The sequence below is a fragment of the Phodopus roborovskii genome, unplaced genomic scaffold (genome assembly GCF_943737965.1).
Source record: "Phodopus roborovskii unplaced genomic scaffold, PHOROB, whole genome shotgun sequence".
NCBI lineage: Eukaryota > Metazoa > Chordata > Mammalia > Rodentia > Cricetidae > Phodopus > Phodopus roborovskii.
The window spans coordinates 31968188-32040276 of NW_026126482.1; the positions used below are offsets into that span (position 1 = coordinate 31968188).

The following is a 72089-nucleotide window of genomic DNA, read 5'->3' on the forward strand; positions in this document are numbered from 1 at the left end:
CTATTTCTTATCAACCTTATTTATAAATGCTGTACAAAAGGATGTTTCACTAAGCAGCAAACACAATCTTTTAAACCATCTTTAACATCCTTTAGGGTTTATTTGTATTGCAGTTTATTTCGATTCCATATTCAATTCATTATAGCAATTCAGTAGAAATATGTATGGCCAGTGAAATTATAGAAATAGAACACAAAAGACAGTATTTTGTAAGGCTTTATGTGATCAGTCCTTGAAGGTATTTACCTAACATGCATTTTTTAAAGGTATTTGCTGAACAATTACATAGTTGCTGAACGACTCCATTTTATTACTGTTTTCTTGAAAAAATTTTCACTTGTGTTCACTTGTGTACATGCTGATGGATCCATGAAGGAAGCCAATTTCCTTCATATATTATATGTACCCTGGCCATATCCATACCCACACCCTCTCCCATCTCACAGCTTCCCATACTTCATATCCTCTAGCATTCCTCCCCCATTTTCTTTTTAGTTTATGAAAATTTTATCTTGAAATGTTTTTATTAATTTATTTTTTACATTTCAATCTCACTTTCCCCTCCCTTCCTTCCTCTGCCTCACCCCACTTCCCTCTCCCATCTCCCCTCTGCTCCTTGAAGAAGGTAAGGCCTCACCCAGAAAGTCTATTAATCTGTCCCATCATCTTCTTGAGGCAGGACCAAGGAACCTCTCCACCCCTCACACCTCTGTGGCTAGGCTGAGCAAGGTATCTCTCCATATAGAACGGGCTCCACTAAATCAGTTTGTGCATCAGAATTAGATCTTGGACCCACTGCCAGTGGCCTCATATATTGTCCTAGTCACACCATTGTCACCTATATTAAGGGAGTCTAGTTCAGTCTTATGCAGGTTCCCCATTTATCAGACCTGAGTCAGTGATCTCTTGCTAGCTAGTGTCAGCTATTTCTGTGGGTTTCCCCATCATGGTCTTGACTCCTTTGTTCATATTATCACTCCTCCCTCACTTTGATTGTACTCCAGGAGCCTAGGTAACTCCAAAGGTTAGTTGTGGATTTCTGCAACTGCTTGCATCTATTTCTGAAAGAGGGTTCAAGCTATTTTGGGGTTATGGACTTTAGGCTGGTATCTATGCTTTATGTCTGGTATCTACTTATGAGTGAGTACATACTGTATTTGTCTTTCTGGTTTTGGTTACCTCACTCAGGATGTTTTTTTCTAGTTCTGTCCATTTGCCTGTGAATTTTATGATGTATTTTTTTTTCTTACCACTGAGTAGCTATATAAATTTGTGCTCCCACCAGCAATAGAGGAATGTTCCCCTTTTTCTGCATCCTCTCCAGCATAAGCTGTCATTGGTGTTTTTGAAATTAGCCATTCTGACAGGTGTAAGATGGTATCTCAGAGTTGTTTTGATTTGCATTTCCCTGATACTAAAGTTGCTGAGCAATTCCTTAAGTGCCTTTCAGCCATCTGAGATTCCTCTATTGAGAAGTCTCTATTTAAATTTTTATCCCACTTTTTAATTGGATTATTTGGTAGTTTGATGTTTTGTTTCTTGAGTTCTTTGTATGTTTTGGAGATCAGCCCTCTGTCAGATGTGGGGTTGGTGAAGATATTTTCCCATTCTGTAGAGAGCCGTTTATTCTTGTTAACCGTGTCCTTTGCCTTAAACAAGCTTCTCAATTTCAGGAGGTCCTATTTATTAATTGTCGATCTCATTGTCTGTGCTATTGGTGTTATATTTATGAAGTGGTCTTCTGTGCCAATGCATTCAAGTGTATTTCCCACTTTCTCTTCTATGAGGTTCAATGTGGATGGATTTATAGTGAGGTCTTTGATCCATTTCAACTTGAGTTTTGCACATGGTGATAGATATGCATTCTTCTACCTGTTGACAGCCAGTTATACCAGCATCATTTGTTGAATGTTTTCTTATTTTTCCATTTTATATTTTTAGCTTCTTTGTCAAAAATTAGGTTTTTATAGGTGTGTAGGTTGGTATCAGAGTCTTCAATTCAATTCCATTGGTCTACATGTCTGTTTTTAATGACAATACCAAGCTGTTTTTATTATTATAGCTCTATAGCAGAGCTTGAAGTCAGGGATGGTGATGCCCCCAGATGATCCTTTATTGTACAGGATTGTTTTGGCTATTCTGGGTATTTTGTTTTCCCATCTGAAGTTGAGTATTGTTTTTTCAAGGTCTGTGAAGACTTGTGCTGGGATTCTGATGGAGATTGCATTGAATCTGTTGATTACTTTTGGTAAGATTGTCATTTTTGCAATCTTAGATAGGTTGTTCCTACCTATCTAAGAACATGGGAGATCTTTCTATTTTCAAATATCTTCTTTAAAGTCTTTAAAGACTTAAGGTTCTTGTCATACAGGTCTTTCACTTGTTTGGTTAGAGTTACCCCAAGGTATTTAATGTTATTTGTACCTATTGTAAAGGGTGATGTTTCTCTGATTTCCTTTCAGCCCATTTGTAGTCTGCATGTAGGAGGGCTACTGATTTTTTTGAGTTGATCTTGTATCCTGCTACATTACTGAAGTTGCTTATCAGTTAGAGTTCTCTGATAGAATTATTAGGGTCAGTTATGTAAACTATCATATCACCAGCAAATAGTGAGAGTTTGGCTTCTTTTCCAATCTGTATCCCTTTGATCTCCTTTTGTTGTTTTATTGCTATAGCTTGAACTTTGAGTTTTATGTTGAATAGATATGGAGAGATTCCTGATTTCAGTGGGATTGCATTGAGTTTCTCTCCATTTAGTTTGATGTTGGCTGTTGGGTTACTGTATATTGCCTTTATTATATTTAGGTATGTTCCTGTTATCCATGATTTCTTCAAGATCTTTATCATGAAGGGGTGTTGGATTTTGTTGAATGCTTTTTCAGCATCTAGCAAGATGGTCATGTTTTTATGTTGTTTTTTTTTTTTTGTTGTTGTTTTTTGTTTTTTGTTTTTTTTTTGTCTATGGTGGATTTCATTGATGGATTTTTGTATATTGAACCATCCATGAATCTCTAGGATGAAGGGTCATGGTAGATGATTTTTTTTTTTTGATGTATTTTTTGGATTTGGTTTGCCAGTATTTTATTGAGTATTTTTGCATCTGTGTTTATGAGGGGAACTGGTCTGTAATTCACTTTCTTAGTTGTGTCTTTGTGTGGTTTGGGTATCAGGGTAACGGTAGCCTCATAAAAAGTTTGACAGTGTTCCTTCTGTGGAATAATTTGAGGAGTATTGGTATTACCTCTCTTCTGAACATCTGGTAAGATTCTGCATTGAATCCATCTGGGCCTGGACTGTTTTTGGTTGTGAGACTGTTGATAACTGTTTCTATTTCCTTAGGGGTTATAGGTATATTTAAGTTGTTTATCTGTTCTTGATTTAATTTTGGTATGTGGTACTTAGCTAGAAACTTGTCCATCTCCTTAAAAATTTCCAATTTTGTGGAGTACAGGTTTTTGAAGAATGACCTGAAGACTCTCTGGATTTCCTCAGTGTCTGTTGTCATGTCCCCCTTTTTGTTTATGATTTTGTTAATTCAGATATCCTCTGTCTTTTGGTTAGTTTGGATAAAAACTTGTCTATATTGTTGAATTTCTCAAAGAACTATCTCTTTGTCTCATTGATTCTTTGCATTATTTTCTTTGTTTCTATTTTATTGAGTTCAACCCTCAATTTGAATATTTCTTGCTGTCTATTCCTTCTGGGTGAGTTTGCTTCTTTTTGTTCTAACACTTTCAGTTGTTCTGTTAACTCACTAGTTTTGGATTTTTCCATTTTCTTTATTATAGGCATTTAGTGTTATGTACTTTCCTCTCAGCACTGCTTTCAATGTGTCCATAAGTTGGGTATGTTGTACAGTCATTTTCATTAAATTTTAGGAAATCTTTTATTTCTTTCATTATTTCTTTATTTCTTGACCCAGTGGTGGTTCAGTTATCATTGTTCAATTTCCATGTGTTTGTGGGCTTTCTGAAATTAATGTTGATGAACAAGGAAGATTCATTGGGGTCACTTATAGGTGTCTGGGTGAGTGGTTACTTGTAGGATTACAAATGATTCAAAGACAGCTGCATCATAAAAGCCCACATCTGAATGTGACAGCTGATGAGAACTGGAAACCTAGAGTGCATTTTTCAGGCAGCTCAGCAGGTTGGGAAATGTTTATTTTGGGTTGGAGAATCTTTCAATCGGCTCTGAGCTTCTACCCAGCAGCTCTATAGTATGGGAGTGTCTCTCAGCAGTCCTTATTGCTTATAAAGACTTAAGGACACAGAGGGTCCAATGAATATCTAATCAGTTTCAGGGACTCTTGAAGCTTTTCAGTTGCTGAGGTTCTCAGCTTAAGCAGCTTCCCTACAATATGGACTGTTTTAGGTCAGATATAATTACTTCACAGCAAAATTTTTATACCTTAATTCCTTTCATCATGTTTTCAGCTTTCATTTTACCTTTCTTTAGTATATTGCATGTTGTTTTAGCTAGACCTTAAATCATTTACAGAAGTGAGCTTGAGCATTTTGAGAGCAGAGAGAGCCTTGTCCTTTCATTGTTGCATGACTTTGTAGTCTGGAACTCTTGTGTTCTCAAGGTGCCCACCATATGGAGTAAGTAAGCCCTTACTAAAGGCCTGATTACTCTTCTCTGCTGACAAAATGTTGCTCCACTGTATTCCACAGGGAGTACAGGAAATGACGCCTGCTGCTTCTGTGCATTTCTGGTACCATGCACTTTAAGTATATAAATTTTAATATACAAGTTAAGTCTTCTTGGAAGTATTAGATTCTGAAAGCTTAATGTTTTTGATGACTCATATTGTCATTCAGTTTCTTTGGTGATTTAGTAAAAGAGCTGAACTCCCTTCTGAAATGCACACACTCATTTAATAAAAAAAATGAAATGTTTACATAATTATTTTGATCATGGTTGACAGTAAAGCAGGAGTTCTGAGAAATGCTGCTACTAAATATTGTCAGTAAACTCATTTCTCCTTTGTCTGAATTTACCTCTTACTTAAATGGCACAGCAGAGATCCCACATCTCTTGTGAGTTGTTTTAGCATTCATGCTTCCTGAATAAATAAGATGAATAAAGGAAGCTTATTCTTATTAGGTCATCATTCTTTCACTCATCCATTTATTTCTTTATCCAATAACTGCTCTGGAGCCTGGATTATTCTACACACTGGAGAGACAGTGGTGAACAATACAAAATTCATGTCTTTGTACAGCTTATGCCCTCTAGTCAGGGGAAGGAGATAATAAACAACTAAGGAAGACAGAGGTACATAGTGTGGGTGTGATGAAGGAAAAGAAAGCTGGGCATGTGCAGCGTGGACTTTGACCAGTGGGATCAGGATGGGTCTCTGATCTACCTCTTTCTCCTTCTATGAGTGTAGGTATGTATATGTGTTTGCATGTGTGCATGAGCCTGTGTGTGATTTTATGTTCATTTGTGAGTGAAACTCTGCATGTAGAGGTCAAAGGTCTATGTTGGGTGCATTCTGTGATAACTTTCCACAAAATTTTTTAAAACAGGGTTTCCACTGACTTTGGAACTCATTGATTTGGATAGGCTCACTACCACTGGACTCTAATCAGCCACCTGTCTCCATATCCCCATTTCTGGGTTATGGGATGCATAGGCCACTATGCCCAGGTTTTTAAATGGATGCTGGGGATATGAGTATAGGTGTTCACCTAGTGAGTTATTTCCTTAGTCCTCAGTCTCCAATCTTTAATCTAAGGCAATGGTTCTCAGTCTTCCTACTGCTGTGTCCCTTTCGTAAAAGAGTTATGGTGACCCATAACTGTAAAATTATATTTCATTGCTATTTCATAACTATAACTTTGCTCCTGTTGTGAATTGTAATATGAATATCTGATATGCAGTTGGGTGGTGGTTGTAGTGGCATCTTGCCTGTGAACCTATAACCATGCCCAGAGGGTGTGGCCTTGCCTTCAGGTAGTGGTAGCTCAGGTTTTAATCCAGAACTCAGGAGGCAGAGTCAGTCAGATCTCTGAGTTTGAGACCAGCTTGGTCTACAGAGTAAGTTCCAGGGCATGCTCCAAAGCTATAGAGGAACTCCATCTTAAAAAAATCTGATATGCCCTCTTAAAGTAGTTTGTGATCCACATGTTGAGAACTACTCCTCTAAAGCCTCAGTTATGAATGGGAAAGCCAGCCTTGTGTAGATGTAATGAAAGACACTTCCAAGCAGAAGGAACAAAATACAAAAAGATTTTTGACAGGACTTTTTTGTATTTTAAGGGTCCAAAAAAGAGTTTGCAGAGTCACAACCAGGAATGTCAAGAGAAGAGGACAGCTGGGAGAATGAGATACAAAGAGCAGGTTGACCATTTACAGTCTTCAGCTATGTTTTCTAAGTCCTTGTATAAGTCATTGAACTGTCTGGCCTCAGTTTCACATTCTCTACAGTCCTAAAGTGATATGAATGAGAGCTACCTTACAGCCTTGCTTGAGAAGAAGGCTTGGCAGTTAAGACTATATATGTTACCGATCATCATCATTATTATGAATTATTATACATGGGATATTTTTATCCTTGCTAATAATTTACTGCTCTGATAGACCTTTGTATGGCTTTCTTCACAGGATTATTTACTTCAGAGTGAGTCAATGAGGATTCAGCTTCCCAAAACTGATGGAGTAAATGCTGATTAGTGTAGATGGAGATTTATTGTCCAGCAGGAGCTCTCAAATAATCACTCAGAGGCTTAATTTAAATTATGAATCCTGCTCAATAGCTCAGCCTTGTTACTAACTAGCTCTTCCAACTTGAGTTAACCCAGTGTTTCTTATTTGCATTCTGCCAGGTGGCAGTACCTTTATTAGCATGACCCATTCATATCCTGATCCCTCTGCATCTGGCTGGTGACTCCTGGCTCTGTCTTCTTTTTCCTAGAGTCCTCTATACATTCTGCCTGGTTATCAGCCTGTCAGCTTTTTATTAACCAATGAGAATAATATATATTCATAGTGTACCGAAGGATTATTCCACAGCAGATTATAACTTTGGTCTCTTGGGCTTTCAGACCAAGAGCTTTCTCAGTATAAGATAATATTTGGTTCTTAGTTAACAACTTAAAGGCTTAGTTATTTTTTTCTTAGTATTTGACTCACAATAATCTATTCACAATAGTTCTAGAAAATAAAGAATTTTTCCAGGCTCTGATATGGTGATTATATTGGTAAATGAAATTATAAACGAATGATTTACTGATAAACTAAAAGATATTTGGAATAATACATTTTTATAATGAAGATTATAGCAGCATCTACCCATAATAAAATGATATGTAACTATTATTTGGTTTCCTAACCAATGGATCAGCCACAGATTTTAATCTGCCTTTAGTAGTTCCACCATTTATACTTAAACAATACAGATATAGAAAAATCATTTTGTTGATGTTATGGTTTAAATCTAAAATTTTCTCATAGGACACTGTTGGAAGCTTGATACATATATGGCTGTCTAATTTTGGAAATTTCTAGAAACTTCTAAATAGAGGAGGGTCCTGCTTGGAGAAAGTAGGTTACCTGGGTGCATATCCATGAGTGTTCCATGTTGTTACCCGGCCTCACTTGTCTTCTCTATCCTGTCTTTTGTGAGGTGAGCAGCCACATGCTCTGGCTGACATGAGGTTTTGTCTCAGCATGAGCCTAGAATCAGAGGGACCAATGGTAATGAATTGAGCCCTTTGGAAAATGACCCAAAGTAAAACATTCTATACTCCAGTTATATCTGTAGGGTGCTATCACAGTTACACAGTTATATTGTTCATTCATTCATTTATTCATTCATCAATTCACTCATTTTGTCAACAACTTTCCAACTGTATTAATCTACATTCCAGATACAAAGTAGTAAATAATGGGATATGCATGTGATGTGTCTATCCTCATGTACCTCATAGTTTAATTAAGAGAAGTAGATAACATATATACTGACTACTAAATATATACCTAAAACATGTCTCCTTGGGCAGTCTCCAGAGTATTTTAAAATTGGGAAGCCAATGTCTTGATTGTTAGGAACTTAGCTCAATGACAGAATACTTGCCTAGCATGTACAATGACCTGGGTTCCATTCTCAGCACACACATACACACACACACACACACACACACACACACACACACACACACACACCCCACAAAAATTAGAAGAGATACTCATATTTTAAATGATTTAACTCATTTTAACAACTTATGTTTCAAGCCTCAGTTCTCTAGCCTTATAACCTGCTAATAAATAAATTAATGGGTTATGGAAATTCAAATGTAATTATGCCATGTGCATAATTGAATGGTGGGGCTTAAATTAAATTAATATGGCAAAATAATTTACTAAATCTGCACTATGTAGAGCTAAAATCATTTTACCCAAAAGGTCTAAGTTTGGTTTCTTGAATGTCTTTCTATACTCAGAACATGCCAAGCAAAAGAAAACTGCCTCAGGTATTTCATTATTTTTTTTCTTCTTTTTTTCTTTTTTTTTTTTTATTCTGTTTTCCTCTGAATAGGAAGTCTGTTATCTGGGGAAGATTTTGCTCCGAATGTTAATTTATAAGTCATTTTGCACTCATTCATTATAGAGACAGCTCTTAGCATGGTTGTTAGGTTCAAATGTCAGCTTGTAGAAAATTATTTCATCATTTTGGAAGAAGTAATATAGTTAGTGGTGCTCCTCTGAGTTCTGGCCCTGTCAGACTCCAAGTGGCAAACAGGGTGTGTTTCTGTCTCATTGAAGAACAAAACCCTGGACCCAGTCCTTGCCTTGAAATGACAGGGTCCTCTATGTCCCTCAGAACACTCTTCTGTTTAGGATTCAAAGGATTGCTTTCCTTAGTAAATAGCATGTGTCCTTTAGTCTTCATTTCCTGTCTAATGGAATAACATCCAAGCTGATATTTACTAAACAATAAAGGTGTTTGAAGGATGCTCTAACAGACCCAAGCATTGCAATGATGGCTTCTGCAGGTCTTTCCCTCTCCCTTGCTAAACCATTAGATTACATTCCTAAAGCTAGACACCAAGTTCTATTCCCTATTTGGCCTCATACCTGAGGATGATCACCAAGGTCTAGTAATGAAAATGCATTATTTGACTACACTTTGTATCAAGTCCAATCAGAACTTACCAACTCATTCTAGAACAGATACCCCCATTTTCTCCTTAAAAAGACACTGCAGAAACATCTGCTGTCATCTTTGCCTGAGCCAGAGGCAGCCCTTCCCACAACTTGTCAGCCTCCACCCCAGGGTAATAAAATCTCCTTTGTGCTGAGAATTTGGTGTCGGGGTGTATTTTGTGTGGACTCTGCAGCCTTTTAGTGTTTAATTTTAGGCTGTCAAACATATATGCTGACAAGTCAGAGTGATTTCTTTTTAATTTTTGTTGAATAACTGTTTTGAGAAGCCAAGAAGCCGCTTCCTTAGACTTTACTTCTTTTGTAACTTAACAAAATCCTCTGTTTGGTCACAGCCATGGTCCACTATCCCCAAATAGTCATAGAAGTCCTTGGTCCCACTTTTGGGTGATATGTGCATAAGATTTGAAAAGCTGTGAGATTTTACTCAAAGCTAGCTTATACTTTGGTAGAGAGGGGTTAAGAGAGAATATGAAGTAAATGGCTTTGCTGGCATCTTTTTTTTTCATTGTCCTTGGGTATTTGTTGTCACTTTAGAGAAATCTGCTACATGAAATTATAACTGAATTGAAAAGCAAATGGGAGCAGTAAGTCAGTTCTACGTGAGGACTGTGCATTAGTCTGCTCTTAGCCAAAAATAGAAGAAGTTTATAGTGTGGTCAACTCCATTGCTCATACATTTTCATCTCCTCTTCCCAGCTGAATAAATGGAAAGGGAGAAGAGGAAAAAATCACTACTAAAAAGTGCATTTCCCTTTCCCTATTTGTGGAAGGACATCTGTAAACACAGGAAGCAAGCCTGGAGGAAAGACATACCCTTGAAATGGTGTCTCACTCATATCTTAGATTCCAAATGAAAACAGTTTGAAGATATATTTAGGACACACAAGCAGAAATATTGACACATTGCATGCAGTGTTTGCCTGAACCTGTGGATGATTTATGAGTTTCCCCAAAGGACTTTTGTTGGTAACTGGATAGCCTAGGACTGGACGGATTATCAATCATGAACAGAAATCCATGGATCTTAAAGGGCAGCAGAAGCATTTACTGGGTAAAACATGGGGATATAAAATGCACATTAAATTAGTAATGCTTTTAAGGAATAGCTGAACGGGCCTATTTCTCTTTCTGTTGCAGTTTCTGGATGGTGTTATTTGCTGGGCTCCACAGAGCCATGGGAATTTTGTAATGGGGGCGCTGTTAATATCTTCAGCTGAATTCTTGTCCTTATTTATGTGTACATTGCAAGTGCTACTTCTTAAGCATATTCAAATGTGCACATAGTATGTCTAAAGTTAAGAGGCTCAGGGATCTAACGTGGAGAACAAGATTTCCAGCTTTGCACATTCACAGTTGAATTCTAAAATAGTGATCCTTGGATTTATATATTTATATTTAAAGTGGAATAGATATCTAGTTGACTTTTAAGGTTTCTTCCTCATTGGCATATCTGGCTAATTGCAATTGTTAATTATTTCAATAACAAACTTTCAAATGCCAAGAGCATTAGCTGAAAAGCTATGCTATAGAAATAAAATATCTTAAATTAAAATTGTAGTTATTTTTATATAGTCATGTGTGTATCATGAAAAGTAAAAGACCCAGAGACTAATATTGGGGTTCAAGCTTCAAGCTGAAGATCAGAGAAGCAAAGCAGCCAGCCACTAGTTCTTACCTCTTCCTCAGCTCAGACCAATGAGGCAATACTCAGACTGCTCCTGAGTTCACTGCTCCATAGATTCACTCAGACTACAATGCTTTCCTCAACATGGCTAGAGATTAATCTCCACATGAGAACCTTTGCCTTTTATACCTCTAGTGCTGAGATTAAAGGCAGGAGATCCCAAGTGCTGAGATCATCTTTGTATGAGCTGTCTCTCTTTAGGACTGGATCAATTTTGTATAGTCAGTATGTCCTTGAATTTAACAGATCCATCTACTTCTTAATCCTGAGTCCTGGGATTAAAGGTGTGTGCCTGGCTTCTATGGCTAACTAGTACAGCTGTTTTGCTATTTTGATCTCCAGTGGCCTAAATAAATCATAAACAATATTATCACCACACATGTGACAACTGTTTATGTTTCTATATTAATGATTTTAGAAAAAGTGATGTTCACACTCATTTACAGGCACATTAGTGCTGGATTTTTTTCCCAAAATAAAAAATATTCTTTTTGAGACAGAATCTCATATTGTAGTTCAGGCTGTTTTTGAATTCACTATGTATCCCAGGCTGCCTAGAACTCAATATCCTCCTTCCCTTGTCTTCTGATTGCTGGGTTACAGCTGTGAGCCATCTTTCCTGAATGGTGCTGGATCTTTGACTATCTTTAGTTCCTAGTTCTGTAAATATCTGCACCAACATCTGAAAGCAAGGTGGTACCTTCAAGTGATGAAAATAGAGTTTTAAAGCAGGTGGCTAGTTAGATGTTGTCTGCTGAGGGTTGACAAGCAAAGTCTCCCTGGGAGCAAGAAGACAGACATCTCCATGTCTGCAGAGGCAAAGGAAGCTAGTGGATATTAGAATGGATGTGGAGAATTTTGAACATATGGTACTATGAGGAGACAGTCTTAACACAGAACTCCAACTTCAGTGAAGACAGCTGGTCACTTTCCAAAAGAAGAGCTATAAGTGAAATTCATGAATCTTTCCACTGATTCTGCAGTTGCTTGTTAGAGCCTACCATCAGTCAAACTCCAGCAGAGACCAGAAATGCAAGGAGCCAGGAGGATATGGTCTGATAAGGTTATCCTCCAGAGTCTCAGAACATGATTGACAGAGATAAAGAGTTAAGGGTCAAGAGGTTCTCTGGGAGGTCAGGGAGCAGCAAATAGAGAATATCAGCATTCTTGAGATGATCAGCTTATTCACAACAGAAGGGTTACTTCTGGCTCTTAGTTCTCCAGAAGACCATCTCTAACTGATAGGCAGTCTTGGTGTTCGGGTCTCTAGTGATCCAGTACAGCTCTACAGCAAGAGTGCATTCCAGGACAAAAGTTCTCACTTCATGGTTAAGAAGTTAAAAACAAACAAGTGAACAACAACAAAAAACTCAACAACAAACAAACAAAAAAACAATGAAGACAAAAGGACTTGGATTCTATTATCCCTTTCTAGGGCAAGTCAGCAATAATGTAGACTTCTTAACATTTCAAACTTGTCCCCCTAATTCCTATCAGCATCACCCTGAGGTTCAAGGCTTTAACATGCAGATATATGAACCACAGCCATCAAATACATCTCCTGTTTTATTTTTTTCCCCCTGTTGATTTTTTTCTTTTTCTTTTTCTTTTATTTATTTAAATTTGAAACAAGGTTGTTTTACATGTCAATCCCAGTTCCCTCACCTTCCCATACTCCCCTATAACACCCACCAAATCCCAGCCCATCCCCTTTTTGCTCTCCAGAGAGGGTGAGGCCTTCCCTGGGGAGTCTTCAAAGTCTGTCATATCATTTGGGGCAGGATCTAGACTCTCCCTCATGTGTCTAGACTGAGAAAGTATCCCTCTATGTGACGTGAGTTCCCAAAGTCTGTTCATATACTAGGGATAAATAATAATCTATTACTAGAGGCCCCATAGACTGTCCAGTCCTTCTAACTAACACCCACATTCAGGGGGTAGGGGTCAGTCCTACGCTATCAGACTGGGGTCCATGGGCTTTCCCTTGTTCAAGTCAGCTATTTCTGTGAGTTTCTCCAGCCTGGTCTTGACCCCTTTGCTCATCACTCCTCCCTCTCTGCAACTGGATTCTGGGAGTTCAGCTAGTGTTTAGCTGTGGGCATCTGCTTCTGCTTCCATCAGCTACTGGATGAAGGCTCTAGGATGGCATATAAGGTAGTTGTCAATCTCATTATTGTGGAAAGGCATTCAAGGTAGCCTCTCCACTATTGCTTTGATTCTTAGTTGACATCCCCTGATTTATACTTCATTCCTTTTTATTCTTTCTATGAAACAGATCACATGTGCTGCATGGGTTTTTAGAATGACTTTTTGGCACGGTTCCTTTTAATGGGAAATATGAATTTCTACTTTGACTTGGGTGCTTACCATATTATCTTGCCAGGATCCCCAGTCAGTGCATCACAGACTCTGAACCATTTGGGAAGACAAGACAGCGTGAGCAACTAGGAGAGGAGGAGAAATTACTTAGGATCTGTTTTTATGCATCATGGCATTAGCTTTGTAAGAACATAATATTGCAACGTAGCCTTTGCTTTGCAGCAGGTCTTCCCCACTTCACAGATACTGACAGCATCCCACTGAGACAGTCTCGGACTCCCTTACTAGCAGACTCCCCAGGGACATGCTGTCTCAAATGGGAAGTGAGTATACCTTAAATGGTGCCACAACAACTTCCTCACCCCATTCCCTGACTCCTGTCTTGGATTCAGATAGCATTGCTGCAGGCTTTTGCTGTATGTAAACTATAGAGCTGGAAGAACATCTCTTCTACTTCAGCCTCAGGGGCTCTTGATTCTCTTCAGAGACCCCACCATGCTACTGCAAGTGCCTGAACATTCCTTGAAGACCCATCATGCTGTTGTCTCTCTAGCTGTCTTTCCAGGGCATTAATACTTCTAAAATAATTCTTTAGCATCTAGTAATCAGTATCAGTAGTCTTTTGAACCACAAGCTCCATTCCCAGCCTAGGTTTATTATATTTAAAATGAGGCCGTGGCTATGAGGGAAAAAGTTGGATTTGCTGTGCAGTGTTCCTAAATGTCTGTTTTTGTTTTTGTTTGAGAGTAAAAAAAGGGTTGGGTATTAAAGTCAGTGGTAGAACATACGCCCATCAATAGCTAGGTCATAACTGAGGTATAGGTTGTGGTGGTTAGTGGTGGACTATGTGCTCATCAAGAGCAAGGTCCTTGTTGGGGTGAATGGTTCAGTGGTAGAACACTTGCCTACATACATGTGTAAGGACCAGAGTTCAGTCTCTAGCACTGCAAAAGAAAATGTCGAGAATGTTCTGCGTTTTTGACTTATAGAGGAACAAAGTTCTAGAGCTATACCAGCTAAATACATAAGGGCAGAAATATTTCAAATATGAGTGAACATTTCACGAAGTTAAGGGAGATGGAAACAATTGAAAATATTTGTTTTTAGCATCTTAAAATTAAGGTTTTAACCAAGTCCAGTATTTAACAGCATCTTATCCACAACCTCTTATTCATTTTCTTCCTTCCCTCTTTCCCCTTCCTTTCCCCTTTATTCTCCCCATCTTTTCAGTTAATTTTCATTAGAGTATTAAATGGACTGTCTCATATGTTCAGAAATGTTTACAAAAGCTGTGCTAAGTGCTACAAAACACATTGGGAAAACCTACAGGCAGTTGGGAAGCTGGGCTCTCCTCATCTCTGCTTTACTCTCTTACAATGTAAGGTGTTTTCAAGGGGTGAGAAAGAGTTCAGGGCTATTGCCACTCTACTGCTTGGAGTGGTTATGATACACAAATTTCCTTTGGATCAGTTGGCAGAAAGCATAGTTGGATCCAATTTTATTTAACAGAGATCTTTCAGCATGAGAGGCCCAGCAGCAGACTCTGTAAAGTATGCTACAGATAGCTTGACTGTTCTCTGGATGAGAGGATCAAGTCATGGAATGTTATCTGATAAGGACATTGTCCCTAATGATCAGAGAATTGGGGAATCACAAAAGTGCTCCATGAGCATCCTGCTTCTCAGAGTGAATTTAGGTTTATCTCTGGAAGCACTAAAGCTTCCAGAGACTCTTATGACAGCAGGGGTGTCTAAAATTTTCCATTTCTCTTCATCCTCTGTACCAGTCCAATAAAATCAAAAGAATGGTGATCTGAAAGGCTGGAGAAGAAACAGTGCAGGGACTGATCATTTCTGCTTTCTTCACTCTGTCCTTTGAATTACCATAGGATGGGACTATGAGGTAGAATGAAAGTTTGGTTGGAGAAGGTTGATGGGAGATGCCATTATGTATATAGGTTTCTCATACTGGTTAATGAATAAAGCACTGTTGGCCAGTAGGAAAGGAGATAGGAGGGACTAGGAGACAAGGAGGAAAGAGGAGGTAGTAAGGAAGGGTCATGATGGAGAGTCTGGAGAAAGCAGAATGCTGGCCAGCTCCCCGGTAAGAGAAATACATAGATCAGCAGAAATGGGTTAATAATTAAGGCAGAGCTAGCCGATAAGAAACTAGTACCTGGCCAACAGCATCATATCAAATACAGAGTCTCAGTGTATTATTTGGGGCTGGTGCAGCGGCAGGGCAAGACCAGCAGCAGGAGGAAAAACCGTACTCCTTACAGAAGGTGTTAGACACACAGTGATCAGGACATTTGCCAGGGAGCATGGCTAAAGATAGCTATCAGAGGAGAGAGAGGGAGAAAAGGGGGAGGGAGAGAGTGAGTGAGAGAGAGAGAGAGAGAGAGAGAGAGAGAGAGAGAGAGAGAGAGAATTCATGTTTGTATTCTGGCACATTCAGACCATGTCACAATCTTTTAATTGCATTGCGGTTACACAGTATCATATTTCCTATTATTTCCCTGCAAAATTTGGCTCATAGAAATATTTGTGTTCTTGGTAACATGGGTAGATTGATTAATTGTCATCTTACACTTTGATTCTGATAACTAGACATGTGTTAACTTACTGAGATGCTAAAGCAAGTTGTGAATTGTCTTATTTGCAAGCCAAGATTTTGTTACTTATGATAAATTTTGATAGGAACTCATCCTAATGGTAGTGATATATTTTCTACCAAATGAACAAATGGAATGGACAAATTGACTTTTCAGACTTTGACTTTTTAGAGCCAGTTTTTTTTTTTCTTTTACACAATATTAGAACTAGGCCTCTGGCTTCAATTGGACCAGGGAGAACCTGGCCTCTGTCTTCTATAGGGCCAGTACCACCTTGTGTCTAAGACTTCAGTCGAGTGGCCTCAAAGGTCAATGCAGGGATCAAGCATCAGCACCAATGTACCCAGGGTCCCCCTGGAAACTGGAGATTGGTGTCCTGTGGTTTATATGTCAGTGAGGGTGAGATTCTTTTTTTTTTTTTTTTTTTTTTTTTTTTTTTGCATATAGAGTATTTTTTATTTAATTTTATATAACAAAGTCCAATTAAATGAAAACAAACATTTATACACAATATTTGGGAATTTGGGCGTCGTTCTTTCCAAACTACTTCCTGCTGGTAAGGGGCGCTGTCTTGGGGGATTCGAAGAAGATTCAGATATCCTAGCTGTAGTCTGTAGGGCTGTTTTGTCCAGCTGTTTGGAATGTAGGATCAGCTTGTACTCTGTTTCAGGCGGTCTGGTGTGATCAAACCACATTAGTCTGGAAGGAATCCACATCTTTTCATTTTCTGTGGAAACAAAAATAGAAATACTTTTCCCCAGTAACTTGTTCTTCAACTTAAATTTTGGAGTCAAAGCGTTTTTTTTTTTTTTTTTTTTTTTTTTTAATTATTATTATTTTACATGTCGATCCCAGTTCCCTCTCCCTCCCTCCCTCCCTCCCCCCAAGCCCTCCCTCCCTCCTTCCCTCCCTTTTGCCCTCTCTACCCTCTCCCATGCACTCTAAACACCCTCCCCTCCCAACCCCCCACCACAATACAATATGTAGGGGAATGCCATCCAGTTGGGGTCATGTAGATCTGACAGGTCCTGTGAAGTAGGGACTAGGGCTTCTCTCCTATCTCTAGAATAAGGCAGTTATCCCTCCATGGGGGATATGTTTGCAAAGTCCTTTTGTGCACCAGGGATACATCCTGGCTCCACTGTCTGAGGTCTCTTAGACTGCTCAGACCTTCTGGCTGAGACCCATATTCAGGGGAGTCCGAGTCAGACCTCTGTTGGCTTCCCAGCTATCAGTCTAGTGGCCCTTAGCTCCTCCTTGTTCAGGTAAGCTGTCTCTATGTACTTCTACCGCATGGTCTTGTCCTCTCCATCTGCTTCTGGGTTCTAGTTTGACTCAGTGTTTATGTATGGGTGTTTGCTCCTGTTTTCAACAGGCATTAGTTGAGGACTCCATGGAGAAGTTAGTTGTTGATCTCACTCTCCGGGAAGGGCATTTATGATAGCCTTTCCACGGAAGCTGAGATTGTTAGTTGGGAGCAGTCTTGTAGTTCCCTCGACCTTTCTTTGTGTTCAACTTTATCTTCAAACCAATATTGGCTCCCTCTTTTATGTTCTCTCTCTCTGTCTCTGTCTCTCTCTCTCTTTCCTATTTTCCATTCCTAACCAGGCTCAATCCTCCTAGTCACACATGCCTTCCTCTCCCCCCCCCCATTTTCTCCTACTTCCCCCTCCAGTTGCCGCCCCCCCCCCCACTATACCTGAGGTCTGGGGGACTTGTCCCTTCCCAGTTCTGTGAGGGACTTTATATGAATCTCTTAGAATACAACTTGTATCCTAGTTCCTCTGGTGATGTGAATTATAGGCTGGTGATCATTTGATCTAGGTCTAAAATCCATATATGAGTGAGTACATACTGTGTTCCTCTTTTTGTGACTGGGTTACCTCATTCAGGATGGTTTCTTCAAGTGCCATCCACTTGCCTGCGAATTTCAAGATACCATTATTTTTTTCTGCAGAGTAGTATTCCATTGTGTAGATGTGCCACATCTTCATTAACCATTCTTCAATTGAAGGGCATCTAGGTTGCTTCCAGGTTCTTGCTATTACAAATAGTGCTGCTATGAACATAGTTGAACAGATGTCTTTGTTGCATTGATGTGAATCCTTTGGGTATATGCCTAAGAGGGGGATTGCCGGGTCCTGTGGTAAACTAATTCCCATTTTCCTGAGGAACCGCCATACTGATCTCCAAAGTGGCTGTATGAGTTTGCACTCCCACCAGCAGTGGAGGAGTGTTCCACTTTCTCCACATCCTCTCCAACATAAGTCATCACTGGTGTTTCTAATTTTAGCCATTCTGGCAGGGGTAAGATGGTATCTCAAAGTTGTTTTGATTTGCATTTCCCTGATAGCTAAGGATGTGGAGCATTTTCTTAAGTGTCTTTCAGCCTTTTTGATTTCCTCCATTGAGAATTCTTTCTTCAGTTCTGTACCCCATTTTTTAATAGGGTTATTTGGTGTTTTGTTGACTAGTTTCTTGAGTTCTTTGTATATTTTGGAGATCAGCCCTTTGTCGGATATAGGATTAGTGAAAATCTTTTCCCAGTCAGTGGGCTGCCGTTTGGTCTTGTCGACTGTGTCCTTTGCCTTACAGAAGCTTCTAAGTTTGAAGAGGTCCCATTTATTAATTGTTTCTTTCAGTGTCTGTGCCCCTGGAGTTATGTTCAAGAAGCGGTCTCCTATACCAATTTGTTCAAGGGTACCTCCTACTTTCTCTTCTAAGAGGTTCAATGTGGCTGGATTGATGTTGAGGTCTTTGATCCATTTGGACTTGAGTTTTGTGCATGGCGACAGACATGGGTCTATCTGCAGTCTTCTACACACCCTCATCCAATTGTGCCAGCACCATTTGTTGAAGATGCTGTCTTTGCCCCATTGTATCATTTTAGCTGTTTTGTCGAAAATCAGGTGTTCATAGGTGCATGGATTAATATCAGGATTTTCAATTCGATTCCATTGGTCTACCTGTCTATTTTTATGCCAATACCAGGCTGTTTTCAGAACTATAGCTCTGTAGTAGAGCTTAAAGTCAGGAATGGTGATGCCTCCTGATGTTCTTTTATTGTATAGGGTTGTTTTGGCTATCCTGGGTCTTTTGTTTTTCCATATAAAGTTAATTATTATCCTTTCAAGGTCGGTGAAGAATTGTGGTGGGATTTTAATGGGGATTGCATTGAATCTGTAGATTGCTTTTGGTAAGATTGCCATTTTTACTATGTTTATCCTACCTATCCAAGAGCATGGGAGGTCTTTCCATTTTCTGGTATCTTCTTTAATTTCTTTCTTTAGAGTCACAAAGTTCTTATTATATAGATCTTTTACTTGTTTGGTAAGCGTTACACCAAGATACTTTATGTTGCTTGTGGCTATTGTAAAGGGTGATGTTTCTCTGATTTCTTTCTCTGCCTCTTTGTCGTCTGAAAAAAATAGGGCTACTGATTTTTTTGAGTTTATCTTGTATCCTGCTAGTTTGCTGAAGGTGTTTATCAGCTGTAGGAGTTCCCTGGTAGAGTTTATTGGGTCGCTTATGTAAACTATCATATCATCTGCAAATAGAGACAGTTTGACTTCTTCCTTTCCAATTTGGATGCCCTTGATCTCCTTTTGTTGTCTTATAGCATTAGCTAGAACTTCTAGTACGATATTGAAGAGATATGGAGAGAGAGGACAGCCTTGTCTTGTTCCTGATTTTAGAGGAATTGGCTTAAGTTTCTCTCCATTCAGTTTGATGTTGGCAGTTGGATTGCTGTATATTGCTCTTATTATGTTTAGGTATGTTCCTGTTATCCCTGACCTCTCTAATACCTTTATCATGAAAGGGTGTTGAATTTTATCGAAGGCTTTTTCTGCATCTAGGGAGATAATCATATGGTTTTTCTTTTTCAGTTTGTTTATATGGTGGATCACGTTGATAGATTTTCGTATGTTAAACCATCCCTGCAATCCAGGTATGAAGCCTACTTGATCATGGTGGATGATTTCTCTGATGTATTTTTGAATTCGGTTTGCCATTATTTTATTGAGTATTTTTGCATCGATGTTCATCAGGGATATTGGTCTGTAGTTTTCTTTCTTAGTTGTGTCTTTGTGAGGTTTGGGTACCAAAGTTATTGTGGCCTCATAAAAAGAGATTGGCAATAAACCTTCTGTTTCTATCTTGTGGAACAGTTTGAGGAGTAGTGGTATTAGTTCTTCCTTGAATGTCTGGTAGAATTCTGCACTGAATCCATCTGGCCCTGGACTTTTTTTCGTTGGAAGGCTTTCGATGACTGCTTCTATTTCATTTCGGGTTATAGGTCTATTTAAGTTGTTTGTCTGTTCTTGATTTAATTTTGGTAAGTGATAGTTATCCAGAAACTTGTCCATTTCCTTTGAATTTTCAATTTTTGTGGAATACAGATTTTCGAAGTATGACCTGAAAATTGTCTGGATTTCCTCTGTGTCTGTTGTTATGTTCCCCATTTCATTTCTGATTTTGTTAATTTGCATGTTCTGTCTCTGCTTTTTCGTTAATTTGGATAAAGGTTTATCAATCTTGTTGATTTTCTCAAAAAACCAACTCTTTGTTGCATTGATTTTTTGTATTGTTTTCCTGGTTTCTATTTTGTTGATTTCAGCCCTCAAGTTGATTATTTCCTGGCGTCTGCTCCTGCGCGGGTGAATTCGCTTCTCTCTGTTCTAAGGTTTTCAGTTGCGCTGTTAATTCATTTATGTGACTATCCTCTGTTTTCTTCATATGGGCACTTAGTGCAATGAACTTCCCTCGTAGCACTGCTTTCAAGGTGTCCCATAAGTTCGGGTATGTTGTATCCTCATTCTCGTTGAATATTAGAAAGTCTTTAATTTCTTTCTTTATTTCTTCTTTGACCCAGGAGTGGTGCAATTGCACATTGTTCAGTTTCCATGAGTTTGCAGGTTTTCTGCTATTTGTATTGTTTTTGAATTCCAATTTTAAAGCATGGTGGTCCGATAAGATACAGGGGACTATTTCTATTCTCTTGTATCTGTTGAGGTTTGTTATGTCTCCTAGTATGTGGTCGATTTTAGAGAAGGTTCCATGTGGAGCAGAGAAGAAGGTATATTCTTTTGTCTTTGGATGGAATGTTCTATAGATGTCTGTTAGCCCCAGTTGAGACATAACTTCTGTTAATTCTTTTGTTTCTTTGTTGAGTTTCTGATTTGTGGTCCTGTCTAGTGTTGAGAGTGGTGTATTGAAGTCTCCCACTATAAGTGTGTGAGGTTTTATATGAGCTTTGAGTTTTAGTAGTGTTTCTTTTACGAATGTGGGTGGCTTTGTATTAGGGGCATAGATGTTCAGAATTGAGACTTTGTGTTGATGGATTTCTCCTGAGATGAATATGAAATGACCATCTTCATCTCTTTTGACTAGTTTTGGTTTGAAGTCTAGCTTGTTAGATATTAGGATAGCTACGCCTGCTTGCTTCTTATTTCCATTTGATTGGAAAATCTTTTCCCAACCCTTTACCCTGAGGTAATGTCTATCTTTGGAGCTAAGATGTGTTTCTTGTATGCAGCAGAAGGATGGATTCTGTCTTCGTATCCATTCTGTTAATCTGTGTCTTTTTATAGGTGAGTTAAGACCATTAATGTTGAGGGTGAGTAAGGACCATTGATTGTTGATGGTTGTTTGATTTAGGTTTGTTGTTGGCAGTGGTATTGTGAATATATTTGTTCTGCTTCACCCTAGGTTTCTGGTGTAGTTGGATTATCTGTTGCCTACATTTTTGTGGGCGTAGTTACCTTCCTTGGGTTGGAATTTTCCTTCCAATACTTTCTGTAGGGCTGGATTTGTAGATACATATTGGGAAAATCTGGTTTTGTCATTGAATATCTTGTTCTCTCCATCTATATTGACTGAGAGTTTTGCTGGATATAGTAGCCTAGGCTGGCATCCGTGTTCTCTTAATACTTTTAGAACATCTATCCAGGACCTTCTGGCCTTGAGGGTTTCCATGGAGAAGTCAGGTGTAATTTTGATAGGTCTGCCTTTATATGTTACCTGTCCTTTTTCCTTCGCTGCTCTTAATATTCTTTCTTTATTCTGTATGCTAGGTGTTTTGATTATTATATGTCGAGGGGTCTTTTTTCTTTGGTCCAGCCTATTTGGGGTTCGGTATGCTTCTTGTACTTTCATGGGCATGTCCTTCTTCAGATTTGGAAAGTTTTCCTCGATGATTTTGTTGAATATGTTTTCAGCACCTTTGGGGGGGGGCTCCCCCCCCTCCCCTTTGGCTTTTATTCTTTGGTTTGGCCTTTTCTGGGGGGCCCTTTTTTTCGGGGGTTTGTGTGTTGGGGTTTTTTGGGTTTTTGGTTTTTTTTGTGGGTGGAAATTTTTTTTTTTTTTTTTTTTCTGCGGTTGGGGTTTTCTCCCCCCCCTCTTTTTTTTTTTTGTTTGTGTTGGTGGGGGGGGTGTGTTTTTTTTTTTTTCCTTTTTTTTTTTTTTTTTTTTTTTTTTTTTTTTTTTTTTTTTTTTTTTTTTTTTTTTTTTTTGTTTCTTTTTTTTTTTTTTTTTTTTTTTTTTTTTTTTTTTTTTTTTTTTTTTTTTTTTTTTTTCTTTTTTTCTTTTTTTTTTTTTTTTTTTTTTTTTTTTTTTTTTTTTTTTTTTTTTTTTTTTTTTGTTTTTTTTTTTTTTTTTTTTTTTGGTGATTTTTAAGTCATACCCTTCTGCTTCCTCTGCTTTGTTGTTGTGTTCCATTCTAGTTGGTGTAGATTCCCTAGATTCTGGTGGTGTCATGTTTGTCTTTCTGTTGTTAGGTGTTCTCTTGTATTGCCTTCTTCCCATAGTTTCTTCCTGTAGGTGTTGGTGGTGTCTCTTCCCTCTCTCTATGGTCCTTCCCAGATGGGCTTATGTGGATCAAAGATTCAATGTCTGTATCTCTGTGTGGTCCAAGCTCTCTAGGAGGCTTCTCTCTGGCCAATAGCCGGGAGAAGAGGACGAGGGCTGGACTGGAACTTGAGAAGGTTTTGCAGGGTAGTGGGATCTCACTGGAAACTGGCGCTCTCCAGCTGAGACCTCGTTCTTTGGCAGGGCCCGGATTGGGGGTCAAGGATCTTGCCTGCAGGAACTCCAAATGGACCCGCAGAGATAGGCGGATCTCTGGGAGGGGCCTGGGACTCCAGCAGAGGACTGGAGGCGGGGTCAGGGACCAAGCCGGTGGAAATTACAGGTGGTCCCACGTGGATAGTCAGGTCTCCTTTGTTCGGAGTTGCTCCGAGAGGTCTCCAGTAGGGTGGACTGTTGGCTCCACCCTCTGTCCCAGTGCTCAACCAGAGCGGCAGGACTGTAGGTGGGGTAGGGCACAGGGTGGGGGGGTAGGCTGGAGGTTGGGATGGGTGGGGGTGTATCAGAGCTCCAAGGGTGCTCTCAAAGGGGACCGGAGACAGGAGCAGCAGGATCAGGGGCCAATCCAGGGAGTTCAGGCGGGGGAGGGGGGTAAAGAGGTTGAAGGGGACAGGCAGCCCCAATTGGGCCCAGACTCACCTCTGGCCAATAGCCGGCAGAAGAGGACGAGGGCTGGGCTGGAACTTGAGAAGGTTTTGCAGGGTAGTGGGATCTCACTGGAAACTGGCGCTCTCCAGCTGAGACCTCGTTCTTTTGCCGAGGGTGAGATTCTTATTTCTCAGGGTTTAGTAGTCACTGAATTATCTGGTGTCTATAGCTCTGTTGTTCCAAAGGCTACTATGGGCGAGTGGCTCAAGACATAGCCTTCAGAGAGTAGATAGATGTCAGTGTGTCTAAAATTTGGTATTCAGTCTCCAGAAGGTCCAAGGGGTGACTAATGTTTTGGTTCTACCTGGTCACCTTGGTGCTCAGTATACAGCCGCACCCTTGGTCCTATTGGCACACAGCTAAGATGAGATCACTTCAACAGGTCACTTGATAATCAGCATCAATATTGCATAGCCCTATAGCTGAACTGCATGCACATATTCCTCTAGAAGAGTCACAAATCTCAGAATGTTCTGACAGACTTAAAAGATGAAACCAAAAGCCTACTTCAACACATGTGTAAAACATGACATTGCAACACAAAGCTATGACACAAGCAGCACACAAATCCTGTTACTAACTGACCAACTCTCTTGGAAGGGAATCAGAAGTTACAGAGAGAGCTGAAATGACTAAAAAGATTTGGAGTCTCACTGTTCAAAAGAGTTAATGATTATATAAAAGAATCAAACAAATTGTGTAAATTAAAGAAATGTACTTCAGATCTTGACAAGAAAGTCTCTAAAGTGAATGTAACAATTAGTAAATTATAGCTAAAAGTCGAAATTATAGAGGAAAACTTTAATATGCAGATTACAATGTTGAAAAACAATCAAACAAAAATACTTGAAGAAAGAGATGAACAATCAAATAAAATCCACAACAGATGTCAACATTAACAGAAAAGACCATGAAGAGAAATGAATTTCAGGAATGAAGGACAAAGCAAAGCAATATATATATATATATATATATATATATATATATATATATATATATATATATTTGTGTGTGTGTGTGTGTATACATTGCGCACACACACACACACACACACATTTAAGGTAAATGTAAAAGACTAAGGACACGAACAATATGTCTAAGAAGTCTAGAATATATTCAAAAGGCCAAGCCTCATAATTCATGGAACTGGAGAAGGCTGATTTAAAATCAAATGGAATAAAAAGGCTATTTAATGAAATTATAGAAGAAAACTTTCTCATTTCCAAGAAGTAGCATCTGAACACAAGAGATATATTGAATACTAAACAGACATAAGCAGAGATGAGACTCTCCATGGCATATTATATTCAAGATGTCAAAAATTTAAAGAAATAATTGGAGTAAAACACCAACTTACAAAGGCAGATATAGTAGAATTATTTCATATATTTCACCAGCAAACATAAATGCCAGAAAATCATGAGATAAAATAATTCAAGCTTTGATAATAAACAACTGAGATCCAAGACTGCTATATCCTGCATAGGTATCTTTGAAACTGATGGAGAAATAAAAGTATTTCAAAACAAACAACAGTCAAGACAATTCATTATAACTAAACCAGTACTGTGAAAGTTCTGAGAAGACTAGTCTAATAAATCACTCAAATATTAATGCATTGAAAGGGCATGAAATTAAAAGAATTTTTTTTGTATAAGATAAAAGATAAGAATCTAATTCCCATTTTCCTGAGGAACTGCCATACTGATCTCCAAAATGGCTGTATGAGTTTGTACTCCCACCAGCAGTAGAGGAGTGTTCCCCTTTCTCCACATCCTCTCCAACATAAGTCATCACTGGTGTTTCTAATTTTAGCCATTCTGGCAGGTATCTCAAAGATGGTATCTCAAAGTTGTTTTGATTTGCATTTCCCTGATAGCTAAGGATGTGCCGCACTTTCTTAAGTGTCTTTCAGCCTTTTTGATTTCCTCTATTGAGAATTCTTTCTTCAGTTTTGTACCCCATTTTTAATAGGGTTATTTGGTGTTTTGTTGACTAGTTTCTTGAGTTCTTTGTATATTTTGGAGATCAGCCCTTTGTCGGATATAGGATTGGTGAAAATCTTTTCCCAGTCTGTGGGCTGCCGTTTGGTCTTGTCGACTGTGTCCTTTGCCTTACAGAAGCTTCTAAGTTTGAAGAGGTCCCTTTTATTAATTGTTTCTCTCAGTGTCTGTACCCCTGGAGTTATGTTCAGGAAGCGGTCTCCTATACCAATTTGTTCAAGGGTACGTCCTACTTTCTCTTCTAAGAGATTCAATGTGGCTGGATTGATGTTGAGGTCTTTGATCCATTTGGACTTGAGTTTTGTGCATGGCGACAGACATGGGTCTATCTGCAGTCTTCTACACACCCTCATCCAATTGTGCCAGCACCGTTTGTTGAAGATGCTGTCCTCGCCCCATTGTATAATTTTAGCTGTTCTGTCGAAAATCAGGTGTTCATAGGTGTGTGGGTTAATATCAGGATTTTCAATTCAATTCCATTGGTCTACCTGTCTATTTTTGTGCCAATACCAGGCTGTTTTCAGAACTATAGCTCTGTAGTAGAGCTTAAAGTCAGGAATGGTGATGCCTCCTGAAGTTCTTTTATTGTATAGGGTTGTTTTGGCTATCCTGGGTCTTTTGTTTTTCCATATAAAGTTGATTATTATCCTTTCAAGGTCGGTGAAGAATTGTGGTGGGATTTTAATGGTGATTGCATGGAATCTGTAGATTGATTTTGGCAAGATTGCCATTTTTACTATGTTTATCCTACCTATCCAAGAGCATGGGAGATCTTTCCATTTTCTGGTATCTTCTTTAATTTCTTTCTTTAGAGCCACAGAGTTCTTATTATATAGATCTTTTACTTGTTTGGTAAGTGTTACACTAAGATACTTTATGTTGCTTGTGGCTATTGTAAAGGGTGATGTTTCTCTGATTTCTTTCTCTGTCTCTTTGTCATCTGAAAAAATTAGGGCTACTGATTTTTTTTGAGTTTATCTTGTATCCTGCTAGTTTGCTGAAGGTGTTTATCAGCTGTAGGAGTTCCCTGGTAGAGTTTATTGGGTCGCTTATGTAAACTATCATATCATCTGCAAATAGAGACAGTTTGACTTCTTCCTTTCCAATTTGGATCCCCTTGATCTCCTTTTGTTGTCTTATAGCATTAGCTAGAACTTCTAGTACGATATTTAAGAGATATGGAGAAAGAGGGCAGCCTTGTCTTGTTCCTGATTTTAGAGGAATTGGCTTAAGTTTCTCTCCATTCAGTTTGATGTTGGCAGTATATTGCTCTTATTATGTTTAGGTATGTTCCTGTTATGCCTGACTTCTCCAAGACCTTTATCATGAAATTGTTTTGAATTTTGTCGAAGGCTTTTTCAGCATTTAGGGAGATAATCATATGGTTTTTCTTTTTCAGTTTGTTTATATGGTGAATCACGTTGATAGATTTTCATCTGTTAAACTTTCCCTGCATTCCAGGAATGAAGCCTACTTGGTCATGGTGGATGATTTCTCTGATGTATTCTTGAATTCGGTTTGCCAGTATTTATTGAGTATTTTTGCATCGATGTTCATCAGGGATATTGGTCTGTAGTTTTCTTTCTTATTTGTGTCTTTGTGAGGCTTGGGTACCAAGGTTATTGTGGCCTCATAAAAAGAGTTTGGCAATGAACCTTCTGTTTCTATTGTGTGGAACAATCTGAGGAATATTGGTATTAGTTCTTCCTTGAATGTCTGGTAGAATTCTGCACTGAATCAATCTGGCCCTGGACTTTTTTTGGTTTGAAGGCTTTTGATGCCTGCTTCTATTTCATTGCGGGTCATAGGTCTATTTAAGTTGTTTGTTCTTGATTTAATTTAATTAATGTGTCCATTTCCTTTGAATTTTCAATTTTTGTGGAATACAGATTTTCAAAGTATGACCTGAAAATTGTCTGGATTTTCTCTGTGTCTGTTGTTTTATTCCCCTTTTCATTTCTGATTTTGTTAATTTGCATGTTCTCTCTCTGCTTTTTTGTTAATTTGGATAAAGGTTTGTCTACCTTGTTGATTTTCTCAAAAAAAAAAAAAAAAAAAAAAAAAAAAACTCTTCGTTGCATTGATTTTTTTGTATTGTTTTCCAGGTTTCTATTTTGTTGATTTCAGCCCTCAAGTTGATTATTTCCTGGCATCTACTCCTACGGGGTGAGTTCACTTCTCTCTGTTCTAAGGCTTTCAGTTGCGCTGTTAATTCTCTTATGTGAGTATCTTCTGTTTTCTTCATATGGGCACTTAGTGCCTCGTAGCACTTCCCTCGTAGCACTGCTTTCAAGGTGTCCCATAAGTTCGGGTATGTTGTGTCCTCATTCTCGTTGAATATTAGAAAGTCCTTAATTTCTTTCTTCTTTGATCCAGGTGTGGTGCAATTGCACATTGTTCAGTTCCCATGAATTCGCAGGTTTTCTGCTATTTGTGTTGTTGTTGAATTCCAATTTTAAACATGGTGGTCTGACAAGATATAGGGGACTATTCCTATTCTCTTGTATCTCTTGAGGTTTGTTATGCCACCTAGTATGTGGTTGATTTTAGAGAAGGTTCCATGTGGAGCAGAGAAGAAAGTATATTCTTTTGTCTTTGGATGGATGTCTGTTAACCCCAGTTGAGACATAACTTCTGTTAGTTTTTGTGTTTCTTTGTTGAGTTTCTGATTTGTGGTCCTGTCTAGTGTTGAGAGTGGTGTATTGAAGTCTCCCACTATAAGTGTGTGAGGTTTTATATGAGCTTTGAGATTTAGTAGTGTTTCTTTTATGAATATGGGTGCCTTTGTATTAGGGGCATAGATGTTCAGAACTGAGACTTTGTGTTGATGGGTTTCTCCTGCGATGGATACGAAATGACCATCTTCATCTCTTTTGATTAATTTTGGTTTGAAGTCTAACTTGTTAGATATTAGGATAGCCACAGCTGCTTGCTTTTTGGTTCCATTTGATTGGAAAATCTTTTCCCAACCCTTTACCTTGAGGTAATGTCTATCTTTGAAGGTTAGATGTGTTTCTTGTATGCAGCAGAAGGATAGATTCTGTCTTCATATCCATTCTGTTAGTCTGTGTCTTTTTATAGGTGAGTTAAGACTATTAATGTTGAGGGTGAGTAAGGACCATTGATTATTGATGCTTGTTTGATTTCGGTTTGTTGTTGGCAGTGGTATTGTGAATATATTAGTTCTGCTTTACCCTTGGTTTCTGGTGTAGTTGGATTATCTGTTGCCTACATTTTTTGTGGGCGTAGTTACCTTGCTTGGGTTGGAGTTTTCCTTCCAATACTTTCTGTAGGGCCGGATTTGTAGATACGTATTGGGAAAATCTGGTTTTGTCATTAAATATCTTGTTTTCTCCATCTACAGTAATTGAGAGCTTGGCTGGATATAGTAGCCTAGGCTGGCATCCGTGTTCTCTTAATACTTTTAGAACATCTATTCAGGTCCTTCTGGCCTTGAGGGTTTCCATGGAGATGTCAGGTGTAATTTTGATAGGTCTGCCTTTATATGTTACCTGTCCTTTTTCCTTCGCTGCTCTTAATATTCTCTCTTTATTCTGTATGCTAGGTGTTTTGATTGTTATATGTCGAGGGGTGTTTTTTCTTTGGTCCAGCCTATTTGGGGTTCGGTATGCTTCTTGTACTTTCATGGGCATGTCCTTCTGCAGATTTGGAAAGTTTTCCTCGATGATTTTGTTGGATATGTTTTCAGCACCTTTGAGTTGGGCTTCCTCACCTTCCTCTATGCTTATTATTCTTAGGTGTGTCCTTTTCATGGTGTCCCACTTTTCCTGGATGTTTTGTGTTAAGGATTTGTTGGCGTTATGATTTTCTTTTGTCGATGAACCTATTTCTGCTAGGTTATGTTCTGTGCCTGAGAGTCTCTCTTCCATCTCTTGAATTCTGTTGGTTATGCTTGTACCTGTAGTTCCCGATTTTTCACCCAGTTTTTCTATTTCCAGCATTCCTTCAGTTTGTGTTGCCTTTATTTTCTCTATTTCAGTTTTCAAGTCTTGAACTGTTTCCTTCACCTGCTTAATTATTTTTTCTTGGCTTTCTGTACTTTCCTTAAGGAATTTGTTCATTTCTTCCACTTTTTTGTTTGTTTTTTCCTCCATTTCTTTAAGGGATTTTCTCACATCTTCTTTGAGGGCCTCTATCATTTTTATGATGGTAATTTTTAAGTTGTTCCCTTCTGCTTCCTCTGCTTTGTTGTTGTGTTCCATTCTAGTTGGTGTAGATTGCCTAGATTCTGGTGGTGTCATGCTTGTCTTTCTGTTGTTAGGTGTTTTCTTATATTGCTGTCTTCCCATAGCTTCTTCCAATAGGTGTTGATGGGGTCTCCCCCTCTCTCTATTGTACTTCCCTGGTGGACTTATGTGGGTCAGACATTCAATATCTGTAGCTCTGGGTGGTCGAAGCTCTATAGCAGGTCTCTCCACAGACAGGGACCCAGGGATGGGGTCAGGGCTGAGGATCCAATAGAAGATGCCTCTAGCCAATGGCTGGCGGAAGAGGACAAAGGCTGAGCTGAAACTTGGAAAGTTTCTGCAGGATAGTCTGATCTCACTGCAAATTGGCACTCTCCAGCTGAGGTCTCTTTCTTTAGCAGAGGCCCTGCTTTGGGGGTCAGGAATCTTGCAGGCAGGAACTCAGAGTGGACCAGGGGAGATAGGCAGATCTCTGGGAGGGGCACAGGACTCCAGCAGAGGACTGGAGGTGGGGTCAGAGACCAAACAGGTGGAAATTATGGGTGGTCCCACATGGATAGGCAGGTCTCTTTTCTTCAGAGTTGCTCCGAGAAGTCTCAGAAGTAGGGTGGACTGTTGGCTCCACTCCCTGTCCCAGTGCTCAAACAGAGTGGCAGAACAGTGGGCAGGGTAGGGTACAGGGTAGGAGGGGCAGGCTCGTGGTGGGGATGGGTGGGGGTGTATCAGAGCTCCAAGGATGCTCTCGATGGGGACAGGACACAGGAGCAGTAGGATCAGGGGCCAACCCAGGGAGTTTGGGGGAGTGGGAGGGGAGAAGTTGTAGGGGAGAGGCTGCCCCAATTGGGCCCAGACTCACCTCTAGCCAATGGAAGGGAACAAAGGCTGAGCTGAAACTTGGGAAGTTTTTGCAGGATAGTTGGATCTCACTGGAAACTGGAACTCTCCAGCTGAGGCCTCTTTCTTTAGCAGAGGCCCTGCTTTGGGGGTCAGGGATCTTGCAGGCAGGAACTCAGAGTGGACCAGGGGAGATAGGCAGATCTCTGGGAGGGGCACAGGACTCCAGCAGAAGACTGGAGGTGGGGTCAGAGACCAAGCAGGTGGAAATTATGGGTTGTTCCGCGTGGATAGGCAGGTCTCTTTTGTTCAGAGTTCCAAGGCGTACAATTTCAATGATTTTATATCCGTTGCAGCTTTGGTAATGCCAGGAGCTAAGGAAGGGTTGGACCCTTTATACCCTTGGGTACACACTGCCTGTAGGGTTCTTCCCATTTCTGACAAGCTCTTAATTCTTCCTGTGCCTAAATGTTATTTATCATCTACCACTATCTGTTGTAGGAGACTAGCTCAGGGTGAGCAATGTCTGTCTATATATTCCTATTTCCCCTATGTCTTAGTTAGGGTTTCTATTGCTGTGAAGAAAAACTATTATCATGATAACTCTTATAAAGGACACCATTTAATTGGAGTGGCTCACTTACAGTTTCAGAGTTTCAGTCATTATCATCATGTTAGGGAGCATGGCAGCATGCAGGCTGACATGATGCTGTAGAAGTAAATGAGAGTTCTACATCTTATAGGCAACAGGAAGTCAACTGAGACACTGGGCAGTATCCTGAGCATAGGAAACCTTAAAAACTGCCCCAATATTGACACACTTTCTCCAACAAAGGCATACCCACTCCAACAATGTCACATCATCTAATAGTGCCACTTCATATGAGATTATGGGGGCCAATTACATTAAAACTACCACATTCCACTCCCTGGCTTGTGGTGATACATTGCACAAGAAATGGAAGGTCAGAAATTGAGCTTGCCACTAGCTAACCATACATGTCTGGAGGTCTGTACCGACAGATGGGAATAATGTAGCTGGGCAGAACAGGATGTAAACAGGGAGAAATAGGAAATTGTTCTCTTCTCTGTTAAGATGCTTAGGAACAGGGCATGCTGTGTCATGTTTCTTCTTTGATCTCTCAGCTTTTCCTTCTATATCTGACTCTGACTTTTTATTGTCTAAACCAATTAAGAACTCCTTTTATATATTGGCACCCATATGGCAGGACAGGGGCAAATCACGCCACAAGGGCCCCATCTTAGCCCCGAGAAAACAATCAGCTGCCTGCCATGAGCTAGCTCAGACAAGTGAGCCGTGCCTCCATCCCCCTCCATCCAATGCCAGTGGTTTAAACAAGCCCTAAAATATTTTTCCTTGAATTTGGTGCTTTCATTCAGATTTTACTTAGACAAAGGAACACACTCCCAGACCCTGAGACTTCCCAGAGCTTGTACATCCAATCCAGCTCATGACCACATGCTCATCACATACCTGCCACAAGCTTGCCTAGCATCCACAGCACCCAGCTTCAGCCTGCTGTGTCCTGATAGCTGATTGGCAGTTAGTGCTCACAGATTGCTCTTTTTTCTTTTCCTTTCTCTTTAATAAATATTTGTTATATTTGGTTTGTTTGAGTTTTGCTTAGTATCCAAAGGTTAGACAACATTGGAACAAGTCAGAACCGAGCTTCAGTGTCCTTGGACTTGCTTTGGTGGCATATCTATCACATCTTCTGGCAACATCATCATTACAACTTAAAGTTAAGACCATAAGCAGCATGGATGACTTTTTGAGGATTTAATTTGAAACAGAATAAAACAAGTGTTGAGCTCATAGAGGGACCTAAAGCCCTACTCTTAAAATGGATAACTGACAATCCTGTCTGAGTAGGACAATGGCCTATGACTTCAGAGAAGCTAGGGGCTCTAGAACAGCTGGTTCAGGAATAGCTAAATGCTGAACATATTGAAGAATCTACTAGCCCTTGGAATTCTCCTTTATTTGTTACTAAAAAGAAATCAGGAAAATGGAGAATGCTTACAGATCTGAGAGCCATTAATAAAGTTATTTAGACAATGTTCTCTCTAAAGAATGGAATGCATTGCCTTCTCTATTACCTAAAGATTTGCCTATTATATTTATTGACTTAAAGAATGTTTCTTTTCTATACCTCTATAAGATATATAGAGATATATTTGAGTTAGATAGGAATTATTCAAATCTTTCAAAGACCTACAGAAAATGGCATTTAAAATGGTTTAGGGTTTTCATGACAGTGAGACATAATTGCTCTTGGTAATACCACCTGCACCAGAAAGGAAGATGGACATTGAAGAAACGCGTTATGGAGTTTGCTTCAATATGGCAAGACTAGCCATTTGGACAAGATACTGCTCTTGTCTGGATTGTTTGATGTTATGCGTATAAATTGGATATGCAGGACCCACAGAAAAGTGACTGCTAATTCAAGAAGGACATTGCTACATAATTCCTGCTTCATGGAAGAGTCTGCCAGACAGTCTGCAGGACACAGAGGAAAATGACTGACAAACTGCCAATACAAGAAGACAGTTTAAAGTTTCCTGCTTTGCTGAAGAGTCTGCCAGACACACTATGGCCTATGAGCTGAAGATGGAAAATTACAGAAGAACTTCAGCGGACTGAAAAGGCAAGATGTCTCTGTCATTTCTAGAGTTTATATACTATCCTTCTGTGGTCTTTGAAGGAGTATGGTTATAGTTTTCCTTAGTTAGGATTCAATGATAAGGTACATATAGGAGTTTAGACTCACAAGATAAAATAGATGATGGAATATTTTCTTCAAATCTTGCTAAATGTTAATGGCCTAAATAGTGTTAACTGTGATTCTTATTTGATAACTGTTATGTGATATATTTTGCTATGTTAAGGTTAAAACCCTTCTTTTTATTTAAACAGAAAAGAGGAGATGATGGGAGATGTCATTCTGTATATGTTTCTCTGGTTATAAAGCACTGTTGGCCAATAGGAAAACTAGATAGGAGGGACTAGGAGACAAGGAGGAAATAGGAAGTAAAGAGGAAGAGTCAGGATGGAGAATCTAGAGAGAATAGAACCGCCAGCCGCCTCTCGCTGTTAAGACCACGTGGAAATACATAGAAATGGGTTAATAATTAAGACAGAGCAAGCCGATAAGAAAGTAGTAACTGGCCAACAGTATAATAACAAATACAGAGTCTCTGTGTGTTATTTGGGGCTGGCGCGGCGGCGGGACAAGACCAGTGGCGGCGGGCGGAAAACCTATACATCTTACACACATCTGATCTCATACTGGTCTGCCAAGCCCTCTAGCACAAGGTAATAATGAGATTGATCAACTATTGGTAAGAAATGTGCTAAAGGCATCAGAATTCCATAAAAAATATCAAGCCAATAGCAAATTTTGAAAAAAGTTTTTCTATCACTTGGCAATAAGCAAAGAAATGTCCTACTTATTTTTTATACAATCAAATGTTGTATAACTACTTTCATGAGGTAACTGAAAGGGTACACAAAGGAATGAATTCTGGCAGATGGATGTGTTTAGTTTTGTAGAATTTGGAAAAGCAAAATATGTATACCACCTATTCAGGTTTTCAATGGGCAATAGCTTTGAATTCAGAAAATCCTGACTCAGTAATTACACATTTGCTAGAAGTAATGGCCATCAAGGTTATATATGCCCAAATAAAAACAGATAATACTCCATCATGTCTCTAAAAAAATGAAAGGTTTTTTTGCTTATTAAATATAAAACATTATCGTGAATTAATAAGGATCAGGAGAAACAAATAGGCCAAATAGATGTTATACAGGGAGAAATAACTTACAACATAGATGAACACCAGCAAGTTCCTGGTTCCAAGGATGCCTCCGGATGCTCTTCTGTCCACATCCTGCAAGCAAGAAAGTGCTCCCAGGCTCCTCCTCAGACCTAGTTCTCCCAGGTAACTTCCACCCCTGTCTCTACCCCTAAAGGTTGTGGTCAGTGCCATAGATGTGGACAAAGTGAATACCTCACTACAAAACATATAGGTATACAACATAATCATACAGGGCAGGCAGTTATAGAAAGATCAAAGAGAACTCTAAAAGATATGCTAAATAAACGGAAATGGATAACAAAGAACCCCAAAAATAGATTGCATAGTACTTTATTAACTTGAAGTTTTCTGAATGCAAATGAGAAAGGGATAACAGCTGCAGAGAGACATTGGATAACAGAAGAAACTATGGAATTAAACCAACCAGTATATGTCAAAGAAGTGTTTGGTACTGAATCGAAACTGGTACATGTGTTGCATTGGAGAAGGGGGTTTGCTTTTGTTTCCACAGATGAAGAAAAAGAAAGGCTACCATGAAAACTGATAAATATTGGTTTTGAACAAGACACCTCTTAATTAGAAGAAATGATAGTTCATCAAGCAGCATGGTTGTATAAGCTAAACTAACCTATAATACTAACAAATTATTTTCATTTGAACAGATATAATTTGCCAAGTAGAACCTCTCCCAAATTTAAGATTGGAGAAGGAAGGGTTTTATTGTTTTCTTTCTAGGAAAAGGTACCCAGCTAAGGAATCCAGAGACCACTGGACAAATGGGACATCTAGAGAAAAGGGACAAAACATCTAGAAAAATTGTCCCAAGAATAAGAGTGAATTGATATATTGATATATCACATTTACAACAGGGTAAAGTTTTATAAATCTTCCCAAATATTTGTTGCTTATTTCTTGACAGACATTGTATATGAATAGCCTTTTTGTAGTCTCAGTTAAATTAAAGATTAAAAGCTGGCTTTGGAGTTGAAGAATGACTCTCTCCTCTAAACCCAGGCATGCTTGTTCAAGAAAAATATAAAATCTCTGCTCTTGTCAGAAGAGCCATCTGATATGGAACAGAAGGAAAACAAATATTTAGGACTACTGTATTGCTACGAAATTCATCATTTTTGTCATGTTATTAATAGTTATATACAACACTAACCAATTCTAGAAAAGGGTTTTTGTCTGCCTTCTTGTATATGATTTCTGGTTTGAGTCTCTATCAGTTTTCCACAGTGAACCATGACCATGCCTAACAGTGACCTTTGAAGTCTCCAAAAGGGGAAGTGGTCCTTCAATGACAATTTCACCAGGACTATCACAACACCATTATGCTGAACAACACCAACCTAAGACTACAAACTGCTCATAACAATTTTGAGTTGACTTGCTGATATGATGCATCCTCACAGATACTGCTTGTGGTGGCTAGTTGAGGTGCTACAGCCTCATAGACTACTTTAGCCATCATTTGAAACAAGCCTTGTACTTGCCCGTTATGCAGAGACTGGACAACAAATGATACAGCTTGACAATTAACCAATTTTTTAAAATCAGGATCCCCTAAAGTTGTCATCACCCACAGACAACAGGAAGTAACTTTGAGAACATGACACCCACATTCCCTAGTGGTGGGGAGGCTGGTTTTTGGTAACTCATTGTGTTATAGATATTTGTCATTGTTTAGGGTGATTGGTTGCAAAATGTTGTTGCTTATGACGAGGAAGAAAGTTGAACAAAGGGGATTACATTCAAGTTTTGCTTTTCAAAACTAAAACTAAAAGAAATTTGAAAAAAAATGAAGAGGAATCCAGATATAATAGGATAAAAAGGGTAGATTCCTGAACCTACTCCGAAAAGAATAAAGGGAGGATATAGATATAATGAGATGTAAAGGTAGATTATTGAATCTACTCTTTAAAAGCAACTACTAGTTTTAAATATTTTACTTTGGATTGGACTTCTGTATATTGTATACAAATGTTGTATATCAATACAAATTTGAGATCAATTTTGCTAAAATATACTGCACAAATGTTTCTAATACTGAAGGTATTATATCCATACAGCTCATTTACAATGTAATACAAATTTCTAGTTCTTGAAAGTTACTATATAAGACAATCAGGAAATGTAGATTAGTAATTAGTCAGCTATAACAATCAAACTTGTAGTCACTTTAGGTATGTTTTCAAGGTCAAACTGATATACTAGAAAGATGGGTCATCTTCAAACACTTCAGAGATCTATAGAATATGGCATTTAACATGTTTTAAAAACATGATTCCTACAACACAAATTCTACTTGCTTCATATTACTGAGAGTAGTCGTGAATACTGGCTTCACTTTTACTACTCAAGTGAGCCATCATATCTACCTGAATTCCTTCTAGACTCAAGAAGGCTTATAGTTACCTAGCTTCTGTCAGTCAATCTTTTGCTTTTGTGACTCTGACATGATTTGGGTGCAAATTTTTGCATATTTGTTATTGGGTGATTTTTTTTTTTCATCAGGAGTTTTCCTTTTTAACTCTACCTTGATAACTTTAGAACTTTTCAAATTGAAGTTGTTGCATGCAGGGCTTAGGACTGAAGCCTACCAGATCCTCTTTCCTCTTCCTGTGTAACCATGATCTTTTTTTTTTTTTTTTAAATTTACGTATAGATCCTGGTTCCCTCTCCCTTCTATCCTCCCATGCTTACCCACTCCCCGTCCCATTCCCCATCCACTCCCCAGTGAGGATGAGGCCTTCTAGGAGGGATCATCAAAATCTGTTAAGTCATTTGGGGTAGGGTCTAGGCCCTCCCTCCTGTCTCTAGGCTAAAGGAGTATCCCTCCATGGAGAATGTGCTCCCAAAGTCCTTTCATGCGTTAGGGATACATCCTGGTTCCACGGTCAGAGGTCCCATAGACTACCCAGGCCTCCTAACTGACACCCACATTCAGGGGCCCTAGATCAGTCCTATGCTGGTTTCTCAGCTATCAGTCTGGGGTCCATGAGCTCCTCATTGTGTATCCATGATTTTAATCAAAGCCCTGTGTGTAAAGGAGCTGATAAAAAGCAGACAGTTCACCATCCATCATATTTTCTTAACAAATTTACCTTTGGCCCATGTTCTGGGCTTGATGGATTATTAGATATTTCTTACCAATAATTAGTTTCTAGTGTTGGTTATTTTTAACATTACTGAGGTTATTTTGGTCTCATCAAAATTTACTCAAATCTTGTATGTTGTTCTAATACACAGAAGGAGGAGGAGAATCACTGTTTGGACAGCCTATAATTGGTTACCAAATATTTTAGAGATTTTTTTTCAGCTGTCTTACATACTGGTGGTCATGTTTAGAGTGACTTCAGCCTAAGCAAAACTTTTTGAACATCACATCAAAAGAAGAATACAACTGCAATTTCACTGAAATTTGATAACGAGTGTAGTGTGGGTTTATAAAGTTTTTAGAGGCTTGTTTGTAGCAATGTAAATATTGTGCTTTGTGACTTATCATGCCAAAGAATCAAGTGGCAGAGATGATAACAATGGTAAATTATAGCTGGTATTGTTGACCTACTCCTCAGAGGCCACAGTTGTTGCCTGTGAAATACTTTTGCAGCGTACTTTACAATTCCTGCTTGGAAAGACTCGGAGACAGCAATGAAGTAAGGTAGGACTGAACAGATATTCAAGAGATTCTTCAGAGTCAAGAAGAGGTATGGTTTCAGTAATATAAAATGCTGCCAATGGCAGAGTCCTCTTAATATATAATAACCATAACTTATTCATGTTTCTGACATGTGATTGTAAATTTTAGCATCTAAGTTGAAATCATTTGTACATTTCTTTTTTTTTTGTTTTCCTTTCTTTCTTTCTTTTATTTATTTATTTATTTTATATAACCAAGTCCATGTTTGTTTAAATGAAAACAAACATTTATAGACAATATTTGGGAATTTGGGCATTGTTCTTTCCAAACTACTTCCTGCTGGTAAGGGGCACTGTCATGGGGGATTTGAAGAAGATTCAGAAATCCTGGCTGTAGTCTGTAAGGCTGCTTTGTGCAGCTGTTTTGAATGTAGGATCACCTGGTACTCTGTTTCAAGATGGCTGACTTGATCAAACCACATTAGTCTGGAAGGAATCTACATCTTTTCATTTTCTGTGGAACAAAAATAGAAATCCTTTTCCCCAGTAACTTGTCCTTGAACTTAAATTTTGGAGTCAAAGCATTTTTTTTTTAATTTAATTTATTATTTTACATGTCGATCCCAGTTCCCTCTCCTTCCCTCCCTTCCTCTCTCCTTCCTTCCCTCCCTTTTACCCTCTCTGCCCTCTCACATGCACTCTAACCACCCTCCCCTCCCATCCCCCCCATCCCAATTCCATGTGTAGGGGGAAACCATCCAGTTGGGGTCACGTAGGTCTGACAGGTCATTTGTACATTTCTTATAGGACAAAAAGTTTGATCCAGGGTAAAATAGTGGTTAAAATGTTGGCAAACTCCATGAATAATTTAATGGATCTGGCACAAATTTGCTTTAGATTTGATTTTACTAATAATTTATCATATATGATATGATTGTCCCCAAGCTGATCACTCTGCCTTCACCTTCTACTGAGACCCACGTTCAGGGGGTCTGGGTCGGTACAATGCTGGTTTCCCAGTTATCAGTCTGGGGTCTATGAACTCCCCCTTGTTCAGGTCAACGGTCTCTCTGGGTTTTTGTAGCCTGGTCTAGACCCATTTTCTTATCACTCCTCCCTCTCTGCAATTGGATTCCAGGAGATCGGCTCAGTGTTTAGCTGTGGGTGTCTGGTTCTGTTTCCATCAGCTACCAGATGAGAGCTCTATGATGGCATATAGACTTATTGTGATTATAAGTGAAATTGCATCACGTCTTATTTTTAAGAAAAACTCATTTTGTGATAAATTTTAATGTTTTTTCATTTTTTATTATTAAATGAACAAAGAAATTATAAAAAATTGATCTTATTGGACATTTCTATTTCTAAAGTATTAGCGAAGTAACCAGAGCCAGAAAGAAACCATATCTCCCATCTATGTTTCTTCTCTTCAGAAGTGCACTTATTAGCTGGGGTCACTGAAGAAACCAGGAAAGTACAAGGGCACTATGGTGGGATGAGGGGGTGGAACTAGAGAGGGAATATCAGGACGTAAGAGACACGAAGAAGGAAATGTGGAAATAGCAGGAATGGGGCTGTAGTCAAAGTGGGGTAAGGACAATAAAGAAGGTGTGGTAGTTTTAATGTAATTGGCCCCCATAAGTTCATAGTGAGTGGCACTATTAGGAAGTGTGGCTTTGTTGGGGTAGGTGTGACCTTTCTGGAGGAAGTGTGCAACTGTGTGGGAAGGCTTTGAATTTTCCCATGCTCAAGCTATGTCCAGTGTGGACATAGACTCCTTCTGCTGTCTGCAGATGAAGATGTAGGACTCCCAGCTCCTTTTCCAGTACCCTGTCTGCCTGCACACCACCATGTGCCTCCATGATATGGACAAAACCTCTGAAACTATAAGCCACTCTAATTAATTGTTTTCCTTTGTAAGACTTGCCATGGTCATGGTGTCTCTTCACAGCAACAGAAACCCCAACTAAGACATAAGGCAAGTGGAAAGGATGATAAATAAATTAAGGATATTTAAAAAGGTATAGGATATCATCTGAAATTACATATACTATATATAGGCATATGCACATGCACACATGTATAGCACATGTATAGTGTAAATGGAGTTGAAGTTCCAGGAATGATAACAGTCATCCCAAAAGCCACAGACTATGTAATGAAAACCCCAGTTATAGGCATGGGATATGTCTTTTCCAGTTACTGATCAGGGAGGCCTAATAGTCTTCCCAAATGTAAGCTATTGCTATTGCCCTTGGTTGTTTATCAGACCTGGAAAGTAAGTCCATATTGCTGAAGGTACTTAAGATTGAGAGGATTTGAGCTGTAACTGATCCAAAAGCTTCCTGTCTGACACCAGATTTTTTAGTACCTGAAGGTGCTAGGAAAGTTGCCATGGGAGGAAAATAATCAGTAGCATTACTTAGTTGTGGTGCCTATAAACCACAGAAGCCAGTGCGACAATATGTTTCAAACTAGTGTGCCATACTCTGCTTGAAATTTTGGAGCAGATGGAGATAATTACAGAAAGCATCACTTACTCAGAATGTAGAGAACAACTGGCCATGAGGTGCCCATCGCCAATTGATACACCTACAACACAACACCCAAAATTAAGGCTCAGAGAACATCACTGAAGAGAGGGTGGAAAGAATGTTAAGAGCTAGGGGATCAGGGAGTGTACTGCAAAACACACACACACACACACACACACACACACACACACACACACACACACATCGAAGCTATACCCATGAAAATTCAACATTATGTCTGCTTAAACAATTCCTGAACAGTTCTAACATCAAGTGACACCCATTGTGGATGAAGGAAATCACATAGGGCTTTACCTCTAGATGAAGAGCTACAAAAACAATAATGACTACTGAGTGAGGTAGAATTAGTATCCCCAAGGCATGAGCCCCCTAATTGTTTATCCAATATTATATGGTCAGTCCTAAAAGCATGTATACAAACAACAATAAATGGATTTGAAGGGCTGTATTTACATATTTATTCATCTATACACACATATATGTAACAATAATATATGCATGTAAAAATAATTAAAGAAAAGGAAACAATATATGTCATAGAGACTAGAGTGTAGTAAGTGGGAAGGGATAAGGAAAGGTTTGTAGGGAGTAGAGTAAAGATGGAAGTGATGCTATTATATTATAATTGAAAATAAAATTTACAAAAGAAGTGACTTCTTACATTCAATCACACATTGAAACACTATAAAATGTAAAGAATCTTTTAAGGATTAGATCAGGAGGAAATGTCCAGGAAATATATAGGAAGGATGGAAGCTTTTCATTTATTTGGCACAAATTGTTGTCTCAGGATATTGACAAAATCAGACACCTTTTGTGCATCACTGTGCAAGCAGAAGAACAAGCTATGTAAACCAAAAAGTTGAATTCCTCTTCTTGATTGCTGTACATATGGCTCTCCTGACCAGGCAGGGTAGTTCTCATTTTCCTTAAGTTTGGGATGCACCTAATCACAAAATAATAATCAACCAGTTATTATATATATTATTAATATTTGTTAATACTCATTACTTTTAAGTATTGAATAATATTTTGAGGAAAGTTATGAATGTAAAACTTAAGCCAAAATATGTGTTTCATGTATGTGGATCAGGATACTATAAATCTGTTTCTTAGCTAAAAACTGGACAGAAGAACCATGAATATATATATTTTGTAGTGAAGTTGATCCCAGATGAAGTATATCATTACAGGAGTAGACAGAATTGCTGCTTGGCTATTGACATGCTTTTGACTGAAGGACAATAGAGAATCTAGTGTCAGTTTTCTTGGGAGGAATTTTTCCATGTTCTCAGTGCTATCTCTGATGTGCCATTTGTATTTTATTAGTTTTCTTAGGAGACAGTTTTCCTTTCCTTCCTTCAACAATATCTATTCTCCATAAATCATGGGCATGAAGCTACAGAAATGATGGGGATTACACCTGGTGGTCTAAAATGCTTTTAGCTTAGGGATACTGTGGTAATACGTACTGAAATAGTCAGGATACTTTGACTCTGCCCAGAAAAGACACTGTCCAAATCATTTCTAGGAATCATTAACATTTCTTCAGATCTGTGTTGAGAGGTGCTGAGTGAAGCACTTTTGAGAAGTTTGAAGAACCACATACCCTTTATTCCCAAGACTGCCTAAATTTCACTGTGGGAGACAGAAACTTCATCCAAAGTTCAGTTTTCATTACAGATGTTTCAGTTTTCCTGAAAAATGAGAGAAAGTAAGAGAGTTTAAAGAGATGACTCACCTGGCTGAGTATAGTCTTAATGGCCTGCATATCTTTCGTGAGTCTTTTGAGTTGACCATCAATCAATGCAACTTTTGATATGGTATCATGAGGAGTTCCATCAAGACTAGCCATGTTGTTTTCTACATGGTACAGAAGATTTTTCCAGGCATCCAACATTTTGATAGTCACATCCAGAAGGGCCACAGGCTAAAAAAGAAAACCCACACACAATTGAGCATCATATTAAAATAAGGGTACAACTGCAGGTTGAATTACATGTGGCAACTAGTGTAGTCTTCATGGCTTGTGAAGTGTTTGCTGATTAACTGAAGCAATACTGATAGTGTTTTGTGAAGTGTCTAGCCATAGGGTAGCTCTCTACACTCTTCCTTCACTTTTCTTAGGTTTTGCAATTGCAGTTGTGCATAGCAGATATACAGAAAGTTGATTCCAGTAAATCATGAAGAACAGATTATATGTGTGCCTTGTGAACATATATGATGATGGTTATTTTAAGTCATGTTGTGATTGGTTATGGGCAGGTTATCAGATATGTAGACAATAGTAAAAATACACTAGTATTGTCTGTCTAGTTATGATAGGTCATTTTTGTACCCCATGAAATATGAATAGTATTTTACTGGATCTGCATGCAAAAACCCCAGAGAATGGTATCAGGTTAGAGTGAAACAGTAGGCAGAAGATCAGAAATACAACAAGGAACATCTTCCAAGTCAAGAAGGGTTGATGTCATGGTCAGTAGTGTACAATGCTTGCTTTCCAAGGAAGCACTTTAGTAATCATAAAATTCCTACTCTTCTTATTTTTCTTATGCCTGCACGTGAGAGCAAATTTAATCATGAAAACTCAAATCAGTTCAAAGTCTCTTACATAATAACAGGTTCAATCCTAATGATAAGGTTGTGATTAAAATAGGAACAATTTCATGAGCAATTTGTGGATAGGTGTGAAGTTACTCTCAGTTTTATTTTGTATGTACTATGTCAGCTGTCTAGTTGCTTTTCTTGTGTGCTCATCCTTTCAACCCACTTCTGAAGGTGTGGTTACCATGGCCTAATGGTACTTGTTTTCAGGTGGTTGGGTGAGGACATACCTCCATCCTTTGAGCTTTCCTTTTGCTGTTTGGGATGGAGCGCCATGCAGTGTGGCAGCTCATGGTGGGCCTGTTCTGGAATTTCTGACTTGGATCATACTTTGCATCCTGGAGATGATGAAAAAAAGTCAAATAGTTAGAGTTTTGGAATTGAGTACATGAACTTGTGAGCAGAGTGTTAAGTATGAATGCATTTTCCTTGTGTAATTAAAAGTATTTATTTTGTCAGTTTTTGGAGAATTTCAGCTATGAATACTGTATTTACATAATTTCTACCCCACACTATCCTCCCTGCAAATCTTCCTAGATCTTCACTCCCTCTCAACTTTATGTTCTCTTCTTTATTATTGCTACACATGCACAGAAACAAATATACACATGTATACTTAACTATGACCCCTGTAAGGCAACTTAGTGTTGCTCATATGAACATGTATTTGTGAATAACCACTTGGGATTGGATGCCTTATGAAGGGGCTTCTCCCTAAATAACACTGGTTCCCCATGTATTGGAGGCCATTAACTTGTAATTATTTCTGTAGGAGCTGGGGGCCTTGTAAAACTTCCCCTATTCATATTGGGATGTGAAGAGTACATTAAATCTTTAAATTAAGACATTAAAAAAAGAAACCTTTGGTCTATTTACTTCTTTCCATTGGAGATGTAATCTAATTTTCACATCTAACCTATTAGTTTCTCATATCTTCACAACTTTACAGTTCTGGTTTCTCACTCTTTAAAAAGTTACTATTTGCAAAGGAAGCACTAAAACACCAAATCTACAAAACACTATTTTAATGATTATCATTTTATAGGAATAGAAACCAATGCTTAATACATATACACATGTGCGTGCGTGCGTGTGTGTGTGTGTGTGTGTGTGTGTGTGTGTGTGTATACTATCTCTTGATTCTTGTTGGGGCAAGCTACATACTTCCTCTAATTATATATATATATATTCTATTAGCACTGGATCTATATACCATGAACATATCCAGCTCATAATTATGGACGCAACTGTGCTAATTGCAACAGATTCAAAGTATAATATCTTAGGAAACAGTGCACAATGGGAAAAAACTAAATGTAAAAATATAATGTAATATTTAAACATTAGTTGATTTTTAAATATTACATGTTGTTATATATTATTTACCACATTTACTACTTAAATTTGGTAACCAACAAAATTATGAGTGGTTAGAGATCATTAGATGAAAGTTGCCAATCAGGAACAGAGAATGACAAAACTAAAACAGATACTGCAGAGGCCAGTGTTAATAAATGCTCATTGTGCACCTGGTAGCCTTGTGCTCAGAGTCATTGATGCTGAAGCTCTTGTCTATTTTTGGCTCCCAGACTGACTAAGAACAGATAAGATCTAGCCTTTAAAGTACATTCATCAGGAAGAGGAGGCCTGTTTATCTTTCTAACCCAGTGCTCATTTTGTAATGTTAAACTCATGTCCTCAAATTCTTTAAACAATGGCTCCTTGATTTGGTGGTCTTGAAAAGCTAATTACTATTACTATTACTATTATTGTTGCATTTCTCCCCCCCACGACATTGTTTCAGTCATATTAATTATTTCCAGTTTAGGGGATTCATCCAGTTTGATTCTCCTTTATTGTATATCTGCAGTATGCTAAGTGAAGAATACCAGTGCAGATTTCCCAGAGTGCCCAAGAACAGTAAAGTCAGAGCCCTGTTTTAATCATTACTTTTAGGGTTTTATGCCAAGAGTACAAATTTAAAAAAAATACATTACAGAAAAATCTTTTTAAAATGCTTTCAAATGTATTTTAAAGTATTTCATTTACCCCTAAACTTAGTGATTTCATGTAGCTCTCATTGCCCCCAGCCCTGCACCCCATATTTTAGTGGCTGTTGATTTCTTGTGTCTATGAATGTGTATTATTTGAACTTTGGACTTTGGTTCATATTTTTTCATTTAATCATCCCAGTGACTGAATCAAGACCTTTTTTTTTTTTTTTTTTTTTTTTTATGAAAAAGCCTAAAGTAAGGGAAAGACTTACAAACTCATTTAACGTTTCTGAAGAGAGGCGGTTGATGGTCTCCGATGTGTTGCTTGTCACGTTAAACATCCAGGTGAGGACCTTCTGGCAGCCTCCATCTTTCATGAGACACCTGGGCACACAAGCCACATTCTCCCACAAGAGCAGTTGCAGTAGGAGTAGCCCTGATGTAAGGAAGGAAATTGCAGAGACTATCAATTCACGTGAAGGTATAGGGTCACACTGTATAGCTAAGCCTTTTCTAGTTCCAATGTCCTCTTGAACAGTATTGTATATTTGAGCTGGAGTGAGAAAAAAATACCTCAAACTTCAGAGATATGCCTGCCTCTGCTCTCTGAGTGCTGGGATTAAATGCATGCACCACCACTGCTGGGCTCATAAACAATATATTAAATGTAAACTTAAGTAATATTTTTCAGAATTCAAAGTAACTTCAATTTTCAAAGACATGATGCTCTCTCCTGAGTTTGACACTTGATGAGCATACACAACACACAAATCATCATCATCATCATCATCAATGGAGAGATATATACAAGGTCTAAATAAGCTACTTTTTTTTACATTTCTTTAAATAAATCTCATAGTTGTCATTAATCCCTTATCTTGAAAAATTATCATGAATGTAAAGACAAATATCTAGCAACTATATGGTACATTTTTTTTTTTTTTTTTTTTTTTAGTTACAAGTTTATTGGATTGAGGCAAATTCTCAAAGCCCTGTAAGATACACAACTTCAAGCATTCTCTGCTTTACTTGAGTATTGGAAGTTTCATTAGGTTGGCTCAAGCCAGGTGTCTTAAACCTGGAAGTGTTAACTACACGATTCAGGGGTTGTAACAAATTAGAACCATAGGCACCAGTGGTCTTATTCCAGCAACAACTCTAAATTCCAGAAGCACAGCAGTTTTATGTAGACTATTCCTTGTTCTGCAGCTGCCCTGTGCACTGAGGCTGTGTGGACATCTCTCTAGTTTCTACACACTACAAGTCAGTAACCTGCTCACCTTTTATCCTCACTTCAGTCAAGAAAAGACACTTTCTACAGTTGTAGTTTATCTCTGGAACCAGGAAGGTTAACCTTTTAAAGACCCACTAACCTAAATATTCTGCAGTTTTCTTATGCAGCAAAGATTAGAATGTTGTAAGTACTGCACAAGAGCAATGAAAGTATTCTATACAAGTAGTGATTTGTGTAAAATGATGAATTCGTTAGGTTTTGAGGAGCAGAAGGAAGAGAATACTTACATATGTGTGGGTGAATCAAAGATGGCCACATTTCTGAAAAATTCCGCTACAGTCTGGCTACCAACTGAAGAAAACTGGTACACTAGATTCTTGTCTTCAGTTACCTTTCTACCACCTTATATAGTCCATCAGACCACTCCCAAAGCTATGCAGAGATGGCCTTCAGGAAGAAATAATTGGAATTGGATATGGGGGCCTTTCAGGTAATGTTAACTGAGTCATAGTAATTACTGTAGCCCTATCTATATTTTTTCCTGAGTTGTATACAATGACTAGGCTTCAGTGAGGTTATAGGTCACTATAGCCATATCTACTTCCTCATGTCTGACGTTTGTGTCACAGCTAGTAGAATGTAGTCACTTCCTAACATTTCAATTATTTCCCCCAGGCTCTTGTGTTTATCTGTCAACTTTTGCCAAAATTCTTTGAATCATGAATGAGTTGCACATTTTAAAATTCATTTATAGTTGACCATAAGGCACTCATAACACAGTAGCAATCAATTGTTCTCAGCAATTTCATTGGTACAGATCTGTGGAGCAACCATCAGCCATTATAGAGTTTATCTTTGCTATATAAGATGATAACAGCTATCTATGGACTCAAAATCACATTGAGAAGAGTGTTAGGTACACCACATCTACTTATCAAAAGGACAGTAAAAACCTTGCTACTGGACCTAGGGCCACCCTAGCCACAGATTTTTGACCTGGCTAGCAATATGAAATATAGGTTCCCTTGTGAATTCTGGCACAAGGTAATTGGTTGCAACTATACCTTTTGTGCCTTGGAATGGTAGTTACATCTTGTCAAGTTTTGTGATTGTGTCAACATGAATCTGATCAGTTTATCTATTGACACTTTGCCCTTGTATCAAGTATAATACATTTAGCGTTTGCTACATTACCATTTCAGAGATCTTGTCCAGCCTACTTCCTCCACATTCTGAAACCAGAGCAGAGGGTATCAACATCAATACATTCTTAACATTTGGTTTATTCACCCCATTGGCAGTGCATGTATTCTGTGGACAGCCTCATGAGCCTCGTGGTCAAAAGCTGTTAGGAAAACGACCACTTTGTCCACTGGAATTTATTAATGACTTTATGGCTTTTACACATAAATTCACACCAAGTACAGCATGTACTTTAACATCCTTAGCAATTACAGTCACTGTTCTGAATAGTTTTCCAAATAAGTATGAAATAACAGGTTATCATCACATAAGGCAAAACTTTACAGAGGACCTCACGATCTCTGAAGGTTTACTGTTGCCTTCTCCATGAAACTGGATTCCTTTCTATAGTCTAGCATCAAAGTGGAATAAAGGAGAGAGGAGGTCAAAACAACAGAAAGATGTCTGGAAAGTCATAAGGAATCATATGATTGATTTTTTTTTTTTTTTTTTACCTAAAGGTGTATAAACATGCATGTATAGTTTAAGTGAAATTTTTTCATCTGGGATGAGAAACAAATTGTCCTTGAAGATGCCACAATGAAACCTAATATGGTATATGCTAATTTAATTTTTAAATAACATGATAATTAAAAAGAGAAACAGAGGGATACTCCCTCAGCCTAGACACACAGGGGAGAGCCTAGGCCCTGCTCCAAATGATATGACAGACTTTGAAGACTCCCCATGGAAGGCCTCACCCTCCCTGGGGAGCAGAAAGGGAATTAGAAGGGGGTTGGTGGGGGGAAAAGGGGAGGACAGGAGTGCTCAGGAACTGGGATTGATATATAAAACAAGCTTGTTTCTAATTTAAATAAAAATATATAAAATTAAAAAAAGGTAGACACACACACATGCAAAAGAGAAATACGGTACACTTTTGAGTGAGAAGAAACAGGCAAAACAAGAAAGTGGTCAGCAATGGAATTGTTTCTAATTTCTTAAAGAAAGACACTTCATATCACATAGCACCCACAGGCTTTGGCTCTGCCTGACTTCTTTTGCATGATGTTACATAGGCTTTTGTATAAAACTTTATTCATTGTAAGTATCACTAGCAACTAAATTTCCACTCAGGGTGAGGGTATCACTATTCCAATATTCCACTATTCCAATACATTCCAATTGGACTATATGGAATGTATCTGTGCTTAGGCCAGTGGTAGATTTCACCTAACCAAAGCCAGGGTTTTCCCTATTTTCCTGTGGATGGAGGTTTCTGCCTCACCATGTCCCACAGCACTTTGTGTCCAAATAAATACATAGAGGGTTATATAAATTATAAACTGGGCAATAGCTCAGGATTATTATTTGCTAGCTCTTTCTTAATTATTAACCCATTTCTATTAAACTATGCATTGCCACAAGGCTATGGCTTTCCCTTAATGCTTCGGCATGTTATTCCTTCGGCATCTACATGGCATCTCTCTCTGACCACTGCTCCCCTGCCTTTTTTTCATCTTAGCATTCTTCTAGTCTTGTAACCCCACCTATACTTCCTGTTCGGGTACTGGCCAATCAGTATTTAGTCACCAACCAATAAGAGAAACATATATTCACAGCATACAGAAGGGCATCCCCCATCATCTCCTCTTTTCTGTCTAAATAAAAAAACGTTTTTAACAAATTTGACCTTAAATTTGTATCAGTAAACCAAAATCCATACCAATGAAATGTAGTCATTTCTATATTCCATTCCACCCCCTTTTTTTTCTTTAGAAAGAGATTGACTGTGATCATTAACCATTTATAACCAACCCCATTCAAATGAAAGTAAGCACTGATAAACAATATTTGGGAAAGTGGGTGTAGTTCTCTTGAAACTGCTTCCTGCTGTTTGGGGTACTGTCAATCTCCAGGGGATCCTGAGAAAACCCAGAATCCTGGCCGAACCTTGACTGTAGTAGTCTGAGGCTGCATGGTCTCAGCTGTTTCAGATTTTGGATCTCCTGGGCCATTGCTTCAGGGGGTCTTACTCGACAAAACCATATTAGTCTGGAAGGAAGCTTTTCATCTTCCGTGGAAACAAAAGCAGAACCTCTTTTTCAAAGTAACATCGCCTTAGACTCAAATTTTAAAGTCAAGGCATTTCCCAGCAGCATTTATTTTTGGTTGTGAGCCTAGCCTTTAATGGCTGAGCTATCTTTCCAGCCCTCTAACATCATTTAGAATCAAATATCTTTTAGCAGCTTTCCTTCCTCCTCAGCAATCAAACATTCAAAGACAATACAATAACATATAGTACCCAAACTCTCTGTGTATTTTTCATCTTTACATGGCTTTTTTTTTAAATACTTTTTTTTTTTAATTTTGGTTTTTTGAGAATGGGTTCCTCTAAGGGAGAATTACATTTCAGGCAATGGCTGCAATTGAAAATAATTAAAGTCAAAGATACAGTAAGAGCAAGGGGTAACAATGAAAATTATTAATAATGATGATGACAGCTTTTCAAGAACCCCAAACTTGGGGGTCATGTTTAAGGACTTGAGATCATAAGTTCATAATTATGGTTTGGGTTTTTCAGGTCATGAGTTTAGAATCAAGGGTTGTTCATTTAGAATTGTGAACAGGCTCATTCTTTGTAGAGTGTAATGAATATGGTTTTTCCGCCCGCCATCCCACTTCTGACACCAGATATCACGGTTAAATAAGGATCAGGATAAACAAATAGGCCGAATAGATGTTTATTCAGGGAGAAATAACTTACAACCTAGACAGATGAACACCAGGAAATTCTACCCGATGCTCTCCTGTCTGAGTCATGCCAGCAAGAGAGCTTTTCCTGGCTCTCTCTCTGACCTCCATCCACAGGTCACTTCCGCCCATGGCTCCACCCCCCAATGGGCATGGTCAGTGCCACAGAAGGACTATCTCACTACAATAGTGTGTTTAGTTGGTGTCCTCAATGCACCAGGTGAAAAATGCCAATGGAAAAATTTCCCAACACTCAAGAATAAGAAGTCAGAATCCTTCTGCCACATCTCTTAGGACTTTAAATACTGAGTGAAAAATTTAAAAAAACTAAGCAGAAATATTTTGGGAAAACTTAAAATCATTGCTATTTTGCAAACTGAAGATTTCATGCCCCATTCTCCTTGTGGAGTTAAGAATGAGATGTCTCTTATAAGTCTTGGGTGTGTGGATACTTGGTCCCTGGTTGGTGGCTGTTTGGGAAGGATAAGAAGGTATGCCTTTTTGGAGGAAGTAGTTTACTTGGGCTGGACTTGTTTAAAAGACTCACAGTACTTTGAGTTAGTATTTCCTGCTTCCTGTTTGTGTTTGAGGAAGTGATCACTTACCTCCAGCTGTCTGCCAGCTGCCAAGTGTCACCAGCCACCTCTGTTCTGCCATCATGGCCTGCCCCTGGAACCATGAGCCTACATACATTCTTCTATAAGTTGCCTTCATTGTGGTGTTTTATCATAGCAATCCAAAAGAAAGTAATTCAGTCTGTGTTCACTGTTGAGTAACAGATGCTTTCTCATGTCTGCGGATGTGCATTATCTAAAGCTTGATTCATGAAGCTTTTTAAATTAAGCTATAGTGCAGCCCAGTCCTAGACATGAAGGTTTCTTTGGAGAATAAATGGGATACTTCCAAACTCTCTGAAGGGTTCATAAGAGGGTTGTTTGATATTTATCTCCAGGATGCTCACAGATGTGACTTGTGGCCAGTGAAACAGGTGCCTAAGAATCAACTGTCAGGTCCTTTCTCCATTTTATACTTGGGCAGAGAGCCCATGTGTTCCTCCATGAGCAGGTTTGATAACAGCCACAGGGGTGTCTGTGCCACAGTGGGAGAAGTCACTGAGAAGATCTATTCACATGAAGCTGAGTCACCCCATGTAGGAAAGGTCTGTATTTCCCTTGTGTCCTTTATTGCTTGATCATTTTGATACTTTTTAGTGTGTAGTGAGAATATAAAGACATTCCATTATAAAAATTAATTAGACGATTACATTTTCACTTATGTACAGTTTGAAAATTTGATGTATTCTGTAGTTCTTGAGTGTTCCTAATGTGCTCTTGCAATTCACAAACACTTGGACCATGTAATATTTCTGAGCTGGATGTGTAAGTCATTCTCTTCAGATAGTGTAATGTTTGGCAGTTTCTGATAATTTTCAGGCATGAGACTCTTACTAGTTTTTATATTTTTACTCAGTGTTTATCAGTAGCATTTTATAGTGGTGTGATAAGGTCATTATAGTTCATCTGCTTGCTTCATCATCTTACCTTATGAGAATAAACACATGGTTTCTGGATTCTTAACAATGAGAATTAACAAGGTTCAGGTATAAACATGTTGCCTCAGGCTAGAGTTACAGCTCATCACAGAGCTCTCATGGTTTGTCCCATTGCCAAATACTTGCAATTTTTCCCTCTAAATTTGTCTTTACAATGATCTTATAAGAAGTATAAGTCTTGTAGTTACAATTAAATTCTATTGATGAAATACGTGCTCTTTTGGTTAAGTGACTTATCACTTACTAGCAGTTTGACGAATCAGGATGTCCTGTGGGCTTTGCATTGTCCATGTTCCTTATACATACTAATGGGCTTTCATTGAGTATCTGAACAGCAGCAATCCCATCAGTAGTCCCAAGGGTCAGTGATAGCTCTCATCATTTCCATTGTTTATAGCAGCATCATTTATGATCAGACAAGTCCTAGGAACTCTGTCGTGCATGATACCCACCTTCCAACTAGACACAACATTCTGGAGTGGTTTCTGTATCAATTTAATTTTCATTAGGTGGTAAGACACAGACCTCTAACAAAGCAGCAATATGTCATCTCCAGGAGACTATGTTACCTGATAAATGCTACCAGGCTTTAGTGATAGCAGGCTAAAATTTTTTTCTGGTATGAAAATGTGAACCTTATGAAGTAAGTTCCAGATATTATGGTTAAATAAGGATCAGTATAAACAAATAGGCCGAATAGATGTTTATTCAGGGAGAAATAACTTACAACCTAGACAGATGAACACCAGGATATTCCACCCTACACTCTCCTGTCCGAGTCTCGCCAGCAAGAGAGCTTTTCCCGGCTCTTCCTCCGACCTCCTTCCACAGGTCACTTCCGCCCATGGCTCCACCCCCAATGGGCGTGGTCAGTGCCACAGAAGGACTATCTCACTACAATTCCCCTTTTAGTCTAAAGAAAGATTTAGGCTTAATACAAAACTATATATGGAAAAACAAAAGACCCAGGATAGCCAAAACAACCCTATACAATAAAAGAACATCAGGAGGCATCACCATTCCTGACTTTAAGCTCTACTACAGAGCTATAGTTCTGAAAACAGCCTGGTATTGGCATAAAAATAGACAGGTAGACCAATGGAATCGAATTGAAAATCCTGATATTAATCCACGCACCTATGAACACCTGATTTTCGACAAAACAGCTAAAATTATACAATGGGGCAAAGACAGCATCTTCAACAAATGGTGCTGGCACAATTGGATGAGGGTGTGTAGAAGACTGCAGATAGACCCATGTCTGTCGCCATGCACAAAACTCAAGTCCAAATGGATCAAAGACCTCAACATCAATCCAGCCACATTGAACCTCTTAGAAGAGAAAGTAGGAGGTACCCTTGAACAAATTGGTATAGGAGACCGCTTCTTGAACATAACTCCAGGGGCACAGACACTGAAAGAAACAATTAATAAATGGGACCTCTTCAAACTTAGAAGCTTCTGTAAGGCAAAGGACACAGTTGACAAGACCAAACGGCAGCCCACTGACTGGGAAAAGATTTTCACTAATCCTATATCCGACAAAGGGCTGATCTCCAAAATATACAAAGAACTCAAGAAACTAGTCAACAAAACACCAAATAACCCTATTAAAAAATGGGGTACAGAACTGAAGAAAGAATTCTCAATGGAGGAAATCAAAAAGGCTAAAGACACTTAAGAAAATGCTCCACATCCTTAGCTATCAGGGAAATGCAAATCAAAACAACTTTGAGATACCATTTTACCCCTGCCAGAATGGCTAAAATTAGAAACACCAGTGATGACTTATGTTGGAGAGGATGTGGAGAAAGTGGAACACTCCTCCACTGCTGGTGGGAGTGCAAACTCATACAGCCACTTTGGAGATCAGTATGGCGGTTCCTCAGGAAAATGGGAATTAGTTTACCACAGGACCCGGCAATCCCCCTCTTAGGCATATACCCAAAGGATTCACATCAATGCAACAAAGACATCTGTTCAACTATGTTCATAGCAGCACTATTTGTAATAGCAAGAACCTGGAAGCAACCTAGATGCCCTTCAATTGAAGAATGGTTAATGAAGATGTGGCACATCTACACAATGGAATACTACTCTGCAGAAAAAAATAATGGTATCTTGAAATTCGCAGGCAAGTGGATGGCACTTGAAGAAACCATCCTGAATAAGGTAACCCAGTCACAAAAAGAGGAACACAGTATGTACTCACTCATATATGGATTTTAGACCTAGATCAAATGATCACCAGCCTATAATTCACATCACCAGAGGAACTAGGATACAAGTTGTATTCTAAGAGATTCATATAAAGTCCCTCACAGAACTGGGAAGGGACAAGTCCCCCAGACCTCAGGTATAGTGGGGGAGGACAGCTAATGGAGAGAGAAGTAGGAGAAAATGAGAGGGAGGAGAGGAAGGCATGTGCGACCAGGAGGATTGAGCCTGGTTAGGAATGGAAAATAGGAAAGAGAGAGAGAGACAGAGACAGAGAGAGAGAACATAAAAGAGGGAGCCAATATTGGTTTGAAGATAAAGCTGAACACAAAGAAAGGTCGAGGGAACTACAAGACTGCTCCCAACTAACAATCTCAGCTTCCGTGGAAAGGCTATCATAAATACCCTTCCCGGAGAGTGAGATCAACAACTACCTTCTCCATGGAGTCCTCAACTAATGCCTGTTGAAAACAGGAGCAAACACCCATACATAAACACTGAGTCAAACTAGAACCCAGAAGCAGATGGAGAGGACAAGACCATGCGGTAGAAGTACATAGAGACAGCTTACCTGAACAAGGAGGAGCTAAGGGCCACTAGACTGATAGCTGGGAAGCCAACAGGGGTCTGACTCGGACCCCCCCCTGAATATGGGTCTCAGCCAGAAGGTCTGAGCAGTCTAAGAGACCTCAGACAGTGGAGCCAGGATGTATCCCTGGTGCACAAAAGGACTTTGCAAACATATCCCCCATGGAGGGATAACTGCCTTATTCTAGAGATAGGAGAGAAGCCCTAGTCCCTACTTCACAGGACCTGTCAGATCTACATGACCCCAACTGGATGGCATTCCCCTACATATTGTACTGTGGTGGGGGGTTGGGAGGGGAGGGTGTTTAGAGTGCATGGGAGAGGGTAGAGAGGGCAAAAGGGAGGGAAGGAGGGAGGGAAGGCTTGGGGGGGAGGGAGGGAGGGAGGGAGAGGGAACTGGGATCGACATGTAAAATAATAATAAAAAAAAAAAAAAAAAAAAAAAAAAAACGCTTTGACTCCAAAATTTAAGTTGAAGAACAAGTTACTGGGGAAAAGTATTTCTATTTTTGTTTCCACAGAAAATGAAAAGATGTGGATTCCTTCCAGACTAATGTGGTTTGATCACACCAGACCGCCTGAAACAGAGTACAAGCTGATCCTACATTCCAAACAGCTGGACAAAACAGCCCTACAGACTACAGCTAGGATATCTGAATCTTCTTCGAATCCTCCAAGACAGCGCCCCTTACCAGCAGGAAGTAGTTTGGAAAGAACGACGCCCAAATTCCCAAATATTGTGTATAAATGTTTGTTTTCATTTAATTGGACTTTGTTATATAAAATTAAATAAAAAATACTCTATACTATATGCATAAAAAAAAAACAAAACTATATACAAAACAGTGAATAACAAGTGTGCTCTAAGAAAAGGAAAATCGAGAACAAAATGACCTACATATCTAGTCTTAGGGTGAAGGCATAACAGAGTTTACAATAGAGTTGTCCTAAGCTGGAAAACATAAGTCTAGTACCTAATATATCTAACTAGGAAGAGAGAATAATAGTTGTAATAATTTAATCTTCAACCTCATCAAGACCTGAGAAGGAAAATAACGATACTAGAGTAGACAGGAAGTACAGATGGACAATTTCCAAAAGGTGCAGCAAAGACAGAAACAGCAAGCCACCTGGACAGTCACTCTAGGTCTCACAGCAACGTTGGTACACCCAGTTTTGGCTAAGGCCAAGAGAACTTGACAGACCACAAAAACAGCAGGGAGGCAGAATGGCTGTCTTACCCTGACTTGACAAGGTCCAGCAGTCTTCTATATTTGTCTCCTGCAAGCACATAGGACTGTATGTCCAAATCAGTGGTCAAGGTGGGGGCAATTCTTTGCCCAACAGGCCATTAATTGAGGCGAGAATGAACTCCAGCAGGAGCAACAACAGTGTCCAACATATTTTCGGGAAAGTGCATGGTGCTGTCAGGAGCAACAGTGTCTCATGTCAATGGAGTACTAATATTAAAACATTTAAATGCCATGTTCTGCATGTCTATGAAGTGATTGAAGATTAAGCATCTATATCTGACTAATCTCATAGGTACAGGAAACATGAGTGAAGAGATTTCTGTAATACTCAGGAACTTAGCTAAAAAACTGATTAAAACTTCTGTGAGTAAAGCAGGAACAAATACTTAAACAATATAACTATATACATATACATACATATAAATCCCTACAATAGAGGTAGAGTAGAAATGTCAAGACAAGAGGTAGAACTATAAAGGGCAGCATGATAAATATCCCAAATTGTATCAATATACAAAATGTCTTGAATACAAGAAAAGTATACATACATAGAGAATATGGTAAAAAATAATGTGCATAAAACATCATAAGTGGAAAGATTTTACACAATATAACAAAATATAAACTTAATTTTACATAGCTTACAACATATAAGAATACATAACAATGTAAGCTGTAAAATACTATCTCATTCTTACTCAAATTCACAAGAAAATAGGCTAATCTACCTATATCCCATCTAAACCATACCTTTCCCAAACATTCCCTATTACTGTCTAAAAGATAAACCTGAGTGTAAGCATCACCTCCATACCCAACCCTAAATAACGAAAACCAACCCAAAGAAGATGACTATGATCCCAACATTTCAAGGGTAGGGAAAGGGGGCGTCGTTATCTTAAGGTTACTTCCTGCTGAAATGGGACGACAATTGCTCCAATGGATCCTGTAGGAAGAAAATTTTTAGCAATCAAAATTCTCAACAGAACTGGCTGTGACATATGTAGCTAGTCACTGTGTGGCAGAAAATGCTTGACTGTAGTTCTATTTGAAACTCTAGCCAGGGTGTAATAATAAGGTACACCATTACAGCTAGCTAGTCATGAGTTGTCTTGAGCAAAACAGTCTCAAACCGGTTTTAAGGTAATGTTTGTAGTTCAGATGCATCAGGTTGAGTCAAGTGGAAATGATGATGTGGGGCCCCATCTTCTTTCCGGAGAGTACAAAGACTGCTGTTAGGAATCATTATTATTCCTTGTGGAAAAGTTACACATCAATATTAAAGTAAAATTTTCAAGTTTTAAGGTATGCATTAGGGAAAGACAACAATAAGTATTAAAAAGTATGTGAGAAAATTAGGATTTCAGAGAGAAAATTGCGTATAAGAAATGAGTCCCCAGATTTTGTTTTCTTCTGCCTTACACCAATTGGCTTCTTGATTTAAGGCAGAAACCATGAATTTAATCTTAACATCATGCTTGAATTTAGAGAAGGAAAGCCAAATCCAACCCAAAGCCAGCATTGGTTTACATAAATTGGGACTTCAGGAATACTGGATAGTAGAGAGAAATAGATTTCTGTATACAAATAGTTTACTACAATTAAATATATATATATGGCAATATATATATATATATAAATATATATATTACCATATATCAGATTCTGCTTCATTAAGTGATTGTTTTTGAAGAGCTGTCTTCTCTTCTGTAGGTACCTACATGTTCAGTGTCTTTTGGCTGTTTGATGATAGGTTTTCTCTGTTTTCCTGTAAGAACAAGAACAGAACACTTCCCCTACCTTTGAGAGGCCTCCGCACACCTCATGGGACCTAATTTGTTGGATGACTTGCCATTTCTCTTCATTAAGATGTTTCTCTTGTTCAACTTGGATCTTGATTAACTTAGATGGTATCCATAGTTTTTTCTTCTCCTGTAGATACAAATGCAAAACCCTTACCCCAACGTAACACATATCCTGCTTTCCATTCTGAGGTCAGTACATCCTTGAAGTACACTGGCTGATTTAGTTCAGAAGTTTTTTCTATTGTCCATTGTCTTTCTGCAGCTCTTTTTCCTTTTTCATCAGCATTAAGAAAGTTTAATGTTAATAAAGCATTATGTAATCTGTGTTTGGGTGTCTTGGTTCCTCCTGCTTATTTATGGAGCATTTCTTTTAAAGTATGATTGGATCGCTCAACCACTGCTTGTCCTGTAGGATTGTGTGGTATACCAGTTATGTGCTTTATGTTATAATACTCAAAAAACTGTTTCAATTTGCTGGAGACATATGCTGGAGCATTGTCAGTTTTTATTTGTGCAGGTATGCCCATAATGGCCATTACCTCTAATAGGTGTGTGATAACAGAATCAGCCTTTTCAGAGCTCAGAGCAGTAGCCCATTGAAACCCTGAAAATGTATCTATAGTGTGATGTACATATTTTAATTTTCCAAATTCTGCAAAATGAAACACATCCATTTGCCATATTTCATTCCTATTTATACTTTTAGGGTTACTGCCTGTTGGTAAAGGAGTTTGGTTATAGAATGAGCAAGTAGGACATTTCCTTACTATTTCCTTGGCTTGTTCCCAAGTGATAGAAAAATCCTTTTTTAAACCTTTGCTATTCACGTGGTGTTTCTTATGAAACTCTGAGGCTTCTAGCACATTTCCTATCAATAAACAATCAATTTCATCATTGCCTTGTGTTAGAGGACCTGGCAGACTCGTATGGGATCTCATGTGTGTTATATATACAGGATGAGTCCTCTTTCTGAGAGTATCTTGTAACTGTATAAACAATGAAGTTAATTCTGTATTGTCAGGCATAAATTCTGCAGCCTCAATGTGTAAAACGACTCTCTCTGCATATTGAGAGTCAGTAACTATATTGAGAGGTTCTTTAAAATCCATAAGTACCATGAGAATGACATACCATTCTGCCTTTTGTACAGAATTGTAAGGGCTTTGAACCACTTTGCTAATTTTTCCTGATTTATATCCTGCCTTACCTGATTTGTTTTCATCAGTGTAGAATGTATGAATCCAGAAATAGGTGTTTTTCTTATAATGCGTGGAAGGATCCAAATCGTTTTCTTTATGAATTTGATTCTCTCAGTTTTGGGATAGTTGTTGCTAATCGTTGCCAAAAAGCTACTGCAAGCTCTCTGCCAATATTCGTTATCTTTCCAGAAGGAGGAAATTTCCTCATTAGTTAAAGGTACTATAATTTCTGCTGGGTCCCTTCCTATTAGCTGATGAAGTCTTAATTTACCTTTTATAGTCAAGTCAGAGATCTTTTCTATACATCTTTTTAGTTTTTTTATTCTGTTTATGTGGTAGGAATATCCATTCTAATATGATATCTTCTCTCTGCATCAAAATTCCTGAAGGATATTCTCTAGATGGTAATATAACCAGAATAAAGTCTAGGTTTGGATCCACACGGTCCACATGTGCTTCTAGTATCCTCTTTTCTACCCATTCTAATTCCTTCTCAGCTTCAGCTGATAGTATTCGTGGACTATTCAAGTCCTTATCTCTTTTAGGGCCATTTTCAGGTTTTTCAAATCATACCCTTCTACTCCAATAATGGTTTGCAGTTGAGAAATCTCTCCTAGTAATTTTTGAAGATCATTAAGAGTCTGGTAGCGATCTCTTCTGGTCTGCACTTTTTGTGGTCTAATTTTCTGTAGACCTATTTTATATCCTAAGTAGTTGATAGACTCTCCTTTTTATATTTTTTTTCAGGTGCAATTTGTAATCCCCAGTGAGGTAAAACTTCCTTTACTTTCCTCAAACATTTTTTCTAATATTTCTCCTTTAGAGTCAGTTAACAATATATCATCCATGTAATGATAGATTATGGATTGTGGAAACTGTTTACGAATTATTTCTAACGGTTTTTGTACAAAATATTGGCACAGGGTGGGGCTATTTAGCATTCCCTTTGGCAAAACCTTCCATTGATATCTCTTCACCGGTTGAGAATTATTGTAATTAGGTACCATGAAGGCAAATTTCTCTTTATCTTGTTCTTGTAAAGGTATAGGAAAGAAGCAATCCTTTAAATCAATAACTATAATAGGCCATTCTTTGGGTATCAAAGAAGGCAAGGGCATTCCAGGCTGTAGAGAGTCCATTGGCTGGATAACTTTATTGATGGCTCTCAGGTCTGTAAGCATTCTCCATTTACTAGATTTCTTTTTGATCGCAAATACAGGAGAATTACAAGGCCTGGTTGATTCCTAGATATGTCCAGCATTTAGCTGTTCCTGAACCAGGCTTTCTAAAGCTTCTAACTTCTCAGAGGTCATAGGTCATTGTCCTACCCAGACAGGTTCCTCTGTTAGCCATTTTAAAGGTAGGGCTTTTGGTACCTCTGTTCAGCACTTGTATTCTGTTTTTGTACAGCCTGGATATTTGGTATCTGTCTTGTATAGTACTTAATAATATTTTTTCCACAATCATGAGGTCGTTTATGGTTCCTATCTAATACTGGAGGAATGTTAATCTGTGTATTCCATTGCTGTAATAGATCACGAGCCCATAAATTTATCACTACATCAGCCACATATGGTCTCAACCTTCCTCTCTGTTCTTCTGGTCCTATACATTCAATCCATCTCGTGCTTTGTTTTGCCTGAGACAGGGTTCCAATCCCTAAGAATTGAACATTTACCTCCTGCAGGGGCCATCTTTTTATTTTAGACAGAAAAGAGGAGATGATGGGAGATGTCATTCTGTATATGTTTCTCATACTGGTTAATGAATAAAGCACTGTTGGCCAATAGGAAAGCAACATAGGTGGGACTAGGAGACAAGGAGGAAAGAGGAAGTAGGAAGGAGAGTCAAGATGGAGAATCTGGAGAGAATAGAACCGCCAGCCACCTCTTGCTGGTAAGACCACGTGGAAATACATAGAAATGGGTTAATAATTAAGACAGAGCTAGCCGATAAGAAACTAGTAACTGGCCAACAGAATTATATCATATACAGAGTCTCTATGTGTTAATTGGGGCTGGCGCGGTGGCGGGATAAGACTGGTGGCGGGCGGAAAAACCATACTTCTTACAATCTTCAATAAATTAAATTAGAAACGGCATAATAAACTTGTAGTTGTTAAAGCTTTGTCTGTGGAAAACTTCACAAATTCAAGTATATATACATATGTGTGTGTGTGTGTTTGTGTGTGTGTGTGTTTCACTTGTGAAATATTCCAGGTAACTAAATTATATTTTAAATGTAAAATTAAAACAATAGTATCAGAATTCACACAACTTTAACTTTTCAAAGACAAATGCTTCTGTGAATGTACTTTATAAATTATAAACACACCAAACACTCAAACATGCAGTCATTTATCACTAGAGACATTTACACAGTCTGTGATGAATTTGAATAAATTCCCTTTATTTTACATTTCAAAAAAGAATGTGATATGAATTCATCTTTCTGAGCATGTCATCAAGACTATAGGAAGAAATAACTCTAGCAGGCTGTCCTTTTTACAAGACTATTTGATATTAACCAGATTTGCACAGGGGTATGACATTCACCATTTCTTCTTCACTTTAATTGTGACAATACATAATGTCTCTGCACATGGCCTTGTATCTCTGGGTAAAGCAAGAGTCACTAATTGAGGATTATTGATTGAAGAGGTTATTGGGCTTCTGTATTATTCCTATACAGCAACAGCTAGAATGTGACACCAACTCATCATTCTACCCAAGTACAGAGGAATGGTTGATGCTCACACTTCCCAATGTTTTGTGAATTAGCCATGGATGATTGGGCTCTGGCCTCCAACTTTCAACAAAGACTAACTGTGGTTCACATCAGTAAGGATAAACAAATTTGTAGCTTAATATTGGATACCTAGGTCCATCTGAAAGGTCTTTACATAAAGGCAGTCAATTATGGACCTGCTATCTGGTTTGGTTCTCACTCCATAAACTCTTCCTCTGAGCTAGGGAAGGCAGTGATAAATACCACCTCCTATCTAACACCTGGGATGAGCTGTCATTCAGAGCTGAAGTATTTCCAGTTGGACTCGTGACCTTAGCATCTGGCTTCTTAGAATTTTTGCATTGGAAACTCTGGTCTGATTCTAGGACTAATTTTGCCACATTCCCCACTGAGTAAGCTCCTCTGTTTGGAGTTTTGGTATTCAACCCACTCTGATTGTTTTAGCACTTTGTAGTTCTGAGAGTGAAAGAGCCCCAGAGTGTGGACCTTTACTGCTCCCACTCAGGAAAGGCGACACCCCAAATCACTCACGAGAAATGGTCTTGATGTAAAAACATGAGGTCTTTTATATTCCAAGTGCACTGGGGTCCAGTCATGTGCCACGCAGGGGTAGAGGACTGAGGACCCTAAGTACAGAATTGAGACAGCTTTTATAGGGTTACAGCAAAGCCCGGGCGTCATAAACCAATCATCTCACAGCTTCCAGAGCCTGTGCAGTGCAGACCAATCAATTTAAACCATCCAAGCCTGCACTTTATAGACCAGTTTTCTATAGCCCTGGAGGTCTGCATTTGTGTGGGCTCCTAGGTGAGGTGACAAATGGCAGTTAGGTTAGGTCGCTGGGGCAGGGGTTTCACAAGCAGTTTACAAAGTCAGGTAAGTGGCAAGGAGTGTGACCTTTCACCTATTTACTGGTTGAGGGGAAGGGTCTGGAATTTAAGGTATTTAGTATTTTTAAGCTTCTAGCTTCCTGGGGTCAGTGGAGAGTTAGGCTGTATTTTTCCATCCTTACAGGAGCTATATGCAAGTCTTGGATGCCTAGACTCAATGAGCCTTTTCTATGACTGTCATCCTACAGAGAAGCTCTGATTAGAACTGGACAAGAAAAACAAATAAAACTCAAACCACACACTTTTGCCTTATCCTTGAACTACAACACTGTCATTGTTTCTCATACAGTTTTTCAGGCATGGCAACATTGAAAACTGAGGTTAACCCCCAGAGAAGGCAGTAGAGACCTCCACTCTATACCAAGAAAAGGAGGGGGCTTATTGTTGTTTTTATTTATTCTTGAGAATTACATACATATATTTTGTTCTTATTATTTAGAATCCCCCTGTTCCTTCCAGAGTCCCTTCTTTCTACCCACCAAACATCATGTTATTTTTCTTAAAAAACAAAACCAGATGAAAAAAAGCCACATTAAAAAAAAAAAAAAAAAAAAAAAAAAAAAACTGAGTCTCTGTCATGTAGGATTGAGCATGGGGCATGCCCTGGCACATAGTTGATATACCCAGTTTAACCCATTCAAGATAACTGTTTTTCCCTCTTCTAGCATCTATCAATTGCAAATACTTTCTCAGAAGGGGGTGGGACTTTGCATCTACTTTTCCCCCATATGCTAGAATTTTATCTGTAAGGAAAACCACTTACTCAAGATTCCTCATGCTTGGAATGCAGTGAGTTCCCAGTACAATCAAAAAGTTACATTCTGGATTTTTGGTGAAATTGGCGTGTTCAAGCTATATTGATTTAATTGAATAATGCCTAATTAAAGAAAACAACAGTTTGGATGATCAGGAAGTCAGAAGTTGGAAAGCATAGTCAAACAGTATCTTCTATCTTTTTCTTTTTTCCCCCTCCCCCTTCTATCTTCTTAAGTGAGAAAATACTTCATCTGGTACCAGCTGCATGCCAGAATTCATATATGTGGACCTTTTGTCTAGTTTTTACATAAATAACAGATTTATGGTTCCACATACATAAAAATTGTAAGATTTTTTTGGTTGAAGATTCACATTCCTGATTTTCCCCTCCAAGTCTTTATTTAACACAAAGGATAAGAACCAAAATTTTTAAAAATGTGATTAATAAGTGACTGGTTATTTTTTGTTGATAAAGTTCATCTTGAAATTGAGGAGAATGAGGAGTATTATGCCTGGCTGAGAACAGTATCCTTGCAGATGGCAGATGAAAATATTTTGCCTTGTTGTGCTACTATGATGCAAACAAGGTTGCTAGTTATGTCAAGATTCTGACATGTCAAGTGATCCCCAGTTAAATACCAAGTGCTCATCCATTTGCTCTGATATCATCCATAATAATCCATCCTTCAAGATATCTTTTAATCTTAAACCTTTTCAGTGTTCATGTGTAGTGGGACTCTTTTTACACAATTGAAAAGGAGGTTGTGTCTCAAACAGTTAATTATCAAAATTTCTATTTCTCACTTAATAACAAGTATATCAACAGCACTGAGATATTTCTGTAAAAATTTCAAAAATAATATGCTTGTTCTGAAAATAAAATATGGTACAACTCAACTTAGAATTTCATTAAGTAAATATAGATCAGATGTTTAAAATTGGTTGAGATTATGAATCTATCAACTGCATGGAACTTTCTGTATGCTTTATGAAAGCCAACCATTTGGTATGAGTTAAGTCACAGAAAAATAACAAAAAGTACAGTTGTGAGTGTTGTTACACCTAGCCCATTGTACATCATGAGGAAGGAGAGTGACAGTATTTATGGGTTCCAAAGAGGTTAATAATTCAGCACATAAGTGGGGTCACTGATCTTAAGGTTTTCAGAATATAGACTCACAAGCCTTGTTTCTCTTGTCAACCCCAAACAGGGGAAGAAGCAGTGTTCATAAGCCCAAAACCCACCAACACTTATTGCTAAGTTACTGTTGTAATTTTCAATAATCATAAGTCAAAGAGTAGGGACTTTCCTTGTGTGTTCCATCATTGTCAACTAATATACCTGATGGGAGATGTCATTCTGTATATGTTTCTCATACTGGTTAATGAATAAAGCACTCTTGGCCAATAGGAAAGCAACATAGGTGGGACTAGGAGACAAGGAGGAAAGAGGAAGTAGTAAGAGGAGTCAGGATGGAGAGTCTGGAGAGAGCAGAATGTAGGCTGGCTCCCCGGTAAGAGAAATACATAGATCAGCAGAAATGGGTTAATACTTAAGACAGAGCTAGCCGATAAGAAACATGTACCTGGCCAACAGAATTATATCTAATACAGTCTGTGTGTTAATTGGGGCTGGCGCGGCAGCAGGACAAGACCAGGCGGCGGGAGAAAAAATCCTACTCCCTACAAATGGCACCCATGTGGCTAATAAGAACTTCCACTTAAAATTTAACAAAAGCTTAAAAAAGGGTTTTAAAAACAAAAGAACAGAGACAAGCAACGTTTCTTGGTAGCAGCATTTTTCTTGGTTGAACTCTGCATTGTGAGAGACAAGCAGATATTCACTGGGCTCCTTTAAGGGAAGGTTCCTGACTCAGCATAAGCGGCAAAAAGCCGCACGGCTTTTAAAAAGCATTACTAACAATTTATTGGTGTGTACGAGAGCTTGCAATGGCAATGACCACATCTCCAAGCTGGCAGCATGCAGACCAAGGCAATGAGAACAGTTTTCAGTGCTGGTGGTAAAATAGCCGCAGCCATCTTTGCTAAACCACGGCTGACACAGCTATGATTTTCATTTTAACAATGTTGTTGTTTACCAGATAAAAGACTTGTGGCCAGAAAAAGATAAAGATTTACAGTAAAGACAGATTCATATTAAGAAAAACCTCTAAAGGCTTACAGTGTGTTTTAAAATATATGTAGACATGGAAAAAAAAAATAAAATCGTTTTAAAAAGACAGAGAACAGTTGGGGATGGCACACACCTTAAATCCCAGCATTCCAGAGACAGAGGCAAGCAGATCTCTGTGATTTGCAAATTAAACCTGGTATTCAGAGTAAATTCCAGGACAGATAAGAGTTACACAGAAAAACCCTGTCTCAAAAAATAAAAAATAGAAAGTAAAAGAATAATAAAGCCACATAAAGATGATAAGCTCAGAGAGAATCTGGTTATGGTATTATATTGTCTTTGCATTGTTTGACCACTAAGGAAACAACTGTTAAAACAAATGCTGCTGAATTAATTCAATTTATAATATTTTAAAAATGCTTTGACTTCAAAATTTAAGTCTAAAGATAAGTTACTGGGGAAAAGGATTTCTATTTTTGTTTCCACAGAAAATGAAAAGCTGTGGATCCCTTCCAGACTAATGTGGTTTGATCAAGCCAGACCCCCTGAAACAGTGTTCCTGGTGATCCAACATTCAAAACAGCTTGAACAAGGCAGCCTTGCAGACTACAGCCAGGATTTCTGCATCCTCTTAGGATCACCATGACAGCGCCCCCTGTCAGCAGGAAGTAGTTTGGAAAGAACAATGCCCAAATTCCCAAATATTGTTTATGTTTGTTTTCATTTAAATGGACTTGGTTATAAATGGTTAATGATCACAGCCAATTCTTTTTAAAGGTAAAAAGGGGATTATGGTATAGATATGAATACTTTGTTTTGGAATGGATTTTCATTTATTGATTACTTTGTTTTGGAATGGATTTTCATTTATTGATACAATTTAAGGTCAGTTTTATGATTAAGTATATTTCTCCTCTTGTTTAGATGTTGTGTTTATTTAGCTCAGTTAGAAATGTAATGTATAATGTAGTACAGATTATAGATAATTACCTATGATAGTCAAAGCTTAGAGTTTAGTTAGGTTTTTAAAGATACACAGAGATGTATTTGAGATAGATAGGCATTCTTCAAACCTTTCAAAGACCTACAGAATATGGCATTTAAAATGGTTTAGGGTTTTTCTTGACAATGAGGCACAATTGCTCCTGGCAACACCACCTGCGTCAGAAAGGAAGATGGACATTGAAAAAACTCGTTATGGAGTTTGCCTCCAATGTAGCAAGACTAGCCATTTGGACAAGATACTGCTCTTGTCTGGACTGTTTGACTTTATGCTGTATAAACTGGACATGCAGGACCCACAGAAAAGTGACTGCTGATTCAAGATGGACATTGCTATAGAGTTCCTGATTCATGGAACAGTCTAACAGACAGTCTGCAGGACACAGAGAAAAATGAATGACAAACTGCCAATAAAGTTAAAGTTTATTGCTTTGCTGAAGAGTCTGCCAGACACACTATGGCCTATGGGCTGAAGAAGGAAGATTACAGAAGAATTTCAGGTGACTGAAAAGGCAAGATGTCTTTGTCATTTCTAGAGTTTATATATTATCCTTCTGTGGTCTTTGATGGAGTTGAAGACAGATAGTTATGGTTATAGTTTTCCTTAGTTAGACTTAAAGATAAGTTACATATAAGACTTTAGACTCACAAAGATAGGACAGATGATGGAATATTTTCTTAAAACATGCTAAATGTTAATGGACTTAATATTGTTAACTGTGATACTTACTTGATAAATGTTGCGTTATATATTTTGCTATGTTAAGGTTAAAACCCTTCTTTTTATTTAGACAGAAAAGAGGAGATGATGGGAGATGTCATTCTGTATATGTTTCTCATACTGGTTAATACTGTTGGCCAATAGGAAAGCAACATAGGCAGGACTAGGAGACAAGGAGGAAAGAGGAAGTAGTAAGGAGAGTCAAGATGGAGAGTCTGGAGAGAACAGAATCACCGGCCCCGGTTCTCCGGTAAGACCACATGGAAATATTAGATTACCAGAAATGGGTTAATACTTAAGACAGAGCTAGCCGATAAGAAAGAAGTAATGGGCCGACAGAATTATATCAAATACAGAGTCTCAGAGTGTTAATTGTGGCAGGCGCGGTGGCAGGACAAGACTGTTGGCGGGTGGAAAAACCCTAACCCATTACATATACTAATGCAAGCCTTTTAGTTCAAATAATCAGATTCATTTATTTACTTTTTTTTCCATTTTAGGAACAGCCATGAATAAAGCACTGTTGGCCAATAGGAAAGCTAGATAGGCGGGACTAGGAGACAAGGAGAAAGAGGAAGGAGGAGTGAAGATGGAGAGTGGAGAGAGAACAGAACTGCCATTTCTCCACTCTCAGTAAGACCATGTGGAAATATATAGAAATGGGTTAATAATTAAGACAGAGCTAGCCGATAAGAAACAAGTAACTGGCCAACAGAATTGTATCTAATACAGAGTCTCAGTGTGTTAATTGGGGCTGGCGTGGCGGCGGGACAACACTAGGCGGCAGGAGGAAAACCCTACTCCTTACTGGAGCTAGAGACTGATATTGGGGTTCAAGATGAAGAGCAGAGAAGCAAAGCAGCCAAGTCAGTAGAACTTACCTCTACCTAGCTGAAATGGCAATCCTGTCTCCATAAAGCCTCAGAGGCACAGGACTCTCAGATCCTGTCTCCTTCTCCTTATATTCCTTTCTTTGCCCAGCTATATCTCTCTTGTCTCTACTTCCCTAGTTCTGGGATTAAAAGTATGTGATCCCAGGTGCTAAGCCCACCTTTGTGTGAGCTGTTTCTCATACCAGTGGATCAATTTCGTGTAGTAAATGTGGCCTTGAATTAACAGAAATATGCTTACATTTTAATCCTGAGTCCTGGGATTAAAGCTGTGTGCCATGACTGCCTAGCTGCTGTTGCTAACTAGTATGGCTGTTTTGCTATTTTGATCTCCATCATAAACAGCATATTACCACAGAGAACTCAGAGATGAACAGTACTTATGTTTCTTTTCCTTTTTCTGGATTTCCATAAATGTAACATTTTCCAAATTGAATGGAAGATAAGAAGAAATGGAATCTGACTAACAGTTTGAAGAGCATATTCAGAAGCTGTCAGCCTGAGTTCCCCCTAGTGACTGGTGGTAACATAAACAAACTAAGGTGACCCAAGTCTTCCAATAGTTAATACAATTTAAGCTACAATGATTATTGGGACATCCTGTCCTGGGAAGTTTATCCTCTCCACTCCTGAACTTTCTCACTGTGACCTCTTTTACAGTGTGTGTTCCTTGTCCCATTATTATTAAACAAAAGTGGTTCAAAGCAGTTTTTCTACCAACCAATTTATTTGGAGGAATCGCATGACTACTCTTTCCATAGCCATAGCTCTGAATCAAAGAGCTTTTTCCTGAGGTCCCCAGAAATTCTCTTCTTCTCCTGTTCATGCAGATACAGAGTATTAAATACATTAGAACTCATTCACCTGAGGATTGAGATGTCAATCTTCCCTTTCTTTCAACCCCATGAGTGATTTTCTTCATAAACACTCAAACTGTCCACCCACACAGACATTCCTCAGAAGGCCACAAATTATAACATGCAAACTCAAAGTTACAACCCCTAATAATCTATGTACTCAGTGTGGAGAGATTTGACTGAATTGTCATCTGTCTCCAAACAGTCCAAAAATATTTGGTGCTGTCACCATTGGAGCTTATTAGAAGTCTATGAAATTGCCAGGCTGTTTGACCACAGCAAGTCTTTATGGCCCACGGAGGGGAGGAAAGTTCACTATAAGATATAAAACAAGTTAAGAGACAGGATGAGAAGGATAACTGCTGCTAAAAAAACCAAACTTGGGGAAAACCTTAGCATATCTTCATTTTAAAATCTAATAAAAAACACAATCCTATGTTCTTAATTTTTATGCCATTTATTTTGATTTCCTGAGTTTTTTCAGTTTCACTAAAATACATTATTTATTTTTTGAGTGTCTATAACTCTAAGGCAAGTAAAATAGACTGATCTGTCTATATGATTCAAGCAAGCATGCTACACATACAAAAATCAAATGCTTAAGGGAACATTATTCAGCTATGCCAATTTCTTCCCTTGTTACCAGTACTGTTTTAATCTCAATCTTGTTCCTTCTTCTAATGGTGGTAATCTAAATATTTCATAATATAACAGAACACCTAGTGAAGAATGGCCGTTGGTGGCTTTTAGGAGAGAAACAGGCTGTTTAATTCAGGTATGGCCTATACTCTAGTACATATCTTTACACCCATACCCTTGTGGGTAGCACAAATTGTACTTAGTAGCTAATAAAGAAAAAATGAAAAGGTTATGAATTTGAGAGTGAGATTGGGGGATTTATAGCAGAACTTGTGGGGGCAAAAAATACTTTTGACTATTCATACACATAGGGTTCTCAAAGGATAGACAAAATTAAAAGACATTGAACTCAGTGTTCTAGCCAGACCAATCATGTACAGAGTAATACTAAATAATTGGCTTTTTAAAAGACTTCTATTTAGTTTTATTTGGCTTAGTGTAATTTACTGAGTAGAGTAATTTTGAGTCATAGATTCAAGAATTTCTTCTAAAGCAGATGAGTTGAATAAGCTTCTTAGTGCAATTCACCCCAGTTCTAACTGCAGAAGTCATTATTGATTGGACTCATTTTGTTTCCTTTCCCATTTGGCATGCTATAGGAACCTGTTTTTATACATTGGTATCTTTTTCATTTACATATGACTTGTTTTCTAAATATCTTTTATTGTTTCGTTTCAATTTTTTTCTCTTTACAATTGAAATGCACAGTGGTCCTATCATAAGGTTTTCACTTAGAGAGACATATTAGAAAGCTGTTGAGGCATTTTGGAAAACAAATTTACTTTTATACTGAACTTTCATTGTTAAGAGATGAGGAAATTTTCCACTGACCAATCATTAACTTAGAATTCCACTTAGGAAGCAGAAGTTTAAACATATTTAACTAGCAATTAATAAACCATCTGATGAGAATAAGATGTAGAAGTCACTGAAAAGGATCTAGTAAAAGGGTCAGTATTCACATTTCCATTACTATCACCCAAGGAATCTTTAAATGAGGCAAGCTTGACTTTGGATCACAGTTTCAGAGGTTTAACTTTCTGGGTTTTCTAATACTTCACTTAAAAATGGGAGGAGACAAGGGGCTTACAACTTGTTATTGCTGGGCCATAACCATTCTTTCACCCTGGTAGAGTACAAAGTTTAGTAGAACTATTTGTATCAACTTATTTTGTGATTTGCTTAAAGCTATCTATCTATATATGATTGTATTTATTTTCTGTGTGTCTATGTATCTGTGTATGTATGTATGTACATATGTATCATCTATCTATCTGTCTATATATCTATCATCTATGTATCATTTATCATGGAGAGTTGAAGATTTCTAGTACAAAGACAACAAAATGTAGAAAACTAACTTTGTATTCATTTTGTCATAAATTAGATCTCACCTTCAGTTCACTTAAATTTTCCCACCTTTTTTTCATCTTTCATTTTCTAACAGAAACTATCCTTCAAATCCAATATTTTATTTTCTTTTTTAAAAATCATTCTTCTCCTTCCCTCCCTCTTTCTTTTCTTTCTTCCTTTCTTCCTTCCTTCCTTCCTTTCTTTCTTTCTTTCTTTCTTTCTTTCTTTCTTTCTTTCTTTCTTTCAGAGTGTATATACCACATTCTTACAGATTCCTGTGCAGGCAAGAATAGAGAATTGAGAATTGGAGCTAGAGTTATAGGCAGTTGTGAACTGTCAAGAACTGAAGTTGGGTTCTCTGTAAGAGCAAGAAGTGCTCTTAACTTCTGAGCCATCTCTCCAGCACCCTGTCTTTACTCATTTTCTCTATTGTGATTTTTCCTTTTTTTACCCAAGACCAAAAAAGTACTGTCTGGAAAGACATCCGAGTATTCTTAGTGACTTTTAAAAGTGGTCCAGTATGATATTAGCAAGTACCCTGGATTTCTAAGAGACAGTTGGCAAACTGAACTACCTTCAATCCATTGCTTTTCTCCAATGGGAATTTATAGATTATTAGGGGATGAAATGGCAGGATGGGTGCAATTATTAGTGATCTTGTGAAGAATGTTTATGTTAATGAAGAGATTGATTACCAATAGATAAAATTGCTCATGGGATTAATAGCAAGGAAAAAATGGCATCTCATTTCCCAGCTAATAAGTTGACATTCTAATTCATTCTGGATCTACATGAACAGAGGACAAGAGAAATGAACATCAGGGCTCCAGAGTTAACGGCTGGTAAGTGTTTTATGACATAAGATATTTCTCCGTATCAGTTGTTGTTGGTGGGGGTTAGCTACTTTGAGTAACTTCAGTCTAGCAGAGATGAGTCAAGAAGCAAACACTGTAGAGATGGCCACAGATGACAGAGTTGAACAGTGACTGGGTAATGTGGTCTTTAAAGTTCTACTGACAAAGACCTTAGACCTTGAGTCATCCCCACTGATGGGTGTCTCAGGAACTCATTAGTATGAGAAAGGCACCCAATACATTGAGAGGACTCAAGATTTGATCTCATGGGAAATGCATCTTTAAGTGATCTCAAAAGATAATAATAGAGAATTTCCCATTTCTTCTGATCTTCCACCCCATTCCAGAAATATCAAAGCAGGGAGAAGAAACTTTGTAGGAACTAATGATTTCTGCTTTACCTGCTATGTTATTTCAGCCACCAGGGCATAGGAGAACCATTATAAATAATCTGAATAGAGACTAATTT

At 38.4% G+C, this 72089-nt stretch overlaps 1 protein-coding gene across 1 annotated transcript; it reads right to left on the reverse strand.

Annotated features, from left to right (window-relative positions):
- Nucleotides 1–41054: 41054 nt before the first annotated feature.
- LOC127229103 (prolactin-5A1) lies at nucleotides 41055–50819 on the reverse strand. The gene is made up of 5 exons (XM_051194106.1): nucleotides 50768–50819; nucleotides 45265–45428; nucleotides 43229–43336; nucleotides 42133–42321; nucleotides 41055–41337 (listed from the first exon to the last, which is right to left on the reverse strand). The coding sequence occupies exons 1-5, from the start codon at nucleotides 50817–50819 to the stop codon at nucleotides 41152–41154; spliced, it is 699 nt and encodes a 232-aa protein (XP_051050063.1). The 3' UTR covers nucleotides 41055–41151.
- Between the last annotated feature and the right edge of the window lie 21270 nt (nucleotides 50820–72089).

Coding starts and splice junctions, on each gene's coding strand:
- LOC127229103 (XM_051194106.1), bottom strand. CDS start 50,819: ATGGCAGAACAGAGGTGGCTGGTGACACTTGGCAGCTGGCAGACAGCT. Junction 43,337..45,264: donor CAGAAACGTTAAATGAGTTT/GTAAGTCTTTCC, acceptor CATCATCTCCAG/GATGCAAAGTATGATCCAAG. Junction 42,322..43,228: donor GGAAAGCTCAAAGGATGGAG/GTATGTCCTCAC, acceptor TTTCTTTTTTAG/CCTGTGGCCCTTCTGGATGT.